The sequence below is a fragment of the Myodes glareolus genome, chromosome 18 (genome assembly GCF_982192425.1).
Source record: "Myodes glareolus chromosome 18, mMyoGla1.1, whole genome shotgun sequence".
In the NCBI taxonomy this organism is placed as follows: Eukaryota; Metazoa; Chordata; class Mammalia; order Rodentia; family Cricetidae; genus Myodes; species Myodes glareolus.
This window is the reverse complement of record NC_142043.1, coordinates 30,162,520-30,234,608: the sequence shown is the minus strand read 5'-3', so window position 1 is coordinate 30,234,608 and position 72,089 is coordinate 30,162,520. Positions and strand designations below refer to the sequence as shown.

Below are 72,089 nucleotides of genomic sequence, written 5' to 3'. Positions count from 1 at the left end.
GATTGACATCAGATATCTTTCATTAATCTCTCTCCACCTTGTTTTTTGATATTGTAATACAATTACTACATTTCTCCTTTCCTTTTTAAGCTTTCAAATCTTCTATAACCATTATTTGCTCTCATTCAAATCCATGACACTTTTTTATTAATTGCAATTACATGCATATCACTACATATATATGTGTGTGTATATATATATAGAGAGAGAGATATAGATATAGATACACATAAACCTGATCAATCCGTATACTGTTTCTTGCATGCGAATTTTCAGACAAGATAATCCATCTCTTTTTCTTTGTATTCCCTACCATTATTGTGGGAATAATAATTCAATAAGTATGGTAGCAAAACAGGCAACCTGGTGCAGGATAATCTTATCTGGACTCCCTGCTGAGATTTTAAATTAAGATAATATACACCTAGAAAACAATGTTTAAGAAAAAAATCTATTTTATGATTCAAGGAAATAATCAAGAGTAGAATCTATAAAATTTCTAAAGAAACTTTACAACCAATACTTCTAAAATTATTGAAAAGTAGAAAGAAAAAGAGGAGGTGAGCACTTCAAATGTTAATCTCCAATGTCAGTCACACTTTACTACCCAAACCAGGTGAAGACACAAAGAACAACAAAAGGAAATACAGGTCAATATCACTAATGAACAAAGGGGCAAAATTCTCATAAGATACTTGCAAACTGAATGTAGGCATGTATTACAAAGATCAGCTACTGTGATTAAGAGGACCTTTTCTCAGTGGTCCCTGGATGGATCAACATATTTAAGTCAATAACTGTAATAAACCTTACAAATAGACTTAAAGGCAAAGATTGCATGGTCATAGCAATAGATAGAAAAACCTTTGAAAAAAATCTAACACGGCTTCTTGATAAATGTCCTAGAGAGTTTAGGACCTGAAGGAACATACCTCAACATAAACAAGATTATATGGGACAAACCCACAGTTAAAGTCATCCTAAATGGAGAAAAAAAATTTAAAACAATCAAATTGAAATTAGGATGAAGACAAGACTGTTCACTCACTCCACTCATTTCAATACAGGATTGAGAGCATTAGCTGGGGCATTAAAATAAAAGAAAAAAATGAAGGTATACTTATTGGAAAAGAAGACGTCAATTTATTTCCATTTGCAGATAGTGTGATGATTTGAGAGACCACAAATCCACTAGAAAACTGGTAGAAATGAAAATTTTCAGCCTAGTTACAGGATATGATATCAGTTTAGGAAAATCAGTGCCCTTTCCATATGCTAGGAGAAAACCAGTAGAGAAAGAAAGCATGAAAGCCCTCTCATTAACAATATTCCTCATACTGTATTTCCTTGCTGAACCTTAATCCAAGGAGAGGGGCTTAGTCTTACCATAATTTGATATACCATGTTTTGTTGATACCCACAGAATCTCTGCTGCTTTCTTAACAGAAACAGAAGAGGGGATTGGGAGGAGAGGTTGGCAGAAGGGAGGAAGGACGAGTAAATGGAGGAAGGAATAGGAGAAGAGGAGGGAAGAAAAATTTTGGACGAGATGTAAAAATAAATAAGTAAATAAATAAATAAATAAAATATAATCAGAAAATTACTCATAGCTTGAAAAAATACTAGAAAATTGTAAGACCTTCTTCCCTGATACTGAATTAGTAAATTAAAATTATGGAAATTTCATCCTCCCAAAATCTATTTGTAGATTCAGTGCAACACCAATCAAAATTTTGAAAACAATTTACAGGGAAATACAAAATCATTCTCAAACTTAAATGAAATCACAAAACAGCCTGGACTGATAAGTCAATTGTATGTACATTTGACAAGAACAATGCTTGGGGGATTATCACAGCAGATTTCGAGTTTTACTGCAGAGTCATGGTAATAAAAAACATTATGTTTATGGTTAAAAACAAAAAAAGCAAACATAGATTAATGAAACAAAATAGAAGAACCAAACATGAGTCCACATACATACAGCCAATTTGTATTCAAGAAAAATGCCAAAAATAAACACTAGAAAAAAGGCAGCATTATCAAAAAATCGTCTTGAGAAAACTGTATGGATCTGTCATGTATGTATAATCTTCCACACAAACTTTCCTCAAGTGTATCAAAGACCTTAATGTGAAAACCTGAATGTTGATACTGATAGAAAATAAAAAGACAAGAGATGCCCAATCATACTACAAAAGCATTTGTTCAACTATGTTCATAGGAGCATTATTTGTAATAGCCAGAACCTGGAAACAACCTAGGTGCCCCTCAATAGAAGAATGGATAAAGAAGGTGTGGCACATATATACATTAGAGTTTTACTTAGAGGTAAAAAACAATGACATCTTGAATTTTGCATGCAAATGGATGGAAATATAAAACACTTTACTGAGTGAGATAACCCAGACCCGAAAAGATGAATATGGTATATACTCACCCATAAGTGGATTCTAGCCAAAACAAAGGACATTGAGATTATAGTTCGTGATCATAGAGAAGCTAAATAAGAAGGTGAACCCAAAGAAAATCATATAGTTATCCTCCTTGATATTGGAAGTAGACAAGATCGCCAGGCAAAAGTTGGGAGCACGGGGTGAGGGGAGGTTGGGGGGAAGGGGAAATGGAGAGAGAGAAGGGAGAGGGGGAAAATTGGGGAGAGCTTGGGGGAATGGGATGGTTGAGATGGAGGAAGGGTCGATATGGGAGAAGGGAAGAAGATAGCTTAACTAAGGAAGCCATTTTAGGGTTGGCAAGAGACTTGACTCTAGAGGGGTTCCCAGGCGTCCAAAGAGATTTCCCCAGCTAGGGCCTTAGGCAACAGAGGAGAAGGTGCCTGAACTGGCCTTCTCCCATAGCCACACTGATGAATATCTTGCATATCACCATAGAACCTTCATCTGACAATGAATGGAGATAGAGACAGAGACCCACATTGGAGCACTGGACTGAGCTCCCAAGGCCCAGATGAAGAGCGGAAGGAGGGAGAACGTGAGGAAGGAAGTCAGGACCAAGAGGGATGCGTCCACCCATGGAGACAGTGGGACTGATCTAATGGGAGCTCAACAAGGCCAGCTGGACTGGGACTGATGGAGCATGTGATCAAACCAGACTCTCTGAATGTGGCTGACAGCGAGGGCAGACCTAGAAGACAATGATAATGATACCGGGTTTTGATTCCACTGCATATACTGAGTTTTTGGGAGCCTAGTCTTTTTGGGTGCACACCTTCCTACACCCGGATAGAGGGAGAAGGGCCTTGGACTTCCCAAAGGGCAGGGTACCCTGACTTCTCTTAGGACTGGATTAGGAGGGAGAAGGGGAGGGGGAGCAGTGGGAGGGAAATGGGGGAATGGGAGGAGGCAGAAATTTTTAATAAATAAAAGAATTAAAATTAAAAAAAATTAAAAAGACAGTAACCAACAATACATAGATTTAGGAAGGGCTTTCTGAATAGGAGTCTATTTACTCTGGATTAAGGGCAACGATTGACCAAAGAAAACTCAGAAAACTGAAAAGTTTCTGTATAGAGTCAATCAAGTGAAGACAAAGCATGGGTTTGGGAAAAGAATTGCCAAGTATAAGTCTATAATAGAATATTAATTTCAGGCTTTATAAAGAATTTAAAAAAAACAGACTTGAGTAAACAAGTGACCCAATTAAAAAATGGGGAATGGAGGTGAACAAAGAGATCTCAGGATAAGAAATAAGGGTCAGGAAAATGGATTTATGAGTTCAAAGCAAGCGTGGTCTACAGCATGAGTTCCAGAACAGTCAAAGCTACAAACCTTGTCTCAAAAAGGAGAGAAAGAAAGAAAGAAAGAAAGAAAAGAAAAGAAAAGGAAATAGCAAAAAAAAAAAAAAAACCTTAAAAGTGTTCATCATCTTTAGCAATTAGGTAAATAAAAATTGAAAGTACTTCAAAATTACACCGACTCCAGGGAATATCTAAGATCAAGAAAACCATTGACAAATAATGCTGGTGAAAATATGGGGAAAGAGATTCCGCATTAATTATTGGTGGGACTGCAAACAGGTGCAGCTGCTGTAGAAACTGTAGTGGAGAATTCTTAGAAAGCAGAGAGTAGATCTATCCTGTGACTGAACTGTACCAGTCCTGACTTTGTGCTCAACAGACTGCATCTTACACCAAAAGATAGTTGCTCATCCATTTTTATTATCATCCTGTTCATAGCAGATAGGGAATGAAAAGGACTTAAGTGGCCTTCAACTGATAAATGGATAATATAAAATGGACTACATATACACAATGTAATTCAAGTCAGCAGTAAAGAATAATAAATTCTGAAATTTGCAGGTAGCAGATGGAACTAGAAAATATATTGAGTGGGCTAACATAGGATCACAAATAGAAATGCAATATGTTCTCATTTGTGAATCCCAGTTACACATCTTTAGGTGTGAGTTATAACCTGGTGTAACCATGGAAACCAAAATTGTATAAGAAAACATTAAGCATGGAGAATCTAGAGAGAGAAAGTGCAGGATACTGGTGATATGAAGAGGAAACTGGGGAAAATGAGGGAATGTTTAACTGGGGAGGGAGGGCAGAAGGCAATATTGAGGAAGAGGTTTGGAGGAGAGACACATAACAGGAAGGATGATTGACAAAGTCACATGAAAACATTATTTTTACTTAAAATATACAAATGATATATGTTTTTGTAAGTTTGTATACACGCAAGCCCACACACACAAACAGGAAAGTCAAAGCGACTACCAAAACAGTATAGGCTATTGTTGTTGCCCCTGGTTACTTCCCAGAGCTTGAAACTAAAATCCTATTGCTAAAGACACTGTGCTTCATATGCAGGACTTGGAGGAACTGATCTGCATGTGACTTGGAAGTTGTATACCTCCCCTAGGACTACTTCTAATAGTAGCATGAGAAGGAATCCATGTAAGCAGCCAATGGAGAAAAGTAACACCAGTCCTTTCCATCTGTAAAGCCTGGAAGCCACAACATTGATCAGCATGGCAAGATATCCACAAGGGTGTAGTAGATACCCTTTGGGTAGCTAAGGCACCATCAGTAGGGAATTTGTGTCTAGTTGTAAACCTAGCCAATCCCCTGTCAATGGTGAAGTTATAGACACGAAAGAGGAAACCACCTCTGACACTTTCCAGGTATAATTTCTAAATTCATCTGAAATACCAATCCTTGTATCCACAGATCAATGTAGCTTTCACTCTTCTAAAACTGAACTTGTTTGTACAGCAGATGGAGACCATTAGAGAAATCTAAGCCAAGCAAAGTGCAGAAAATAACCATTGGAGGTCAAGCCCCTAGTTGATACACTTACAGTGCAATTCCTACACCAAATGCCCAGGTCACACTGCAGAAGAAGTGATGAAAATATCACAAAAGCCAGAGGACCAGGACATTTTCTGGCAGGTAGGGTCTTCTATATATGACAGTGAAACTTTATCCATGGTATCTGAACAACATCATCTAAACAATACCAATACAATGACACAACAGTCGATAAGACAATGTGAATAAAAGAGATTCTCGCAAGTTCCTAAACCACGAGGAAGAGCTGCATGTAATTATTGGCCATTAAGAGAGAAGGATTCAGTCTTCTCCAGGAAAAATATCCCTATGAGGTTATCTGAGCCAAATAGGTCAGCACTACAGACATATAACTTTGAGCAACATTAATTGGATTCAGCAAGTTATAAGTGCATATGGATGCACCTTTGGAAATATAAAGCTTTTATGGTAATGTATGCTTGCAACCCCAGTGCTGAGGAGGTGGAGACAAGTGGATCCTTGGAGATCTACAGCCACCCACCCTACCCAAATCAGAAGTCACATTTTGCAGTGGGATCCTGTCTCAAAACACAAGGCAGATGTCTCCTGAGTGAAATAATATATTTGAATTTGAGAAGCAGTGGAGAGGACAGATGAAGAGTTTAGTCTGGGGAGGAGGAGTAGAAATAATGTAAATACTGTACTCATGTAAAAAAATTTCAATTTAAAGAAAAAATAGGAAGTAACACTTAAAACAATTGACAGTCTCTCTGCCTCTCTCTCACACACACAGATACACATATAAACACAAGGTATGTGTGTGTATAACCAAAAATGATGAGCAGTAGAGAATACTTTTAATTAGTAGACTCAGCATCAAAGTAACAACCCATATAACATGAAAATGCATTTGGATTATATCAATATATAATTTTTAGCAAAAACCTTTCAGTACAATTTTACTTAGCAATATCCACTGTTTTTCTCAGTAAGAGTCAAGATTTTTATGCCACATTAATTCTGACAGGAAGAAATATATATCCTAGGATAAAAGATCCAAAAGTCACATAGTTAAAAATGATTTTTTAAAAATCAAGTTATTTTATTATTAATATATATTCATTGTGCAAAATAATGGATTCCATTACATTTTTATACATGTATAAAATATATTTGACCACATTCACCCCAATTTCCTCTCTTCTTACTCCATGTTCCCACCAGGTACCATCTTCTTTCCTAATAATAACCTGTCCATTTTATTATCTTATACATTTAAATCTAGTTTCCACATATGAGAGAAAATATGCAACACTTGTCATTCTGAGTCTGTGTTCTCTGCTTAACGAGATCATCTTCAGCCCTTCTGTTTCCCTGAAAAGGATCTAACTTCATTCTTCACTTCTCAATGAAATCTCACTGCCTACATACCAAATTCTCCTATCCACTCATCCACACCCAACTCCATAGTGGTATACTAATCACATTCTTACTAACAGTCTGAGGATGCCTTTCCTCACTCCACATCCTTGCATACCCACAAGTATTTGATATTTGTTTTCTCTACAGTAGGTCTTTTGATTGGGGGTGAGATTGGATCTTAATGTGGTTATGAGTTTTGTTTCACTGATTACTAAGGGTGTTGGACCATCTAAATGAATTTATTGGAGAAAAGAAATAACTATGATTAGGAAGAAGGAGCATTCTACAAAGGAAATAAATAGAACTGGAGATGGCAATGCACACATGAAAGCACAACACTTAGGAGAAGGAGGGGATCAACAGATTCAGTCAGCCTGGACTGCAGATGTCTGTGTTGAGTGTGTGGGGAGAGGGAATATGAAGGAGGAGAAATGGGTTTTTCTCCTTTAAGCTTCTCTAAAGCGGAGATAGCTCCAAGTGAGGCTATGTGGTAGTGTGAACATCCAGCAAATCCAGAATTGAGGGAAATATTACTATTGTTCTTTAGTTTTAATCAAATGTATATATTTACATATATATATGTGTGTGTATACAAATATATACATATATATGTATATATTTGGTGTTGCTCCCCAGGAGTTTTCCAACTTAGAGATGGTATCACACTGTGATCTGTGATTCTTGAGTCCTGGGATTACAAAGACATGCCACACTCCCTAACTTTTTATTTATGTGGGTGCTGAGAGTAAACTAAGTTCTTCATTTTTGTATGACAAGAAGTTTACTAAGTAAGCTATTTCAGATTTCAAGTCACTAGCCTTCCACAGAAATTGAAATAAATTAACAATTATTATTGCTCAAGTTTCTACTCGAAATATCTGCCCAGTTTCCTTCCGTTTACAGTTTCCACTGGCCTCAATACTTCAGTATTACAAATTAAACCAAGAATGATTTCCATCTTCATTAAGAAAAGGAAAAGCAGCAGGTGAAAGTGGGTAAGTTAACAACTCCCCAAGCATCCAAGCACAGATGAGTGAAGTGAGGCCCAGACTCACGAGAGAGCACAGCACTGCTGTTCTAACTTTTTAAATTGTTTTTATTGAGCTATATATTTTTCTCCACTCCCCTCTCTTTCTACCCTCTCCCATGGTCCCCATGCTCTCAATTTACTCAGAAGATCTTTTCTTTTTCTACTTTGCATGTAGATTAGATCCATGTATGTCTCTCTTAGGGTCCTACTTTTGTCTAGGTTCTCTGGGCTTCTGAATTGTAGGCTGGTTTTTCTTTGCTTTATGTTTAAAAGTACCTTATGAATGAGTACATATGATATTTGTCTTTCTGGGTCTGGGTTACCTCACTCAATATGATGTTTTCTAGATCCATCCAGTTGCCCACAAATTTCAAGATGTCATTATCATTTCTGCTGAGTAGTAATCCTTTGTGTAAAAATACCATATTTTCCTTTTCCATTCTTAGGTCAATGGGCATCTATTTTATTTCTAGGTCCTGGATATGACAAACAATGTTGCTGTCAACACATCTGAGCACATGTCCTTGTGATACAATTGAACATCCTTTGGGTATATACCCAAAAGTGGTATTGCTGGGTCTTGAGGTAGGTTATTTTCTAATTTTCTGAGAAATAGCCATACTGATATCCAAAGGGGCTGTACCAATTTACAGACCTAGATAGAGAACTCTCAACAGAGAAATCTAAAATGTCTGAAAAACATTTATTGAAATGCTCAACATCCTTAGCCATCAGAAAAATACAAACCAAAACAACTCTGAGATTCCATCTCACTCCTGTAAGAATGGCCAAGATCAAAAACACTGATGACAACTTATCTAGGAAATAAGAAAAATTTCCTAAAACTAGGAAATGTTATCATGAACTCTTCTATGATATTTTCGGTCCTGTTTCTTGTAAAGTATATATGATGCTTACTATGAAAATATTGTATCATTACATATCAGTTTGTGCATTTATCCTCATGAAAATGCTCTGTTATAAATAGGTTAAATACCCACCTATCTAAAATTGACATTATATCTTGTACAAGTTCATTAAAGTTACAGACCATCAGAATGGCTCAAAAAAATCCTCAGTTCTGGTATTGGCATCACTGTGTAGCTCTTTGCCCTTATAGTGTGCTTGGTTTCATTCCTTGCCTTAAATTGATAAAATACCACAAAAGATTACTGTATGCCACTAAGCAGAGTAGATAGCAAAATATGTGTGTGGTTTTTGTTATTTGTTTGTTTTTTTAAATTTTTATTTGACTGTTTTTGTTCTAAAGAGAGGAAGAACTGGTGTGGAGTTGGAAGGGTAATTGGTAAGGGGAATCAAGGAAAAGCTGGGGGAAGAAAACCAAGATTGAAGTATATTATATTTTTTTCAATAAAAATGCCTTGCATTTTTAACACTCCTCCACTGTCTTACTCTCCATTGAGTCACTTGCCCTGAAGAAATCTCTGTCAAGAGGCGGTGCCAAGAAAAACTAACACCTGACAGTACCCAGAGGATAAGCCTGTAAAGGGGTCTTCCCTAAGGCTGAAGCTTCAGAAAATAGGTAAATAAAGAGTTGTATCCACCTCTACGACAGAATTGAAAAAAAAGCACTCAGTTAAGCCAGGCATGGATTCCTGACCAACAAAAATGATGAGACAACATAAGTCTCTTAGACCACTGTGTTTGGAGATAATGCTTCTACCAGCAACAATATTCAACACTATAGCTTTATATGACTTTCCCCAAAATACTACATTAATTAGACCTTTAAATGTTTTGTTAAATGAGGTTAATGGGTGGATAAACTTAAGTTTATTAAAATAGCTGCAGAAAGAAAACTTAGACACACAAGGCTTTAACTCATGGTGTTTCCTTACTGACATGAATTTTTCCAAGTAATAAATTATCTTCTTTGTGATACTATCCAAATTTACTTATTATTTGGTATATGCAAGTAATTCATTATCAGAAAGACATGTTACAATTCTATTTTGACATAGAATAATTTGGTCTTAAATCTTTATATATCAAGTGGAAAAATCTACACTAATCTGATTTAGCATGTGCTTGGAAGCAAATGACTTGTTTTATTACCGGAAATTTGATAATGCTATCAAACTTGGAAACAAGGAATTCTTCTGGCCTCAATTTATGAACTGAACAATCCTCGAGTAGCTGATTTTTCAAAAAGAAGCTACACAAATGACTTAGGTTATGCGTTTTCAGGTTGATTTCACTAAGAACTACAATTATTGAATTAAATGCCTTTCTGTGTGTATATAAAAGATGCTAAGTGGAATGCTCCATACTTTGTTTACACCAAGAGTAGGATAAAGGTGATCAGCACAAACATAAACAAGGTAAGTGGTACAAAGCAGAAAGCTAAAGTTCTCTATCTTCTATTTCAAACTACTTACTAAGTGTGAGTAAAATCTTTATACTGTGACAAAAAAGAAGCTTCCTCCAGGACCAAGTACCCACATAGATTGTTCAATCCTAGGTGGTTAGTCCTGGACATGTGTGTGTGTGTGTGTGTATAAATATAATATACAATAGCACACATATATAATATTTGCATAAGTGTGTTAAATATACTTAGTAGGTTGCACATAGTGTGTATGTCTGCATGTTTGTTTATGTTTGATGCATTCATATGTATACATAACAAAAACAATTAAATAAGAATGGGTCACAAATCTGGGGAGGGGAATATAGAAGAAGAAGTGGGAGAGAGGAACAGGAATAATAAAAATGTAATGTACATGTATGAAGTTCCCAAAAGTCGTTAAATTGTGTTTTCAGCTATAATTAGAGATGTGCACCAACTCTCCTTTGTAGACATATATTGAGCATTGCTGAGGCATAGGCATTTAGCTAACATTTATTATGATCTCAATTCTTTAAAACATTACTGTTTGGAGATGAGAATTAAAATGTTATTTTTGCATAATTTTGCATAATATCTTTATTTTTTAAAATAGTAGCAGTGTTTACAGATGACAGTTCTTCTTGATATTGACATAGTGTCAAGATTATTGTTCAGATGGTATTCTATGTCTGCTGCATTCCAGTATTATATCTGTGCTCCCTTTTCTGTGAAGTGCTGTTCTCACAGGATACTCAGACTAGCATAACTCCCATAGTGTCAGTGGCCAGTTTGTCTAATCCACTGACATGCCATATATAATCATTCTTTCATTTTACATATTAATCCTCACATTTACTACAAAACCTTTGGTTAATACACATGCAGGTTTGTAACTTAGCTTCAGTAACAAATAAACAAACAAGGTTTAAATTGTTAAGGGAGAAATCGGATAATTCTTTTAGTTAAGGTATTTTACTCAGTTATTTATGTCCAATGACATAAGAGACAACAGATTATTTCTAAAATATTGACAATGCTTTGACCAAAATGGTTGAATTGATGTCATTAAATAGTAACCTAAATTTCATTATTTAGCTATGACTTCTTCACTAGACAAAAAACTGAAATGAACATATAAGATGAGTCTTCAGTAAGTCGACACAAGCATTGACCCTGAAGCCAGTGTCTACCTAAGATGATGGTTAAAACCTATGTTACTGCTAAACTCATTTAATAGTCTTCTTTGTAAACTGGGAAGATACGGGGCTTACTAGAATAGTTATGAACTCCATAGACAAACAGACAGAGGGACAGTAGCATGGTGGGGTTCCTAGGAAAGTTCAGAGACAGACATTATGGCTAGCCCTCTGAAGAGAATCTGAGCCCCTTATAAAAAAATTTTAAAGTTTGAACTCCATTAATAATGTAAATCAATTATTCTGCATTAAGTACTGCATGTCTAGCCTCTTTCTGCCATGGGAAATAATGAAAATTAGGTTATTCTTGAATTTATGAAATTAGATGGCATTAATTTAATAATATCCATTTAACATGAGATATTTCATAAGGAAATACTTCAACTAAGGCTCTGGGTAAGAAGGTTTCCTTTTTCTATGCCCCTTCAATGTTTAATTCTGTAATTTGTAGTATAAAGAAACCTGCTGATATCAGCATAGAGAGCTATCAGCTATGAAGAATTAAAGCTTGATGTCTACAATTTAGTATGTAACATAAAATATTCACTAAATATTCTTTCAGTCTGTAATATAAGGTAAGAGATTTTTTTTCATTTTAACACTTGGTGGCTTCTCAAGGAATTCTACATAAAGGAAGGGAGGGAGGGAGGGGGAGAGAGGAAGGCAGAAAGAAGAAACGAAGAAAAAGGAAGGAAGGAAGGAAGGAAGGAAGGAAGGAAGGAAGGAAGGAAGGAAGGAAGGAAGGAAGGGAGAAATTAACTCAGAAACTTGAGAGATGATTCAGATGGTAAATTACTTGCCATGTAAGGCTGAGCTGAGTATGTGACTTTGATCCCCAGGACCTACACATAAAATATCCAGGCATGCCAGCAAGTACCTGTAATTCCAGCTCAAGATGTAGAAATGTGTGGGTTCCTAGGGATCAATGGGACGCCAGCCTAGCTTTAAAAAAAAGTCCTGGGTTCCTGTAAGAGACCCTATCTCAAATAAAAGGTAGATGTTTCAGGATCACACACACACACACACACACACACACACACACACACACACACACACACACAGAGCGGGCGAGCGAGACAGAGACAGAGACAGAGACAGAGTCAGAGAGAGATTTCCCACAACCCGGGAGAGACTGGAGCCCTGAGAAGGAAGAGCAAATTGAGAGGCATACCACCCCTTGATTGGTACCGCTCAGCTATGCATAGCTCTGACATCTACTTAAGTTTTAATTTCACTTCAGTACTAAAGATGGACTTGACAGAGTCACTGGGTATTTTGTTCATCTTCCCATTATGACCACGTTGAATAAATCTCCTTTTCCATCCCTTTACTATTAATTTGACTATTTTCATTGACCTCTCAGGCACAGACTGATCCAAGTTTGGTAATATATTGAAAGATTTTAAGTCGCTGGACATCTTTATAAGTATGTTACATCTTTGGCCTCACCTTGGCCAATGTTAAATGGTTTAGGATATGTGTGTGTGTGTGTGTGTGTGTGTGTGTGTGTGTGTGTCCATAATGTATCCTACAGACGCTCTATAATAGGTGTCTGGAAAAACACCATAGTCTGAGGGGCTTATAGATCATGAATTTATGCTTTTATAATCCTGAATGTTCACAGTTCAAGACCAAGATGTTGTTATCTTTCTTGTCTTGAAAATAACTTCCTTCTTGCTATTTGTTTGTAGGGCCTCCCCTAGTTCTGTGACTTCATGTAACGGTCTTCTGTGCTGGTAAAGACACTAGACTCCCACATCAGGAATAATGTAACAACAGTAGCAGCTGTGTTATCCCTTCAAAGGCTCTGTCCCCAAAACTTAGAGGAAATATAGCTTCAATATAAGAATTTTGTAGAAGCCCTACATCAACCTGTAACATTCCTAAAATTAACACTGTCATCAGAATCTGCTTTGATCGGCTGGAGCAAAGAGAGTGATTATCTAGAGTTTAGTGCTTCAGAGTAAGGCTTTCATTTGGGTCTTGGAAAGAAATGTGTTTAGTTATTTAAATGATAGCATTCAAAGAACAATATTCACCATCTGTAACAAAACAAGGCTTCATGAACATCTCTTGGAAAATAGAAAAATAAGTATATGGGTGTTAGAAATTCCTTTATCAACTGTTGTCAATAACAGGATGACAAACATGGGGAAAATAGCACAGTGTTTCTGCATGTGTTTGTGTAATTCTATATATATATATAAATTAATATATTTTAAATATGAAAATACTGAGAGTCATAGAATTAACAGTAACATAGCCCATAAAAATCTATTAACATAAGGACTCTTGCATATGAATTTTTTTACTAGAAGATTTTGTTTTTCACAACACTTTTAGTTTCACAGCACACTGAAGTTTGAGTGATGAATTTTGCCCATATCCTATGCAACCACACATCAACTGTAGCCTTGAGCAGATCGACTCGCTAACCCAGTCACTACAGGAAACACTTCAAACACATCACATTCAGCAATTTATCTGAACAAAGAACATTTATGAACTAGGTAGTGAACAAGTAGAACCGGGAGAGTTTTAAAGAGTTCCACCCAGTAATGTGAGTTACCTCAGTAGCCAGAAAAAGAAGTTAGTTTACAAAAAGAAATATCTTGATTGATTATGACTTGGCCTTGCCTTTGTTTTGTCATCGTGTGAGGGCTGCAGCCCGTGACTGACTAGAGCTACGCTGCTGTAGTTGGCTGAGACACAGCTGTGTATGACAAGAGTCACAAGCGTCTCTTAAAATAATCATGTTACAGTCAATTAAAAGAGAAGTTAAAACTATGGATGTAACATTTTATTAAAGATTTCTTATTTTTGAGTTTCCAAGTTTTCTTTGGATTCTTTTGGACGAGAATTCTCTCAAATAAACTTCGTGCAAATATTTCCCCCCATTTTTGCACCATATTTTCTCTATGGCTGTATAAAACAGAAATTTTTAATTTTTTTATCAAATTGATTAAAACCTTATTCTCTTATAAATTATGTCACTGTTGTATCTAAAATGTTGTCACGAAACCCAAGACCATTTGGATTTTCCTTTATGTCATCTTCTATTTTTTCACATCTGACCTTTTTGTCCCTGTGTCATTTTAAGTGATCCCTTGTAAAGGGTAAATGTCTAACCTTTAGCGTATGATTGCCAAGTCATTTCCGCATGATATATTGAAAGCATTATCTTTTTTCTGTTGTATTGATCACATTGTTTGTCAAATATTGGTAAGTGATATTTATAATACTTATAGGATTCTATTTCTGAACTCATTATTCTGTGTCATTGATCTATTTGTCTGCTCCTTCTTAGATACCACATTCTGCATTACTGTAACTTGATAAGATGTATTGCAACTGAGTAACTTAGGATCTGTAAGAGGGCTCTTCAGTATTGTGTTGGCAATTCAGAGTCTTCTCCTCCATGTAATATGCAGAATTAGGCAGAATTTGCAAAGTAATTGGATGATGTTTTATTTGTGAATGTGTTGAGTCAATAGGTAAAGTTGGGAGAAGATGACATCTGGGCAATATTGAATCCTCCTTATCAAAAACAAAAACCAGCTCCTCACTAAATTACTCATAACTTCAATCAGATCTTTGTGGTTTTCCACATATAGGTAATACATATTTAAACTATGTTTAGATTTTAGTATTTGCTTTTTGGGTGCTAATGAAAATGACATATCATTTTTTATTTTTAATTTTGTATATCCAAGCTATAATCATTTGTTACTTCCTTAGTGTTTTCAGATTGTCTCCATAGATAACTAGCCAATGCACACAGTGTCACTTCCATTTTGTCTTTCATGATCTGTAAGCTTTAATTTGTTTCAATGGTTTGATGAATTAGTTCAGACTACAAGGACAGCTTTGAAAATCAGTAGTGTGAAGACACATTTTTACTTGTTTATAAAAGTTATGAAAACAATTCCAAATTCTCATTGTGAATTATAAGGCTATCTTTAAAGTTTTGTAGTCAGTCTTCATTTGTGCTCCTTTCTGGTCCCTATGTACTGAGTTTGCTGGAAAAATGTTTCAACTTTTCTAGATGTTTTTGCTGAATACATAAATAACATCATGTAATTATTTAATATAATCACATGAATTATTAGTTCATATTTTAGTGTTTACCCAGTTTTGCATGGCTGAGAGAACTCCTACTTTAAAGTAGTTTATAATCCTTTTTATGCATGAATGTATTGAACATGCCAGTATTTTCTCATATATTGTTGCATGTTTGGTATAAAAGATACTAATTTTTTAAGATTGGGATATATTGAGTTGCTATTTCTATTGCTTTTATTTTCATAAAGAGATTTTACAGAGCAGGAACAATTTCTTCATGTTTGTCTGAATTTACAGATAAAGCTATTTGTGTTCTTTTTTCTGTTTGGGAAAATTTTAAATATGGATTAAATTTGTTTAACAGTTGTAAGTTTAATCATACCATTTATATATCATTATATGAGCTTTTATAGAATATGTCTTTTGGAGAATGGTTATACTTAGTCTATATTTCTAATATAGACTAAATTATAGTTTTGAAATATTATAGTTTTGCACTCTGATCCTTTTTGTTTCTGGTTTTGTTTTGTTGTTAATTGAGACTGGGTTTCTTTGTGTAAGGTCCTTACTTTCCAGGAACCTACTATATAGACAAGACTGGTCTCGAACTAATGGAGATCTACCTGCTTCTCTCTCTTGAGTGTTGGGATTAAAGGTGTGCACAGCCACAACTGGCTATTGTGTACAATTTAATCACATAATCTCACCAATATACATTGTAGCAATATCTTCTTATTCTCTGATATTAGATCTTCAAATCATTTGTATTTCTGTTATTGGCCTAACCAAAGTCCTACCAACCTTATTTGTTTTATTTGAAAAAAACAAACTAGAAACACATGTAATGAACAGAGGAACACATATGTTTTTTTCTTTAATTCTTTTATCTTTTGTTGCTTGTTTTTTGTCAATTCTGATGGGTTTGTTTTTATGTTATTTTATTTTAATTTTTCTCAAGATACCTGGTTGTTTTCAGAGGTGAGACAGAAATACTGTATGTTTAGATGTGTGGAGAGATGGAAAGGCTCTGGGAAGATTTCTGGGCAGGAGAAACCAAAATAAGAAAACATTGTGTGCTTTTGGTAAGATTGTCATTTTTACTAGGCTAATTCTACATACCCAAGAGCATGGGAGATCTTTCCACTTTCTGGTGTCTTCTTCAACTTTTTTCTTCAAAGATTTAAAGTTCTTATCATACAATCTTCCATTTGTTTGGTTAAAGTTACTCCAAGATATTTTCTGCTATTTGTAGCTATTGTGGAGGGTGGTGTTTCTCTTATTTCTTTGTCAGCCCATTTATCATATGTATACAGGAGGAATACTGATTTTTTTTTTAGTTACTCTTGTATCCTGCTATATTATTGAAATCTACAGATTCAATGCAATGCCCATCAAAATCTCAGCAATGTTCTTCACAGACCTCGAAAGAACAGTACTCAACTTAATATGGAAAAGCAAAATATCCATGATAACCAAAACCAATCCTGTATAATAAAAGAACTTCTGGAGGCATCACAATCACTGACTTCAAACCCTTCTACAGAGCTACAGTACTGAAAACATCCTGACATTGGCATAAAAACAGACAGGAGGTCTAACGGAACTGAATCGAAGACTCAAATATTAATCCACGCACCTTCAAATATCTGATTTTTGACAAAAAAGCAAAAAATATCAAATGAAAAAAGAAAGCATATTTAACAAATGATGCTGAAATAACTGGATCTCAACATACAGAAAAATAAAAATAGACCCATATCTATCACCATGAACAAAACTCAAGTCCAAATAAATCAAAGACCTGAACATAAAGAAAGCCACAATGAACCTTATAGAAGAGAAAGTGGGAGATACACTTGAATGCATTGCACAGGAAACCTCTTCCTAAATATAACCCCAGCAGCACAGACACTGAGAGAAACAATTAATAAATGGGACCTCCTGAAACTGAAAGGTTTCGGTAAAGCAAAGGACATGGTCAACAAGACAAAACAAAAGCCTATAAAATGGGAAAAGATCTTCACTAACCCCACATCAGACAGAGGTCTGATCTCCAAAATATACAAAGAATTCAAGATATTGATCATCAGAGAAAGAAGTAATCCAATAAAAAAAAATGGTGTACAGACCTAAACAGAGAACTCTCAAAAGAGGAATCTAAAATGGCTGAAAGACAGTTAAGGAAATGTTTAACATCAATAGTCATCAGAGAACTCCAAATCAAAATAACTCTGAGATTCAATATTACACCTGTAAGAATGGTCAAGATCAAATTCACTGATGAAAACTTATGCTGGAGCCTGTGTTTCAATTGCCTGCCTGAGGAAAGGTAGGCCCTGTGTCAGCTCAGCGACATTCCTGGACAGCAAGTGGCACTGATCCTCTAGCGGACATCCTTCAGAGGGGTGAGTTTGCTCCTGACCCGAAGCAGAAGCCAAGCAAGGAGGAGTGCAGACATTTCCTGTCCCCCTTGACTCCCTGGTCACTCTGCAGGGGTGGCTCCACCCTGCTAAGTTTTCTACCTCCCATCCCAGCTTTCACCCAGGTAAGCCTTCTCTATTCCTCCCTTCCCCCTGGGGCCATAAAATTCCCCAGCTCATCTGCCTTGCACACTGGGACTGGGTTGTAAGCTCAACCCGGCAGGAGGGAGTTCCTGTGTTTCCATAGCCTTCCTGAGGAAAGGTAGGCCTTCTGTCAGTGAGGTCCCTGCCCAACAAGGGAACCTGACCAGGTATCAGAAGATCCAGTAGAGAGCATTTGAAGGAAGAGATGGGCAGACGTAATGGCAAGAATTCCTCCAAAAATCTGAAAAACAACATGAAAACACCAGATCCCAATGACCCACAATAGAAGGACTTGAACACCTTAATCCAGAAGAAGTGGGAAAAAGTGATATTATGAAAGCAGTAGAGTCCCTTAAACAGGATATGAATAACTCCCTTAAAGAATTGGATGAGAAGTATAACAAAAAGTTTGAAGAAATGAGTAAATCCGTAAATGATACCCTGGGAAACCAAGAAAAAAACAATCAAACAGGTAATGGAAACAGTTCAAGATTGAAAACTGAAATGGAGGCAATGAAGAAAACACAGACCGAGGGCCAACTGGATATGGAAAATATAGATAAAGGAACAGAGACTACAGAATCAAGCATAACCAATAGGATACAAGAGGTAGAAGAATGAATCTCAGATTCTGAAGACACCATAGAGAAAATAAACTCTCTGATCAAATAAAACGGCAAATCAAACAAATTCTCATCACAAAATATTCAAGAAATCTGGGACACAACAACAAAAAAAAAAACCAAATCTACGAATAATCGGGATTGAAGAAGGAGAAGAATTGCAGATCAAAGGCCCAGAAAATATATCCAACAAAATTATAGAAGAAAACTTTCCCAACCTAAAGAACGATATTCCCATGAAGGTTCAAGAAGCATACAGAACACCATATAGACTTGACCAAAAAAAAAACCCTTGGCCATATAACAATCAAAACACAAAACATACAGATTAAAGAAAGAATATTAAGAACTGCAAAGGAAAAAGGTCAAGTAACTTATAAAGGTAAACCTATCAGACTTACACCAGACTTCTCTATGGAAACCATGAAAGCCAGAAGGTCCTGTATAAGGTACTGCAGAAACTAAGAGACCATGGATGCAAGCCCAGACTATTATACCCAGCCAAGCTGTCATTCACTATCAATGGAGAAAACAAAATATTCCAGGATAAAAACAAATTTAAACAATTTGTAGCCACAAATCTAGCCTTACAGAAAGTAATAGAAGGAAAATCGCAACCCAAGGAATCTAACATTGCCAACACAGACTACAATAACCCAGGCATCTAGCGACCCTTCACAAGCACAACTCAAAGAAGGGAAACACACAAACTCTACTATACAAAAAAAAAAATAAAAATAAAAAATAAAAAAATAACAACCGGAGTCAACAACCACTGGTCAGTAATATCACTTAATATTAATGGACTCAACTCACCTATAAAAAAGCACAGACTAAGAGATTGGATACAAAAACAGGATCCAACATTCTGCTGTTTATAAGAAACACACATCAACCACAAAGACAGACATCTACTCAGAGTAAAGGGCTGGGAAAAGGTTTTCCAAGCAAACGGACCTAAGAAACTAGCGGATGTGGCCATTCTAATTTCTAGCAAAATTAACTTCAAACTAAAATCAATCAGAAGAGATGGAGATGGACATTTCATACTCATAACAGGAACAATTCATCAGGAGGAAGTCTCAATCCTGAATATCTATGCCCCTAATATAAAAGCACCCACTTATGTAAAAGAAAAACTTTTAGAACTCAAGGCAGTCATCAATCCACAGACACTAATAGTAGGAGACTTCAACACACCTCTCTCACCAATGGACAGATCAATCAGACAGAAACCCAACAGAAAAATAAGAGAATTAATAGAGGTAATGAATCAAATGGACTTAACAGATATCTATAGAACATTCCACCCAAATAGGAAAGAATATACCTTCTTCTCTGCAGCTCATGGAACATTCTCGAAAATTGACCACATACTTGGTAACAAAGCAAACTTCCACAGATATGAAAAAAATATTAGTAACCACCTGTGTCTTGTCAGATCACTGTAAAATGACAGCCAGCTTATTGGGGTTTCTGTCCCACCCAGTACCCACAGCAAGCAAACCCCAAAGAAAAATCACACACAGACTCCATAAGATTATAAACTGGTTGGCTCATTAGATCAGGCTACTTATTAGCTCTTATAACTTATGTTACCCCATTGTCCTTATCTACGTCAGCCACACGGCTCAGTACCTTTCTCAGCTGGGCATGTTACATCCTGACTCTTCGGTGGTCTGCACAGGAGTGGCAGAGGGATCTTCCTGCTTCCCAGAATATTCCTGTTCTCATCGCCCCGCATATACTTCCTGTCTGGTTGACCCACTTATACTTCCTGCACGGCCAATCAGCGTTTTATTAAAATACATGGATGACAGAATATAGATAATTCTCCCACACCAGATCCCCATGGAATAAAGTTAGAATTCAACAACAATTCTAGCCCCAGAAAGCCTGCAAACTCATGGAAGCTGAACAGTCAACTACTGAATCACCCCTGGGTCAAGGAAAAAATAAAGAAAGAAATTAAAATCTTCCTTGAATTTAATGAAAATAAAGACACAACATACTCAAACCTATGGGACACAATGAAAGCAGTGCTAAGAGGAAAGTTCATAGCACTGAGTGCCCACAAAAGGAAAACGGAGAAAGCACACTTTGGAGACTTAATAGCACACTTGAAAGCTCTAGAAAAAAAAGAAGCAGACTCACCCAGGAGGAGTAGAAGACTGGAAATAATCAAAGAGAGGGCTGAAATCAACAAAATAGAAATAGAGAAAACAATCCAAAGAATCAACGAAACAAAAAGTTGGTTCTTGGAGAAAATCAACAAGATTGACAAACCCCTCTCCAAACTAATCAAACGTCAGAGAGAGAACACTCAAATTAATAAGATCAGAAATGAAAAGGGGGACATAACAACAGAGACAGAGGAAATTCAGAGAATCATTAGATGTTACTACGAAAGCTTATATGCCACAAAGTTGGAAAATGTACAGGAAATGGACTTGTTTTTAGATAAGTACCATTTACCAAAGTTAAATCAAGACCAGGTGAACAATCTAAATAGACTTGTTAGTCCCAAAGAATTAGAAGCTGTTATCGAAAACTTCCCTACCAAAAAAAGCCCAGGACCAGATGGTTTCAATGCAGAATTCTACCAGAACTTCCAGGAAGAGCTAATACCTACACTCCTTAATGAATTTCACAATATAGAAACAGAAGAGTCATTGCCAAATTCTTTTTATGAAGCTACAGTTACCCTCATACCAAAACCACTCAAAGACACAATCAAGAAAGAGAATTACAGGCCAATCTCACTCATGAACATTGATGCAAAAATTCTCAATAAAATCCTGGCAAACCGAATCCAAGAACACATTAGAAAAATTATCCATTATGATCAAGTAGACTTCATCCCAGGGATGCAGGGCTGGTTCAAAATGGGCAAATCTATCAATGTAATCCATCATATAAATAAACTGAAAGAAAAAAAAACATATGATCATTTCATTAGATGCTGAAAAGGCATTTGACAAAATTCAACACCCCTTTATGATAAAGGTGTTGAAGAGATCGGGGATACAAGGATCATAACTAAATATAATAAAAGCTATTACAGCAAGCCGACAGCTAACATCAAACTGAATAGAGAGAAACTCAAAGCCATTCCACTAAAATCAAGAACACGACAAGGCTGTCCACTCTCCCTATACCTCTTCAATATAGTGCATGAAGTACTAGCAATAGCAATAAGACAACATAAGGGGAACAAGGGGATTCGAATTGGAAAGGAAGAAGTTAAACTCTCGTTATTGGCAGATGATATGATAGTGTACATAAGTGACCCCAAAACTCTACCAAAGAACTCTTACAGCTGATAAACACATTTAGTAATGTGACAGGGTACAAGATCAACTCCAAAAAATCAGTTGCCCTTCTATACACAAAGGATAAAGAAGCAAGGAGGGAAATCAGAGAAACTTCACCTTTCACGATATCCACAAATAGTATAAAATATCTTGGGATAACTCTAAACAAGGGAGTGAAAGACCTGATTGACAAGAACTTTAAGTCTTTGAAGAAAGAAATTGAAGAGGATACCAGAAAATGGAAAGATCTCCCCTGCTCTTGGATTGGGAGGAACAACATAGTTAAAATGGCAATTGTACCAAAGCAGTCTATAGATTCAATGCAATCCCCATCAAAATCCCATCAAAATTCTTCACAGACCTTAAGAGAACAATAATCAACTATATATGGAAAAACAAAAAAACCCAGGATAGCCAAAACAATCTTATATAATAAAGAAACTTCTGGAGGTATAACGATCCCTGACTTCAAACTCTAATACAAAGCTACAGTATTGAAAACAGCTTGGTATTGGCATAAGAACAGAAAAGTCAAACTATGGAATCGAATAGAAGACCTGAATATTAACCCACAAACCTATGAATACCTAATTTTCGACAAGGGAGGTAAAGGTATACATTGGAAGAAGGAAAGCATCTTTAACAAATGGTGCTGGCATAACTGGATGTCAACCTGTACAAGAATGAAAGTAGATCCATATCTATCACCATGCACAAAATTCAAGTCCAAATGGATTAAAGACCTCAACATTAATCTGACCACTTTGAACCAGATAGAAGAGAATGTGGGAAGTAGTCTACAAGACATAGGCACTGGAGACCACTTCTTAGGTAGAACTCCAGTAGCACAGACAATAAGAGAATCAATGAATAAATGGGACCTCCTGAAACTGAGAAGCTTCTGTAAAGCAAAGGACACCGTCAGTAAGACAAAAAGGCTACCTTCTGACTGGGAGAAGATCTTCACCAACCTCTCATCAGACAAAGGCCTGATCTCCAAAATATACAAAGAACTCAGGAAACTAGACACTAAAACTCTAATTAACCCAATTTAAAAAAATGGGGTACTGTACTGAACAGAGAATTCTCAACAGATGAACTTCGAATGGCCAAAAGACACTTAAGGTCATGCTCAACATCCTTAGCGATCAGGGAAATGCAAATCAAAACCACTTTGAGATACCATTTTACACTGGTTAGATTAGCTAAACTCGAAAACACCAATGATAGCCTATACTGGAGAGGATGTGGAGTGAGGAGAACACTCATCCTTTGTTGGTGGGAATGCAAACTTGTGCAGCCACTGTGGAAATCAGTGTGGCGGTTTCTCAGGAAACTGGGAGTCAACCTACCTCAGGACCCAGCAATTCCACTCTTGGGAATATACCCAAGAGATGCCCTATCATACCACAAAAGCATTTGTTCAACTATGTTCATAGCTGCACTATTTGTAATAGCCAGAACCTGGAAACAACCTAGGTGCCCCTCAATAGAAGAATGGTTAAAAAAGGTGTGGAACATATATACATTAGAGTTTTACTCAGTGGTAAAAAACAATGACATCTTGAATTTTGCATGCAAATGGATGGACATAGAAAACGCTTTACTGAGTGAGGTAACCCAGACACAAAAAGAGTAATATGGTATGTATTCACTCATAAGTGGATTCTAGCCATAATTAAAGTTCTTTGAGCCTATTATTCGTGATCCTAGAGAAGCTAAATAAGAAGGTGAACCTGAAGAAAATCATATAGTTATCCTCCTGGATATTGGAAGTAGACAAGATTGCCAGGCAACCTTGGGTGCAGGGGGCGGGGGTTAGAGAGAAGGGAGTATGGGAGGATTGGGGAAAGCTTGGGGGAATGGAAGGGGGGAGGGAGGAAGGATGGATTTGGGAGCAGGGAAGTATATATCTCAACTAAGGGAACCATTTTAGGATTTGCAAGAGACTTGATTCTAGAGGGGTTCCCAGGTCCAAGGAGAGTTCCCCAGGTTGGTCCCTGGACAGCAGAGGAGAGGGTTACTGAACTGGCCTTGGCCCATAAACATACTGACGAATATTTTACATATCACCATAAAACCCTCATCTGGCAATGGATGGAGATAGAGACAGAGATCCACATTGGAACACTTGACTTAACTCCTTAGGTCCAAAGGAGAAGCAGAAGGAGGGAGAATGTGAGCAAGGAAGTCAGGATCAGAGGGAACCGTCATCCGACGATGGATGGAGATTGAGACAGAGACCCACATTGGAACACTGGACTGAGCCCCCAAGGTCCAAATGAGGAGCAGAAGGAGAGAGAACATGAACAAGGAAGTCAGGATCAGAGGGAACCTTTATCCGACGATGGATGGAGATAGAGACGGAGACCCACACTGGAGCACTGGACTGAGCCTCGAAGATCCAAATGAGGAGCAGAAAGAGGGAGAACATGAACAAGGAAATCAGGACCGTGAGGGGTGAGCTCACCCACTGATACAAGGGGACTGATGGAATGAGAGCTCACCAAGGCCAGCTGGACTGGGACTGAAGGAGCATGTGATCAAACCGGATTCTCTGAATGTGGCTGACACAGGGACTGTCTGAGAAGCCATTGACAATGGCACTGTTTCCTCTGCATGTACTGGTTTTTTGGGATCCTAGTCTGTTTGGATGCTCACCTTCCTAGACCTGGAGGGAGCGGGGAGGAACTTGAACTTCCCACAGGGCAGGAAACCCTGACTGCTCTTAGGACTACAGAGGGAGGAAGAGAGGTAGTGGGGGGAGTGGGAGGGCATTGGGAGGAGGGGCAAAAAAAAAGTATTTAATTAAATATTTAAAAAAAAAGAAAAAACTTATGCTGAAGAAGTTGTTGGGTAAAGGGAACACTCATGCATTGCTGGTGAGAATGCAAGCTGGTACAGCCCCTTTGGATGTCAGGGTGATAATTTCTCAGAAAATTATAAAACAACCTTTCTCAAGACACAGTAATACCACTTTTGGGTATATATACAAAGGATGCTCAATTGTGTTACAAGGGCATGTGCTCAACTATGTTTATAGCAGCATTTTTTGTCATAGCCAGAACCTGGAAATAACCTAAATGCCCCTTGATCATACATGGATAAGGAAAATGTAGTACATTTACACAATGAAATTCTACACAGCAGAAAAAAAAATAACGACATCTTGAATTTTGCAGGCAAATGGATGGAGCTAGAAAGCATTATTTTGAGTGAGGTAATCCAGACCCAGAAAGACAATTATCATGTATATTCACTCATAGGTGGCTTTTAAACATAAAGCAAAGAAAGCCAGCCCACAAATCACAATCCCAGAGAACCTAGACAATAATTAGGACCCTAAGAGAGACGTGCATGAATCTAATCTACTTGGGAAATAAAAAAGAAAGACAAGATCTCCTGAGTAAATTGGGAGCATGGAGACCATGGGAGTGGGTTGAAGGGAAGGGAAAAAGGGAGGGGGGAGCAGAGAAAAATGTGGAGCTCAATAAAAATTAAAAAAACATTGTGTGATAAATATATTTGCTATCAAAGAATAATAGAAACATAAGGGAAACAATTTTTATCTTAAAATTAATCTACTCTATTAAAATTTTGTTATTTATTTGACATTCATTCAGGATTTAATATTATAAATATTCTTCTAAAGTAGAAACTGAGGCGATAAAATTTAGCTTCTCTTGGCTAACAGTGTCACATAGCTGCCTGCGAGAGCAGCTTTCACTGTAACTCACAGATTTACTAAATTGTATCTTTAAATATATTTATTTCAGGTAGTTTTCAATTTATCTCAAGAAGTTTCCTTTTACCTGTATGATATTAAGAAGTTTATATGGAAATTTTGACTCACATCTTTTTTTTTACTCTATTATTAGACACATGCCATTAAGTAATTCCATCTCTTCTTTATTTATTCAACCCACACATATTCTCACCTAGGAAGCCTCTCCTTTCTCTGAGGGCTCCTCAGTCCTATATTAATACAGTCGCTTTCCCTCTCTTTTTGTAGTGCTAACATGGAATATCTTTTCAATTATTATTTCAAACAATTTTTAAATTTAAATATATTTTTAGCATATTCTTTACCTCCCCACAAGTTCACCCAGATCCTCTCCCACTCTCTATCACCCAACTGTATTTCTCAAAAAAAATCAAAAACCAAATACAACTACAGAATCTCCAAGACCTAGAAATAAAATACATTACCCCAAAAGAAATAAAAGATAATACAAAACTTTTGCCCAATAAAAGTGTGTGTGCGCGTGCACACACACACACACTAAAACAAAACAAAAATGCATTGGAGTCAGTTATTTGTTTACTTATTGGTCAATACTCCTGAACATGAGCTCTGCCTTTGAGTGATTTATATGCCCTGGGTCATTCCATTAGGGAAATCTAATTCTCCCTCTCCCAGCAGGTATAAATGACAGTTCATTGTTAACATTTACTGTAGTCACTGGGTTTGTATTCATTCATTCAGTTTTTTTAAATGTATTAAAATAAAAGCTATCACACTGAAGACAGACAATCCAGGAGTAAGATACCCTAGACTCAGAAAGGCAAATATGGTATGTACTCATTTATATGTGTTTATTATCTGTTTAGTCAGTGGCAAGCAAACAACAATCCAAAGAACCACAGAGTGTAGGTGTAGAGTAAGGGACTAGAGTGAACTAACAGATCTCATTAGGAAAGGGGAAGAGAACAGATATGGATGGGTGGGTGGGGGTGTCTGGAATGGAAGAATCAAGAGTGAAGGGGAAAGTGTGTAATGAAAGGGAATATGGACAGAAATGTGTGTTAAAAGGAGTGGCGGTTTGCGTTCCCCATAGCCCGGCTAGTTTATACCCAAAATAATTACACGGAAACTGTATTCATTTAAATACTGCCTGACCCATTAGTTCTAGCCTCTTATTAGCTAACTCTCACATCTTGATCCAACCCTTTTCTAATAATCTGTATGACACCACAAGTTCGTGACATACTGGGAAAGATTTAGCATATCTGACCTGGCGGCTGGCTCCATGGCGGCAGTTCTCTGCCTCCTCCTTCTTTCTCCCAACATTTTCTTCTGTCTATTCTGCCTTTCTAAACTTTTCACTATCAAAAGGCCAAGGCAGTTTTCTTTATTCAACCAATGAAAGCAACACATAGAAAGATGACCCTCCTACATCAGAAATGGCAACTATTTATTGCATAATCACTTCTCTCAGTTGGTCCCTGGTTAATTGCAATGCTTCTCTTATGGATAATGTACAGTTGACACCTTATTCTCAATTTTCCCTGAAAATCTACTTAAAAGATGCACTTAAACCATTGACATTAAACTGACTGCTCATATAAATAGATCAATAGGCAACATTTTTTTGTTCTTTACACTTTTTCATCAATTGTGATTTTTGCTATAAATTTGATGATTACATTTGTTTCATTCCTCAGCTTGTTTCATAATGCTTTAAAATTTTGTTTTATAGCAGTGGTTGCTCCAAAATTTATAATAAAAAACTTACAGGTAATACAGCTCTATTTCCCTTGACTCAATGGCTTAATTAATTTCTACTATACATATAAGAATATATGTATGATATGATGAACACTCAAATTCACAGTATGCATTATTCTCATTGTCATGCTTCAGATCAAGCAAATATAACTAAAAATGAAAAGTTTTAATATATTCTTATCTGACTATTATATTCTGACTACTTATCTAGTTCTCTTTTATATATCTGAGTTTCATTTTTTGCCTCTCTTTTTCTTTCCCATTTCTTTCCAGAATGATTTGTGAATAAAAATAGAATTCTGTCATTATTTATTCATTCTTCACATTTGAAAGATAACTTTGGTGCTAATTTCTTCAGCACATATCCTGAAATCATAACAATACAGTAAAGATCAGAGTCACCCCTGCTCAAGGATGGTCTGAAAATTTGTGTAGCATCCCAAAGTTTAAAAATGAATGATATTTTAGTAACATACACATTAGGTTGATAATTTCTTCCCGGAACACTATTAATATTTCACACTAAATTTGTCATTTTAATAATCTCTGAAGAGAAGTTACTTTTGACTGCTCTCAGGATTTCTTTCATTTCTCATTTTCTGTATTTGAAAATACAGACCTCAGTGTTCATAACTTTTTTGTCATTTATTTGTCTTCACACTCCCTGAGTTTTCTTGAATCTGTAGTTTTGCAACAGAAATTTGGGGAAATTTTAAGTAATCATTGTTTAAAATCGTTCTCCTCCTCCTTTCTTCCTTCACCTTCCATGTAGCTTATGTACATAGTTTGCGATTATCCCATGTATCATAGAAAGAAGGTTTCTGGGAGTCAGAATTTAAAAGGAGCTTAAATTTGAAGTTACATTTAAAAGATCTGTGTGGTAGTCATCCAAATCCCTTCCATTTTGAGAACAAAGCATTCCTTATTTCTGTTCTCTGAGAACAAAATGAAATGGTTACTGAAATATTACAGGTATGTGACTCCAGTTAGAAGTAATTCTTGGCTAAAGAATATTGCCATGCCCAAGATAACACCCTTTCCACTGGAGCATGCAGGTACAATGATTGATTTGCCAATAAGGTCTCTTATTAGGTGAGAATTTGTTTATTTGTTTATGTACTGCACATGGCTGGAAATTTTGGGGTGATTCTTAAGGCCAGCTCACCTTTACCCCATTAGAATACTATGTAAAGCAGCTGTTCTAGCTCCCAAGTTCCAAATAGAATGCTCAAATATGTGTGAGCTATGGTACACATATCTACACTCAGACCAAATTTCTGTTCATGCTCCAGAAATTTCCTACCCTTCTTCCAGACGTGTTGATGGTGATCCTTTAGCCCCACAGTCACAAACGTCCATAAAGCACAGCTCAGTATTACAGCTGGGTTTCCACAGAGTCCAACATGCAACAAGTCCTAATGGGACTCAAAGCTAGAGTTGTACAAATTTAGAGAAAAAAATTATAGAAATCTATAGAAGAATGAGACAGAAGAAAAATAAGGCATAATAAAGAAAAATGAGGAAAAGAAAAAAGGAAGCCTTGGGGTCTTCACTACCATGTCTAGCAATCCAGAAGAGAAAAACAGGTTCAAAGCATTTAGCCAAACAGCACAGACTGTGTGGATTTAGTATCAATCAAATTGTGGCTATAGTTGGAAAAAATATCAGCAGTTCAGAATAGAGGAAGTGATTAATTGATATATAAAGAAGAAAGTTTAGTATTGGGGTTTAAAGAGAATTTTTTTTTTGAAATGGTAGATAAAGAACCTATCCAGACAGGAGTGGAACATCTACAAAAGCAAGTATGGATGGACAGACAACCCAGGAAACATGATTAGAACTAAGCTTCAGTACACACAAATACTGAATTTAATCAAACTAGGTTTTCCCCACAATGAAGTTCAGGGGCAGACAGAATGAATGAAGGCTATGGGATGAGTATAAGGGCCCTGACATCTAAGTATGACATCTAAGTATGTACATCTAAATACAACACGTCTTTTCTGCAAGAACCCCACCATGCACCGAACGCAGTGAAACCTGGCAGCTGTTCTGAGAGAGACTGCCTGTTGTAATATGAACACAAAATTGAGCTCAAAAACAGGAAACAAGGCTAGTAAACAGGAATCAGAACTTCTGTGATCACTTGGAAAACTTTTCAGACTCTACTCTTGTCTGCTTTATATGGCAAAATACTTAACCTGTGGTGAGAAAGAGGAACAGAGTTGCCCAGCTTCAGGGTACTAGTGTCGAATCATTGTAGCTGAGGCAATATTGCATGTAGAAGAAATGAAATAAAATACCCAAACCAGGAAAGAAGCTAAAGTGTAAGTCATGTGACAAACTAGAAGAAGGAGCAGGAATGTCTGCTAACACTGTATCAGAGGCTGCAAGGTAGCATCACAACCCAGCTCTCTGCTGTCCCCAAGCACTCAGTCATGGTGTAAATGATGAGAGAGATGCCAAGAAGATGCTCTCCGAAGTGTGTCAAGAAAGGAGCTGTTCAGACCCTGAGAAAATCTTGTTTGTACTCAGCTCTCACACTAAATCCCGTGTTTTACTCTGGGTAACCATAGCAGCAAAAGTTTTCAGAGACTATCAAACCAATTTCAATTTCTGACTAGATTCATGGAAAAATACCCAGAAGAGTTAAAGACATACCCATTTGCAATCAGAAAAAGATCATTTAGTCTCTGTAATCTCTGACTATATGTATATTTTATCCAAAAGCTTGAAAGTTGATGACTAGAAAAAATAAGCATACCCTCCAGATATAATTGTCATAGAGCTACTCAAATATGGTACAGATTAGGAAATATTTAACAGGATATCTAAAACAAAGTTTTACCATTGAATTGGTTACCCTCTTCACATTTATAATAGGAAGGACATATTACACAGAAGTTGGTTAATAATTTTAGAAAAAAGAAAAATATAAAAATAGTGAAATAAAAACCATAGGGTTAAAGTGGTAAGAGGAAATAAAAATTCCATTGAAAATCCAATAAGCAGACAATGGCGGTTAGAAGTAAATCAATACAAGAGAGGTCAGTAGCAATTAACCAAATAAAATAAATTCTGAAAAGTGAGAAATTATAGACTAGAAAGAGCATCCAGGATCTCCTGAGCAAGTGTGTCACTGAAACCTCAAAGGAGGAGAATGAAGTAGAGTGTACAAAAATAAATATACAGTTTAATACTGTTCAATTTTTTCCCTAAAATAATGACAATTCTTAAGTTGCTCAAAAATATCCTTCAGAATAAATGCAAAACCCCATCCCACATGCACACACAACACACATATATACATGGACACACACACACACACACACACTAAGTGTTTCATATAGAAGCTGACCATGAAGGCCCAATTTCTAAATAAATCTGAACCTCAAAAGCAGAGAAAGAATGACTGCCCTGCAAAGTTCTAGACTAGAAAGCAATGGAGTAAGTTTCCTTAAAATATTTTTAGAAGTCTGCCAAATCATAATTCTATTCTGAGAAAGGCAGTTTATACAGTTGAGATAAAGAATTCTCAAACAAAAACAAATAATTCACTACTAGGAGACATGCATTGCCAGAAATTTATAGAGTTCTTCAGGCAAAATATATAACAAGTACAAAAACGTTATCCACACAGAGACAGTGGGAGAGCAATGAATTGTTAAAAAGAAAAGAAAAAGGAAAGTATTCAATGTCTTATTTTAATTATTCCTCTAAAGATCTGCTTAAATCAGAAATAGAAACAATATACTCTATGTTTATAGCACATGTAAAATAAGGTTATAATAACAGCAGAAAGGAGGGTGTACTACATTGGAAATATGATTATGCTAGATCTTCTCATAACATCTTAAGATAAGCAGTATTTGAAAACAGTCTCTGATTAAGAATTCATGTTATAAATGAGTGTATATAAAACATGGCAAAAATACTAAGCTGAAGTTTCATTATTTAAATTCCCTAGTAAATCTAGAGAAGACAGATGAAAGAGAAAAAGAGAAAGAAGACAAAACAAACAATACTAAGAGCAAAATATTGGAGGGGGGCTAAGTACTTGCTGAACCATTTTAATGTCAGTGATCTAAACTCATAGACTGAACGTCTGTCAAACAAAATGAACAATAAACATTAACTTCATAGTCTCTACAGCCAATGTTCTTTTAACTCCATTGTACTGGATTGGATTCAACTCGTGCTTTGATAGGCATCAAGGTAGATACATATATACTCTTATGCATATATGTGACTCTCTCTCACTGTGTGTGTGTGTGTGTGTGTGTGTGTGTGTGTATGTGTGTGTGTGTGTGTGTGTGTGTGTGTGTGTGTGTGTGTTAGTATACAGGCTTCAGTTTCTTAGTTTTTCACTTAGAGTGTCTGGAAGGAATGTCGCCTGGATAGCATCACGGATATCTAGCATTTAGTTCTAAGAATTGAAACATACTAAAGAGAAGGGGGAGGAGAAGGGAGAAGAGAAGTAGGAGATGGATGCAGTGGCTGCTGCAGTGGAGGTGCCTTTGCTGTGAAGAGCTTGATCCCAGCACTTCCCATATCTGTGGTTTCAAAACATGAGCACAGGTGAAACAAAAGACGGAAAGATGAAAACATTACTGGCCTTTCTGTGAAGAGTCTCATTTACTAAATCTGAAATAAATAGTGCCACAATATAAATAACCATATTGTATTACAATCAATAAGATAAATATCCGTGAGGTCAGAGTTGCAGTGATATGAATAAGCCTTCAAATAAACACACAACTGGGAGGGAAGTTCTCCCTTATAAGAGAGTTCTAGGCTTTAATTTTTCAGAATTTATTTACTTTTATTTTATATATGAATGCTTTAACTGCATGTATATAAATGCACCTCATGTATACCTGGTACCCACAGAGTCAAGAGAGGATATGAAATACTCAGGAGCTGGTGTAATAGGCAACTGTGAGCTGCTATATGGATTCTGAGAACTAAGCCTAAGTTTAGCCAGAGCAGCAAGTGTTCTAACTGCTGAGCCATCTCTCTAGCTTTAGAGCTTAAATCCTGAGTGGAAGAAGGAAATAAGAAAACAACAAAGAAAATCACAAGTTTTATAGTTTAATATTTGCCCTTATAAATGAAAAGCTTGGGGTCAAAACATAAAAATGAAACAAAGGTGGATGGTAGTTTCAAAGTAGATGTTTCAGGTTTTCTATTCAATAAGGAAATTTTTGCATTGGGAAATGTTGACACTGTGTTAACCCAGTAAATAATGCTTGTGTTCTCCACATTAAGACCTTGTAGGGCCATAAAGGGAACAGATTGTTATCCCAGTACCCTAGAGCTGAATGATGGAAAATCTTGTGCTTAGGTCCATCTTGGGAACAGAGTGAGTCATTGATTTGGAACTATAGAGCCAGGTCTCCTTGATTAAATCTACCCACAATCATAGACATTCCTATAATATTTATGACAAGTCTTTCTACCAAAATAGATGCATAGGGAAAATAGCTGGCAATACCAGCATCCTAAAAAAGTGTGACAATTACTCTTGATGAAGACCAAAACGAAAGTGAACACAGGTTTTCAAAGACTGGAGGAGATTGGGAAGGTGTGAAGCCTGATACATAATCATTATTGTCCTCATCAAACTGATATATTTCTTAATACGTGTGGTGGTTTGAATGTGAATGTCTTATAGGCTCCTTTGGATTAGAAGGTGTGTCCTTGTTGGGGTAGATTCTGTCACTGGGAGTGAGCTTATTGGTTTCAAAATCTTATCTAGGCCCAAGGTTTTTCTCTCTGTTGCCTGCAGATCATGATATGAAACTCTCCTGTATTGCTCCAAAACCATGCCTGTCTGCTTCCCACCATGATAATCATGGAAACTGTAAAATAATCCTCTGAAACTGTAAGTCCCCAATTATATTCTTTCTTTTGTAAGAGTTTCTTGAGTTATGGTGTCTCTTCCACACACCAATAGACCAGTAACTAAGACAAAACTCAATAGTCTAAAGTATGTTATCCTTTCTACCCCAGACTTCCTATCCATCAAATGACAATACATTATAAATCTATGTAGTTTTTCTAATGGTCAATAAATGATGGTTATAATAAACATTATAATTTTAGGATGTAGGTAAACCTTTTGTAAGGGAGCCTCAATATGCCTATCAGATTGTCTTCAAACTAAACTGGTATTTCAGGTTTACTATAGAGCCTAAGCTGGCCTCTAATTGCCATCCTCCTGCCTCAGCTTCTAGAAAACTTGAATTAAAGTGTATCTTAACATATCTAATTGATTACTGTAATAGTTATGTATATCAATACAAGACAAAATGTTAGTTCCTGGTTTTCCTTCTATAGTTCATTAAAAAATTATGAATTTTTCTGTTTACTATGTTTTACATGCATTTTTACCAAAATGGATAGAAAGTAAGTAATGATGTTGGGGATGTGATTTTATTCACAACCTCACTTGACAGTAAGGATACAGTAAAAACTGAGCAAATGAGTGGGCAAAATTTAGATTTGAGTACCTGAATCTATATCTTATGTATCATAACATATTATAAAATAAGATGCTATAATGATGAAATTACACAGGTGAGTTATTAAGCCTTTGTTGACAAAATTTATACAGGTGAATTATTAAGCCTTCAAGGAGAGTTTTCATATCATAATGTCTTACATAATATCATAATCATACAATAGAAAACTTAAAGGTAAGATCATTGAGTGCGATTTCACTGAGGCTGAAAATAAAGCAACACATACTGACTTACTTATCACTTTTTAAATAAGTTATTAAACCAATTTCTGATTGGCACTTCTCTAGCAGTTTCTCCCCACCTATTCAAACCAATTGCTTACTCAGAATGTACTGAATGTCTACAATATGACCAAAACTAGTTAAACCTAGGGAGGTGGAGGAAGTAACAAAAAACTGTCTTGCCATGTATGGATGACAACACCCAGCTCATGTGAACTGTACTACTTACTTTTCTCGTTGTTGGATCACAACACAGGTAACTAAAATAATAAAAGGATTAATTTATTTCATGATTTGAGAATGGATATAGATCATTCTAGAGTCAAACCATGTTGATCAATGCCACAGACTGTTAGTCATATATTAATCAAAACACACAGGAAGACAAATGTAGCTGCTTAGTTCATTGTCTCCCTTTTTCTCCACTCTAAGACCTCAGTTGGTGGAACAGAATCACTTGTTTTCAAGGGATGGTACTTTCTCTTCATTCACAGCTCTCTAGAAACACTCCCAGAAGCACATCCAAAGGAATTTTTCATGGAGAGAATTATAAATCTCAATGATGAAAAACCATCAGAAACTAGATCACCGGAGTAACAGGGCTGGGAGATGGGTCTTATTGAAGTGTTTTGGTCATGAGGACTCTGTTTTTGAGAATGAATTAATACCGATATAAAAGATCTTATACTATGTTTATGCTCCTTCTTCTTTCGTTCTTCTGTCAGGTGAGAATATGGATCCTCTTTCATCTTTCCACTGCCTACTACATGGTATTGAATAATAATGTTCTCACTTGATGCTGGCTCTGTGATCTTGTACTTTATAGCCCATGGCTATGAGAAATAAATTTTGGTTGTTAGCACATCATTGACTGTTGTGCTTTGTTACACAGCACAAGTTGCCGACTGATCTCTACTCATGAAAGTTAACCTGATATTAGTTGCAAAGATAAATAAAATATAGAAATCATAATTCAATTATTGTCCATAAATAGGCAGTTTTGTAACACCTGTAGGTATTCATGAGTCCAAATAAGATACTTAAGTTTGTAAGGAGGCATTGAACTATATACTAATATAATTAAGTTTGAACATAACAAATTTTCCAAAAAAAGTTAGATAAAACAAGAAAGAATAAGTTAACAATAATTAATGAAGTGAAGTATCTTTGTGATTAAATTTTTAAAAGGTTGCTATTGTGATCATAGAATGTTTAAAATTGCTATTAAATAATTTTACTTTTTAATAACTAGCACACTAAAATATATTTGAAATAAAAACAGTGTCACGCACTACAAAATCATTAGTTTAATGGTTAGACAAAAAAAAACTTTCAATTTGGCAACTTTGAGTGTCACAATTTATTTTTATTAACCTAGTAGTGACTAAGAATAAACTTGCTTTCAAGTAAATTGATTTTCTATGCACAGTAAAATCATTCCATAGCAATAGCAATGAATCGTCTCATGCTCATTTATACATATGCTGACAAAAATGGTTGCATTGTTAGATAATTACTAAATTAACAAGCTAATTATAGAAAATTTTTTTAAATATTTATTTATTTATTATGTATACAATATTCTCTCTGTGTGTATGCCTGCAGGCAAGAAGAGGGCACCAGACCCCATTACAGATGGTTGTGAGCCACCATGTGGTTGCTGGGAATTGAATTCAGGACCTTTGGAAGAACAAGCAATGCTCTTAACCTCTGAGCCATCTTTCCAGCCCCTATAGAAAATTTCTAATTTAAAAAGAACACTTTTGATCAACTAAACAAAAAGATAACAATTTCTGTTCCTTAGCACAAATTCTTTTTAAAGAAAATATAATTCTACCCAGGAGAAATCAATACTCAAAAGAAGACAAATAATTGATTGTCTTATTTTCTCCTTCATGATCCACTAAATCAAATGAAAACACTTTTATGTGTTAAGTATTCAAACTCTCCAACAATCAATAAGTATCTGTTGGTATACTTTTAGTTTTATGTGATATTATACATAAACATTTCATTAAAGGAAGCTTGGAAGAATAGCTACCAGCAGGGCCACATCTGAGTCAATAATACTCCCAATGGTTCAGCTTCATTAAAGGAGAAGAAAGGCTGTTACACACAGAGAATAATGCTCCCACATTTGACTTCCTGCTAACACCTTCTCCCTTTTGATCCTGTTCTTACAAGCCTATAATCATCCAGTGTCAGGCAGCCAGTTCTTTAATGTGAAAATTGAAATAGCTGAGAAGACAATTTCTTAAAGCAAGTGACACGAGATTGTGCCCTGCAGTGCTGTTATGATCCAATTCAAAAAAAATTGTATTGCCACTTAAATTGTGGACATATGCAATGAGATCAAAATGGCCAGCAGGATTGTGGGATGGCTGCCAAGAAGATCTTAAGGAAGAGTGTTCTACTGTCACTTCACGCGGATGAAAGCTTAACAAGGAGCAAGTGATTCCTTCTGTTGATTACACAATGTAAGAAGAGCTTCTGGGGATGCTGTTGAAAGAGTAGGCAGGAGTTTTAATGACCACATTACTAATGTGGAGACTCTCCCCTCTCTTAAACTTCACCAGTGATGGAGCAGCGATGAGGAACATTTGCACAGGAAGCTGTTGGTGACTGCGTGAAGAACAATGGACACTCGTTTACTCCAACCAGCTCGTGGCCTTCAATGGAAAAGGCACTAACCTTCCTGTTTATAGTAGAACTGGGCCATCGCCACACAGCACACAGTCACAACAACAGTGGGGGCCCTGTGCTACAGGTACAGTTACGTTTTCTGTAATAATTCCCTTAGCAAAGAATTTCAACATCTAAACTCAGAAAAGCATCTCATATCTAAATTCTCTTGAGCGTGTAATTCAACCCTTTGAAAACCTCCTATAATATGGAACTAATAATTGATTTCTTATTTGAAGAGAGATTATAGGTGTTTCTTTTGGCTGTAAAAGTTATTAAAAAAAACATTGCACACATGGCTGAATAGATGCAGGTATGTGCTGTCCAGCCTGAACACCTGAGTCCAACCCTTTGGATCCATGTAGTTGGTGCAAATGGCTATATATAAGCTAACATATGTTTCTGGAGTAGATGATATTAAGATGCCTGAAAGTGACAATTTATAGCTCTACATGTCAAAGAGTATAAACACTGGGGTGGGGGAAATCAGTAGAAGCTAAAGTACTAATGTATTTATAACAATGCAGGAAAGAGTTATAATATTTGCACAATTTCTCTCTAGATTTACTAAAAAAACAATGTCAACATAAGAAGCATAAAGATTGCGAAATAAGAACAGTAAAGAGAAATGAGGGCAAGAATTAATGAAGGAAGAAGAAGAATTTACTAGTACTGATAAAGAATTACAAATCATCCTAAATAATACGTATTAATACACTAACTGAAACAACCAACCAAGAAAAAGGAGAAAATACCAATGTGTTTCACAATAGTGCTATCTTGTTTTATTTTCCTTAACACAAAAGATAGATTTCAAAACAGAAAACTTTAAAAATTAAAGGAGAAAGATTGTGCTATTAAACTATTTGTTATTTATTACTCAAGAAAAAGCAATTCCTGGGGAGAGTACACAAAAGAAAGTGAAAGTAGTGCTGCCCATCCTTTAAAAAGGAACACTTGTTGAGATCTCTGATGGCAAGTCTTTGATTTCAACCCTTTCCATCCACAGGAACTTCTTCAGAGCAAGACACAGGTGGAAATGGCCCAGGTCATGGTTTAAGGTCAGCATAACTATGGTTTCAATAGTAACAGAAAAGAAGGAACTAGAGGATCACCTCATTTGGGGAATACAGAGTATTCTGAATGAAAAATTGCAAGATATAGATACACATGCTCCAGTTCTAATATGCAGACTAAAAGAAAGATGCACAGTGTATCGAACATCACAGTGGTTGACCATCAAAAGTTTGTTGAGTAAAGCGTTTTCTATGTCCATCCATTTGCATGCAAAATTCAAGATGCCATTGTTTTTTACCGCTGAGTAAAACTCTAATGTATATATGTTCCACACCTTCTTTAACCATTCTTCTATTGAGGGGCACCTAGGTTGTTTCAATGTTCTGGCTATTACAAATAGTGCAGCTATGAACATAGCTGAACAAATACTTTTGTAGTATGATAGGGCATCTCTTGGGTATATTCCCAAGAGTGGAATTGCTGGGTCCTGAGGGAGGTTGACTCCCAGTTTCCTGAGAAACCGCCACACTGATTTCCACAGTGGCTGCACAAGTTTGCATTCCCACCAACAATGGATGAGTGTTTCCCTCACTCCACATCCTCTCCAGCATAGGCTATCATTGGTGTTTTTGAGTTTAGCTATTCTGACAGGTGTAAGATGGTATCTCAAAGTGGTTTTGATTTGCATTTCCCTGATCGCTAAGGAGGTTGAGCATGACCTTAAGTGTCTTTTGGCCATTCGAAGTTCATCTGTTGTGAATTCTCTGTTCAGATCAGTACCCCATTTTTAATTGGGTTATTTAGAGTTTTAATGTCTAGTTTCTTGAGTTCTTTTTATATTTTGGAGATCAGACCTTTGTCTGATGAGGGGTTGGTGAAGATCTTCTCCCAGTCAGAAGGCAGCCTTTTTGTCTTACTGACAGTGTCCTTTGCTTTACAGAAGCTTCTCAGTTTCAGGAGGTCCCATTTATTCATTGTTTCTCTTATTGTCTGTGCTACTGGGGTCCTACTTAGGAAGTGGCCTCCTGTGCCTATATTTTGTAGACTACTTCCCACTTTCTCTTCTATCAAGTTCAAAGTGGACAGATTAATGTTGATGTCTTTAATCCATTTGGACTTGAGTTTTGTGCATGGTGATAGATATGGATCTACTTTCATTCTTGTAAAGGTTGACATCCAGTTATGCCAGCACCATTTGTTAAAGACACTTTCCTTCTTCCATTGTATACCTTTAGCTCCCTTGTCGAAAATTAGGTGTTCATAGGTTTGTGAATTAATATCCGGGTCTTCTATTCGATTCCATAGGTCGACTTCTGTGTTCTTATGCCAGTACCAAGCTGTTTTCAATACTGTAGCTCTGTAATAGAGTTTGAAGTCAGGGATGGTAATGTCTCCTGAAATTCCTTTATTAAATAAGATTGTTTTGGCTATCCTGGGTTTTTCGTTTTGCCATACAAACTTGATTATTGTTTTCTCAAGGTCTGTGAAGAAGTTTGATGGGATTTTGATGGGGACTGAGGTAAGCCAGACCCCAAAAGAGGAATATGGTATGTATTCACTCATAAATGGATTCTAGCCATTATTAAAGGTCTTTGAGCCTATTATTCATGACCCTAGAGAAGCTAAATAAAAGGTGAACCTGAAGAAAATCATGTAGTTAATCCTCCTGGAGATTGAAAGTAGACAAGAGTCCCAGGTAATCTCGGGTGCATGGGGGAGTGGGAGGGTTGTTGGAAGGGGAGAGGGTTAGAGAGAAGGGAGTAGGGGAGGAATGGGGAAAGCTCGGGGGACTGGGATGGGGGGGAGGGAAGAAGGATGGATATGGGATCAGGGAAGTATATATCTCAACTAAGGGAGTCATTTTAGGGTTTACAAGAGACTTGATTATAAATGGGATCCCAGGTCCAAGGAGAGATCCCCAGATTGTTCTCTGGACAGAGGAGAGGGTGCCTGAACCGGCCTTGGCCTATAACCATACTGATGAATATTTTGCTTATCACCATAGAACCTTCATCCGGCGATGGATGGAGATAGAGACAGAGATCCACATTGGAACACTGGACTTAACTCCCTAGGTTCAAACGAGAAGCAGAAGAAAAGAGAATGTGAGCAAAGAAGGCAAGACCAGAGGGAAACTTCATCCGACGATGGATGGCGATACAGACGCAGACCCACATTGGAGCACTGAACTGAGCCCCCCAAGGTCCAAATGAGGAGCAGAAGGAGGAAGAACATGAAAAAGAAAATCAGGACTGCAAGGGGTGCGATCACCCACTGATACAAGGGGACTGATCTAATGAGAGTTCACCAAGGCCAGTTGGACTGGGACTGAACGAGCTTGTGATCCAACCAGATTCTCTGAATGTGGCCGGATTCTCTGAATGTGGCTGGCCTGGAGTCTTTCTGAAAAGCCATTGACAATGACACTGGGACTTGTTTCCTCTGCATATACTGGATTTTGGGGATCCAGTCTGTTTGGATACTCACCTTCCTGGACCTGGAGGGAGGGGGGAGGAACTTGAACTTCCCACAGGGCAGGAAACCCTGACTGCTCTTAGGGATGGAGAGGGAGGAGGAGGGGGAGTGGGGGGAGTGGGGGGAGTGGGAGGGTGTTGGGAGGAGGGGCGGAAATGGAAACTTTTATAATTTAATAAATTTCAGACAGTTGATGTCTGCCACGAAAAAAAAAAAAAGTTTGTTGAGGTAAAAAAAATTTAAAATGAAAATAAATTGATATTTTACAGATAAAAGAAGGAAGCCACTTCAGAAATACTGATTAAAATCAAACTAACATTTAAAATTAAAATATCCTTTGAAGCTTACCTAAGTAAAATTAGTGAATGTAATAAATGGTGGAAAACAGAGCCTCACAGACATAAAAAAAATTCAATGGTAAAATTGTAGAATCTATCAACACCCTGAGAATAGCTTCTAATTGGAATTTGAGATGAAGGTATATTGCTTGTATAATTTCAAATAAGGTTTTAATGAGGGCTTTTAAAAAATATTGTGTCTCGGTGGTGGTGGTGAACACCGTTAAACCCAGTACTTGGCAAGCAGAGGCAGGCAGATCTCTATCCATTCAGGGCTATCCTTGTCTACAGAGCAGGTTCCAGGGGAGCCAGGACTGCTCTCCTGTGACAGGAGAAACACTGTCACAAAAAATAATAAATAAATGAATATATAAATGCACATACATAAATACATAAAAAAACAAAGTTTAAAAATATTGTGATATAAAAATATACAGGCAGTAGCCTTGGTTCATTTGCTTTGGTACAAGGCAATTAGTCTTTTTGCTTATTAAACCTGGCATAAAATCTGAGACAAAACATGCTTTCATTATTTAAAAGCTACTAGTGAAGCATAATTTAACCTCAAATTGCATGTGTTAAATTTCTATACCTCTGAAAATCCCAATATTGGAAATAAGTAAGTGGATATAAACCATTAGTACTGGTTTCTGAAACTCTATGTGCTAATTTTTAGAGGGAAACCAAAGAACACAAAATCCAGATGAAACTGATGACACCGAAAAATTACACAGAAGCCTGAAGCAATCACTTATAAGTTATCACCAGGGTCAACACTCAGGGCTGTCGTTCACCAGGCTAGGACCTAACAGCGACCCCATTAGTGAAGTCATTTAATTACTTTGTTGTGGATATCTTTTATTATGATGTGGAAAGCATTTGAATTTATACTAGTCCGTTCTCTAGATATTTAATACAAGCTTAATTTTTACTAGAAAAGATATTTCTGTTCTGTTTTCTTCTGAAAAGAGTAATAGATGATTTTGTGTATGTGTGTGTGTGTGCGTGCTCATGTGCTGTGCATGAGCGTGTGCATGCGTGCTTGTGTGTCTGTGTCCATATGAAGTGAAATCATAAGTCCACATTTATACCTACTCACACAAGACTAAATATCCATTGAAATAATAATGTGTTTTTCTCCAAAATGTATGTTATGAGCGATTATATATATATACATATATATGTATATTACATTTTTCTTTTTAATAGTAAGATAATTATACTCTTATTTATTTTCTTTGGATCAGTTGACAAATAAATCTTAGCCTTCTGTTGGAATGAACAAGCAGTGCAGTAATATTCCTTCAGGTTTTATGTTACCTTTCTTTGTTCAACTCATCTCATCTTTCCTGTTTGGCTTTAATCATAAAAGCTATCATAACTAATGTATAAGTTCCTTCTTCTTAGTCTGAAGTAATTTTGGTTCTAATAAAGTATTTATCCTAAAGTTTGAAGGTTTCTATTTTCTGGTCTAGAGAATATAACTTTTTAATAAGAACATAGAAACATAATGAGTCTAAGTCTCCTGGGTTTCTCTCCTCTTCTGAAAACATAATGTTATAATTTAATCTCCCTGCAAGCCTTTCGATATATAAATTGGAATTTCTTTCTTCCCTTCATATGAGACCTAAGGAATCAAGTGAACAACTTGGGCCCTATGGACACTTCTGGAAAGATGGATGAAGGAGAGTTTACTTTTCCATACTGAAACATTTGACTCTTCTTTTGAATTTTCCCTGACCTAAGTCACACAGGTGAGGTGAGCGCCCAGCTAGCTTCAATCCCAGTGCTCAGGTAGTTGGATGTGGACAAAAGCCACCTTCAGGAGTCCATGGCAACCAGTTTGTAGACACAATGAAGGATAGATTGAGCACATCAAAGTAGACCTGCACACAGCCAGAGCTGATCCTTCTTTGTTCTTCTAGATTCTTTATCCTTGGGAATATGATGCTGTCTCGGTGCACTGAAATCAGAGTAGATCCTTGGATATAGCACAGGGTTACTGAACGTTGATAGACTGGAAGCTCACTAATTCCTTTTTTTTTTTCATTATTCCTAAAAAGCGAAAAAAAAGGTTAAAATTCATGATCCTTAATTGATAAATTTCTCCTCAGCCACAATATTGTTCTCAATGGTTCAAAAAATTTTAAATATAATTCCTAAGTCCAAGTTGTCATATTTAATATCACTGTTTATTCTCATGCAATTCAAAAGAGAAACTTTTAAATATAGAGATTTTTTCTTATTTTTTCCTTCTTTCACATGGAAAAACAAATAATTCTAACTTTCTGTAGCAATAAAGAGCACAAAATAGGTTCCAAAGCACTTTATTCCATTATCTGTACTTCTACATGATCTTCCTTCTTTTGTAGAGTCCAATGTTAGGAAGAAAATGTTTTTAGGATTTAAGCAATAGTCGGTTTTATGACTAAGGTACATTTTGTATATGAAGGTTCATCTATTTTTAAGGCCAACAATATTTCCTTATTTTTCAACCTGCTTCTGGGCTGCCTCTTTTACCATCCAGATAAGATTTAATGTGCTCTTAATGTTTTTTTTTAGTCAGAATGACTACAAATGTCAGTATATTTAAATTATTATCTAAGTGATTCGAAGTCCTTCAAGCATGCAGTTCTCTCATCACTTAGCCCACTGTTCCTGTGTAGACTTCACCCCATGATAAAGACATGTGTCTATTTTAGCTGGTATAACAAAAACAACTAGCACTTATACACTGGTTATATAGGACAGAGGCTAGAGACCCAAAAGGAAATACATGGGTGGATGGATTAAATGGTAGACTGGACCTTTCTGTATGTAAACCAGAACGTTTTAAAAAGAAAGAATATGCAATGCCGGGTCACTGCCACAGCACCCAGCATGTTGCCCAGGCACGGCTAATTTCCTCTGTTTATGTAACCGAGTTGTGAATGTTTCTGTATTTTAGAAACATTATTACTTCATAGAGGCCAGCAAAGAGGGTTTTCATTTTTGTACACAGTGAAAGCACATCTCCCAAGAGTATATTCCTTACACTACTACTTCTAGTCCCCATCACATTAAAAAGCATGCATTTAACACGTCCCTTTTCCAATCATCTAAATCAGAGGTTCTCAGCCTTCTTAATGTTGCAACCCTTTAATACAGTTCCTCATGTTGTGGTGACTCCCAACCATAATATTATTTTAGTTATTGCTTCATAACTGTGATTTTGCTACTATTATAAATGTTAATGTACATTTCTGATATGCATGATATCTGATATACGACTCAAGGGGATCATGACTCACAGGTTGAGAAGCACTAATCTAAGGCATCATGTTTAGTGTCCTCTACTCAACATTTGGCACAAGAAAATATCAGTATCAGTCGAGGTTATTGGGATTTCGTAAAGGACATAAAATATAGTCTTGGTTACTAAGTCCTTAAATTTTTTTTCCGATTCTTTCAATTAGGTAATATTACTGTTCGCTTAAATATTTTCATTATAATCATATTTGGATTTTGATTCTGATTACATGTATGTAATTCAGGAAATACTAATATAATCACAGTATCCTTCACAAACTGTTGGGTTATGATGTATTAAACCATCATTGCTATGTTTCTGTCTGTTTGAATACCATATTTAACAGATTCAAACACCTTCTGAAATTTATACATGGTAAGGAACACTAAAAAATATGACTTGCAGAGTTTCACAGAAACTAGCAATTTCTGTGACTTTAATTGGCTACAAAATATAAAAAGCCTATGACTGAGTGATTGAGGTCTTACAAAGTGACATGAGGGGTCAGTGATTAGAATAACGGATTTTACAAATCAAAATATTCTCCTTCTCCATTTCATGGCCACCTACTGATTCAGAATTTGACTTTGACATGTTAGTCGGAAAGAATTTTCCTGAAAGCTAGATTCTGTTATTTATGAGTTGTCTCATAAAAGCATTCATATGTTCTTTTTGCTGTTAAAAATGACACGTTTCCTTTTCTAAGTATTCATCTGATTGAAATCATTAAGATATTTTCTTACATTTGAAAAGTTAGTTTGACTAACTGTAACATGAAGGGCCGGCTTGTTGGGGTTTCTGTCCCGCCCGGTACCCCATAGCCAACAAATTCCAAAGAGAAATCACACACAAGACTCTATAAGATTATAAACTGATTGGCCCATTAGGTCAGGCTTCTTATTAGTCTTTGTAACTTATATTAATCCATTATCATTATCTATGTTAGTCACACGGCTCAGTACCTTTCTCAGTGTGACAGCTCAAATGTTGCCTCTTCGGTGATCTGGGCAGGAGTGTCGGAATGAGCTTCCTGCTTCCCAGAATATTCCTGTTCTCATCTCCCCGCCTCTACTTCCTGTGTGGTTGACCAACCTGTACTTCCTGCCTGGCCAATCAACATTTTATTAAAATACATGATTGACAGAATACAGATAATTCTCCCACACCACTTCCCCTTCTTTTTTTAAAGAAAACAAAGGAAAATATCCATAGTCCATTTTTTGGGAATGTGGGCATAGTATTCCAGGCTACTTCCTGCTGGTTGGGGGCACTGATGATCTTATGGGGACACAAAGAAAATTTAGAGTTATAATCAAGTTCTGACTAGAGTATCCTGTGAGGCTTGATCATCTCAGGCAGTAGTCTTGAACCTGTTCTGGATGAAGAACTCTGTCATCTGGGTCATCTGTTCCTACCAGAGATTTCTCAGGTGGTCTCCCTTGGTCAAAGATGATTTTTCTTAAATCAGAATGAATCCACAGCCTCTCATTTTCTGTGGAAACAAAATCAAAATCTCTTCTCCAAAGTAACATACCTTTTGACTTCAATTTTGAAGCCAAGGTATTTTCAAAATAACTATCTTGGATTAATTCTGCAACATTTATAAGCAAATGTCTTTTGGCGACTGTTGCTCCTTCCTCAGCATTCAAATAATTAAAAGAGAGCATAATAGCATACAATATCAAGATTCTCTGTGTATTTTCCATCTTTATAAGGCTTTATTTTAACCTCTATTTCTTTTATTTTTACTTTTACTTTTTGAGACAGGTTCTCTGTATACCTTTTTCCTAAAATAACTCTGTAGACCAGGCTGTCCTTGAACTCACAGAGATCCACTTGTCTCTGCCTCCCAAGTGCTGGGATTAAAGGTGTGTGCTACAACACATTGAACTCACAGAGATCTGTCTGTCTCTGTCCCCCAGGCATTGGGATTAAAGGTGTGTATCACCACACCCAACTACTCTCTTTCTTCCCTTTTTACCCTAAGAACTTTAAACTTTAGCCTGCATATATTTCTAACACTGTAAAATATTAACTGTAAAATATTTAGAGGTTTTCTTTGTCTTTGAATCTCTCTTTACTGCATATCTCTCTTTTTCTGACCAATGAATCTTTAATGGGTAGGACTAAAGCCGTGGCTTTGACAGATCCAGCCCATTCCTTAGCTTTCCTGCCTCATGGCTGAGATACCAACCAGAGCTGTGTTCACTGCCACAACTCTATGGCGTTTCAAGTTCCTTGCCAGCAAGCAAGCTGCAGCATTGTGCTCAAAGATCACACTCAGTCATACTGCCTGCCTGAAAGAGTCAGAGTTTGCCCTGGCAGGACGGCCCAGAAAGCCAGCATTTTAAAACAGCGCAGCTTTTTTCCTGTTATGGCTGAAAACCCGAAAAGCATGAGTTCAGCTTTTCATCAACACCATTTAAGTGTTTCGTGACAGGACCTCTTAAATGAGCTACAAAGTTTTGCAGCTAAAGCTGAGTCAGGAAGCCTTTCTTAGATGAGAGCATTTGCTTGCCTCTAGCAAGCAAAGCAGACCTGAGACATTGCTGCTACCAAGAAAACATGCGTTACTCTATTCTTTCCCAAACTTTCTCAGGCTTTCTGTGGATTCAGTTATCCACGTAGGTGCCATATAACATGAAGGGCTGGCTTGTTGGGGTTTCCGTCCAGCCTGGTACCCCACATTCGGCAAATCCCAAAGAGAAATCACACACAGGACTCTATAAGATTATAAACTGATTGACCCATTAGGTCAGGCTTCTTATTAGTCCTTGTAACTTATATTAATCCATTATCATTATCTATGTTCGCCACACGGCTCAGTACCTTTCTCAGTGTGACAGCTCACATGTTGCCTCTTCAGTGATCTGGGCAGGAGTGTCGGAGTGAGCTTCCTGCTTCCCAGAATATTCCTGTTCTCATTGCCCTGCCTCTACTTCCTGTCTGGTTGACCCACCTATACTTCCTGCCTGGCCAATCAACATTTTATTAAAATACATGATTGACATAATACAGATAATTCTCCCACAACTAACTTCTTAATTTAAGTAATATGTGGGTATTTTAACTTGTAATGTTTAAAATCCACTTGAATATATTTTAATGGCACTACATATTTCTTTTGGTTGTAATTTTCTTTTGTGTCTGTCATATGTAATTTACAACTGTATTGTCATAGTTACTATACTTTATGTAGCATTATGAATAGTAATAATTAAGCACACATTGTGTACACACAGAAAACTCTTTCACAGATCTGATTTTTATTTACTTCTGTATTCCCTGAGCTCAACTGAGAACCTGTGAGAAGGGGTTTAATAAATATTTCAGTGAATTAAAGGATAAAACATCTCAATTTATATAATAAAAAGGAGCCTTTCTTCATATTATAAACATCTTCATTGTTTCTTTACAGTGATATATTAAGGGCAAGAGACACACCTGAAACTTGGAGGAAAGCAATAAACACACACACACACAAACAGAGAGAGAGAGAGAAAGAGAGAGAGAGAGAGAGCTGTTTTCAGCATTATATTCACTACTGGCACTACTTCAACTTCTATTTTTATTCAGAAGCCTTCCACCATGATTATATGTGTTATTCATCAATCACTTGGAATAACAAGGCAACATAGGTTTAAAATTACTATAATGACATGAGTCCATTTAATGTGTGTAGGGGAACTCAGGTAATTAATTTAATCTCTAAAAATAATTATATTCTCCCCTATGAATTTGTAATATGGAATGAAATTACTAAATTAGGAAAATAATAAATGTTACCTAAGAAAATCACACTCTTAAAGCAACTATGGAACTTTAAACACAGATAATTAGTTGGACACATTATCTTTTACACATCACATCAAATGCTTGGCAATCTGTTCATTCAGATGAGACGAACAATTAATCATTGTCATTTACTTCACTGCATGGAAGTATAAACAGTCCAATCTGTAGTTCCTCAGTATTTTAGGATCATATGCTCCTTTGAGATTGTAACCAAGGTTCATTCTCAGAAAAATGCACACTCAGGAGCTCTTGCTTCATTTCTGGGTTGTTTGTGCTTACTTGTGCACGGAATATTCACATTGTTGGACTCTAGTGTCCAATCCGAGAAGGAGTCACCCCCAGAGACCACCTCATATACCACAGCCGATGCAAAAGCATGAGGATTTTATTAATTCTGTCATGACAGGGTCCCTCAGCATTTGGGAAGCCGAGAGACCTCGAATAGCTGGTACAGTCTACTTTTAAAGAAGAAGGCCCCATAGAAACAAGAGGGGTTGTTCCTTGACCATTATGATTGGCTTATTCGAAAAGGGCTAATACCAATAATTGACTGGAGAACTATTGTCAGATCAGATGAGGTAAGAGGTCATTTTGACCCCGTTTCCCAGGGGACTGAGTCAAAACATACGTGTATGGGTAATTGTTCAGGAACTGAGTACGTGCATGTGTAGCTGTTAGGTCCTTGGGTCCCAGGGGAGGAGGGGAAGCACTGAGGCACAGAGGCTGAGAGGGTTTGGAATTGTCAGAAATGGCTTCAGAATTGTCTAAAATCTTACAACATTCATTATAATAAGGGTCTTTATGGACATAAAAAAGCTGGAATGATATAAAATCCTTCTGTTTCGTAGGAGGTATGGAATACTTCCTGTCCTGTCCTATTCTTCCATGCTAAGCAGTGTACTGGGCAAACTCTACTTGCTGCTTGGTTCACTCCCTTACTTATTTTGGATTGCTGGGGAAAGAGAAGTGAGTTGATAACATTGATTATTCCCTGCCAATATTCTTCTAGTAAAAGTCTGTAGAATTAGACATTTGCTTTACTTTATTGACATCTAACCAATGTGAGGCAATGACCCAGAATGTTGGATGGCAAATCCATATTAATCCCAGGTATATTACATCAGTGAGTGACATCAGCAGAGGTTGCAAGATCAAGTACAAGGACATATGCAGGGTGCAAAAGAAGCAAGATTATCCAGTGAGTAAAGCTATTTCCCTTACATAGATTTATTAATAAAAGTAATTTATGTAGTCTCACTATAAGAAGAACACACAGACATGTCATTTATCAACTCCCTCCGATACCTTAATAGCTACTTTAAAATGTTTTAACTATATAGAAGAATAAAATCCGCCTGCAAAAAAAAATTATAACTATTTTTTAAACTGGTGTGGTGGGGGGAGGTACCTGAGAAGCCAGGAGTCCATAAAAGGGTTGTAATCCTCTGAAATTGGATTTATGGATGTCTGTGAGCTGCCTAATGTGGGTTTTGTAAGTAAATCTGGGTCCTCTGAAAGAGCAGCAAGTGCTCTTAACAACTAAGTCATCTCTCCACCCCAAGTTATATTGCTTTCTATGGTTTTTAGTGATAGTGTTCAAAATTCACAAAACTAGCTTCTTCACATGTATACCTTCACGTTCCGATGAAATTTAAGAAAATTTCAAAATATTAAAATCATTTTCTATCAGTTTCTCAGAATCAAATAATTTTAAAAGGAAGATTATTCAATAAATATATAAGAATAATAGAGTACTTTAAATTTTGTTGACTTCATGAAATTTTTAGATTATAGATGAAACTAAGGAATAAATAATCTTTTAATTTTTATATGTGAATATATATTAGTGTTACTCTGAAAACTATGGCTAATATGTGGAATTTCCTTTATTGCTTTTGAAAATACTCTTAGCTCCACCCAAATAAATAGAGTAGAGAAGATCCATTAGTTCTATAGGTTCTACTCTCTCAGCTTGGGATGCTACAGCAAAGCAACAGGCTAAGAAGATTGAACAATGAGCATGTTTTTCTCAGTTCTGGATGCTGAACTATACAGGAACAGTGCTAAGAAACTCTTTCTAGGATGCCTTCCTCTTATCAGAGCATCACCCAATTTGGACTTTCACATGACAACCTTATGTAATCTGATTCCTTGTTGAAAGCCCTGTAGTAAAGTGTCATCCCTTGTGAAGATAGGACTTCAGTACAGATTTTGAGATGAACAAATTATCAGTCAACACAAACTTTTTGCCAATTTAATGAATGTGTGTGTGCATGTATGTACACATGTGTGTGTGCCTAAGTGCATATGTATATATACAATCTCCATTATAATTATTATTTTGGTGTGACTAATAAAACACTTGATAACAGTAAAATAAAATTACTATGGATACAGATTTGACAAATAAAAAAACAAAGTCATCTGCCCTGTCTTTGAATTACCTTCTTGTTTTACTATTTACTCCTAATTATTTTGCTTGAACAACTAAATACATATTTTTACTCTCTCTTCTAGGTACCCACACCATAGTTGTTCAATAAATCAAGTTACATAGAGTCCCTTCTTTGTACTCTGTGCTGGTTACCTTTCCTGTTAACTTGACACAAGCTGGGGTCATCTGAGATGAGAAAACCGTAACTGGGAAATTCTTCTATAAGATCAATTATAGACAGGCCTACTGGGAAGTCTTTTAATTAGGAACACTGTAAGAAGGCTCAACCCATAGTGAGTAGTGTCAACTCCAGACTTGGTTGCCCTGGATTCTATAAGAAAGCAAGCTGACTAAGTCATCAAGACTAAGTCAGTAAGCAGCAATCCTCTGTAGCCTCTCCAGCAGCTCCTGCCTCTGGGTTTCTACTTGAATTTCTGCCTCATCTTTTGTCAGTAGACTGCTATGTAGTATATTAAGCCAAATGCCCTATCCTTCCCAAGCTCCTTTGGTCAGGGTACTTTATCACAACAATAGAAACACAGCTAAGACAGATTCCTATTATGCAGTTGCCTTTTGTGTTTCCACTTTAGAAATTCCAGGGAACAGCAGGAAGGCAAGACATGGTGTGCTTTGACATTGTGTTCTGAAGCCTCTTCACTTATTAAACCTTTGGGAGCAGACAACAATGCTGTTGCTTTGTTGTTGGTCAGGCAGTTGCATCCTTTTTCTTCAAGTCTTGTGTTTCTTTTAAAAATAAAGATTGCTGGTATTCATTATCAGTAAGCACCAAGGATTCTAGTTCTCTTTATAAATTCACCATTCGCAGATCTGATATTCATCCTTTAAGTCCAAAATTGTTTTTCACCATTAGGTAGATCAAGGATTTTTTTGCCAGGTACACTGAAGGAAGCACAGTGCTATTACTCTGAGTGTTGCTAATGAATGTTCATTTGGTAATGAATACTAGCAATAATTCACATGGATGGAAACTGGAATGTAATCTGGTGATGTAATCAGTGTGTTGAGTGTATAAGAACTCATTCTTTTACTTGCCAACCAAACTGAAAAAGAAACCAAAAATGTTCTTTGGGTGATTAACTTCCAGCCTTTAATTGCCTTTCAATTCTAGACTTACTCCTTGAGAAAAATTTGCAGTACCATTTCAGGATCTCAAAATTACTTACTTATGATATTCACTTGAGAATCTCCACTCTACCTGGTATTACTTCATTTTTTTGTAGTTAAGCTTGCAAATTTTCTATACTTCAATTTAGTTAAACTGAATGTATTTCAGTGAGACAGGTCGGAAAGATTGTAAACCAAACTACTAAGATGACTATTACATGATAGCACCTTCCAGATATAATAACAATACTACACTACTAGGTTTCAACAACACAGTTTTCTGAATAAGACCTACACAATATTTGACATGTCATTGTTGTTGTTCTCCTGGGGAACTACATTTCCCAGGAGGCCCCTGTGCACAGGTGCAGAGTACAGCATCTTCTGCCTGACTCGGAAGACTTCATTTCCCAGAAACATGCACCCACAAGGCAATGCAACACCCTCCCCTCCCCGCAGACGCAAAATGCAACGTCTGATGCGCATACACTGGGGTGGCCTTTAAAAGGCAAAGCGAGGTACTTTCGCTCTCTATTTCCTTCCTGTTTCCTGCTTGTACGGTCCACCACGCCTTTCCCTGTAATAAAGTTACATGTGGGTTCCTTTGTACCTCATGGTTTCTTTCTTATTCTGCAGAAAGAACATCACTGGTGCCACGACTCAACCTGGAGCTGAAAGTCGGAGCTCAGGCTTCAGGCACCTCCTGGGCTTCCAACTTCCTCCTGGGACACGAACAGAACCGAGGACCTCCTCTACAATGACCCACGTGTTCTGTCTGCCTGGGTGAGCTCCTACGAACAACACCCAACACCGGCTTCTAATCATGAGTGTCCCCTTCCGACCAGCTTAACCAACTCTTTTAACCTGGGATTTGACTGGTACTCCCAGTGTTTCTAGGGTTGGGGGGACTTTCCCCAACTGTGGGCCTTCAGGGCCTGGAGTCCCTTCACTGGCATTCATTCCCAGCTTGTCCCCTTTGCTAAGCCCATGCCTGGGACGGCTTGGTCTAGCCAGTCCCCATCTGCATCTCGCCTTAATGGGGAGTCGCTCTCACTGTAGGCTTGAAGTGCCACGGTTTTTTTTTTTTTGCGAGTGTTTTCATGGCCTTAGTTATGGGGGGCAAATCGTCTAAAACTATCACTCCAAACTCCCCGCTAGGACGTCTTTTGGATGCCATGCAGCCTCACGCTTTGATGCCTTCCCTACAGATTTCCACACTCATCCGTCTCTGCTCCAAAAATTGGCCCCGGTATACCTTAGAGGGAAACTGCAAATGGCTGCCTAATGGCACCTTCGACCCCGACATTTTACGGGAGTTATCAAATTATTGCAATCGTACAGGAGATGGAAAGAACTCTCCTATGTCTCTGCTTTCTTCTATATGGCCCTTAAGACTAACCCCTCTGGTCTCGCTCACTGTTCACCTGCTCACTCTCACTCTACCCGATCAAACACAACCTCACATAAACTTTCCAGTCCTGGGTCTCTGGAAGTCCCACGTAGATCTTCTTCCAGATCTAGTCATAAGAAAACCTCACCTAGCCTTTCTCCTTCTAGGTCACCGAAGACCTCACACAAATCCTATTATTCAAAATCTAAAAAAGCCTCACCTAAGCACCATTCTCCCTCTCCTGCCAACAGTTCTACATCCAGCTCCTCCGGTTCCACTTCCACTCTCCCTCTTCTCCTCGCAGGTCACATAGATCGCCAGAAGCCTCTTCAAATTCATCCTCCCCATCTCCCTCCCTCTCCTGTTCTACTCCGCCTCCTCAGTCTTCCAAAGTCCTGCTGAGTTTCCCTTTCTCTCATGCCAGCCGCCTTGCTCTGGCACCTTCCTTCACTTCTCCGCTCACGCGTTCGCGGGCCGCCACGGAGCCTAATCCTGATCAAGCCAAGCTTGCTGCCATCCTGCCATTGAGGGAGATGGCTGGCATTGACGGATTGGTTAGGGCTCATGTTCCATTCTCCCTTTTGGAACTCTCCCATATAGCCAAATTACTTGGATCCTATATGTCTAATCCTACCACTTTCATAAAAGAATTTCAATATATTACTCAATCCTGTAATCTCACTTTCCATGACATCTTTATGATCCTGTCCAATAACTTACTTCCCGAGGAGCACAGATGGGTCTGGGAGCAGGCCAGACAGCACGCGGATGAAGTTCACCAGACTCTTGCCTCCCACCCTCCTGGGGCAGAGGCAGTCCCAGACCAAGAACCACACTGGGATTATAACACTCCAGGTGGGATCTTGGCCAGAGACCGATTTTTAATTTGTCTCCTAACAGGCCTCCGGAAGGCTGCCCTCAAGCCAGTAAATTATTCTAAACTCTCAGAAAATATTCAGGACACAAAGGAAAATCCTTCTGCATTTTTGGAACTCCTTACAAAAGCTCTATTACAGTTTACGAATCTGGACCCAGAATCCCCTGAGGGCAGATAGCTATTAATGACTCACTTTTTTAATCAGTGTTATTCAGACATCAAGGCCAAGCTCAGGTGTTTGGAGAAAGGCCCCTTTTCCCCACAGGCGGAAGTCCTGGAGACGGCTTTTAAGGTGTACCATGCAAGGAATGACAAAGCTCACAACCACTGCCATTGCCACGTGGTAGCCACAGCCTCCCTGCCAGCCAAGGTGACAGACTACTCAACCTGCCCTATTCATGCTCCCCCCTGCCTCCCGGGGTGCGTGAGCCACCAAGTCCATGTTTCAAGTGTGGTAAGACGGGCCACTGGGCCTGAGGATGCCCCTAATCCTTATCGTAATCCCAGGGGACCTTGTCCAAGGTGTCACAGGGAAGGTCACTGATCTGTAGATTGTCCTCGTGCACACAGTGGCATGGGGGCATCAGATCCAGAGATTTCACCTGGACAGACCCTGACACTAATTTTTCCACACAGCTCACCTGGACCGTTCTCCCCCAGGGCTTCTGAGACAGCCCACACCTCTTCAGCCAAGCCTTGGCCTCTGATCTGCTCTTACTCTCTCCCTAAATCCAAGCTCATACAATACGTGGATGACATTTTACTTTGCAGCCCATCATTGGAGATCAGCAAGACAGATACTGTTGCCCTTTTAAATTTCTTATCTAAAAGGGGCTAGAGAGTCTCACCTTCTAAGGTTCAATTATCTACCACTCAGTTCTTTCCACCAAAGAAGAAGTTTTATCGTTCCTGGGAGTGGCCAGTTTTCTGCATTCCTGGATCCCCTCCTTTTCTCTCCTTGCCCGCCCCCTATATGAAGCAGCTCTCAGCTCTCTGCATGAGCCCCTTCTCCATCTGGTTACCAAACTCTTCCAAAGACTCCAACAGACCCCCTCTCCAGGCTCCAGCTCTTCATCTTCCGGATCTAACTCACCCTTTCTCTCTTTATGTAGTAGAGAAGGAGGGATATGCCCCTTGGGGTCTTAGGACATCAACTGGGACCTTCTTTTGCACCTGTAGCGTACCTGTCAAAGAAGATGAACCTCACCACTCGGGGCTGGACACTCTGCATACATGCTTTGGTGGCTGCTGAGCTTCTGATTCCTGCCAAGCCCGCACCTGTCACATCTTAAACCATTTACTCCTCCAGCTCAAGACAATCCTTCATACATGGTAACTCAGACAGAACCTTGCTCTCTTAAGTTCCAGAGGACACAAGAAAAATAGAGTTCCTATCCTTCACTCAACTCTCTTATGCCAACATATTTTCCTTTCTTCTCTTTTTCCTATATGTAACCTCTCCAAATACCTCCAATGTCATGTTTGAATTTCCAAATAACCACTCAGCTGCTCTTACAGGAATCATCAAACCCACAGCCAAAGATTATAAGCCCACATGGTAAGCAAAACCTAAACGGGTCCCTTGACATGACAAGTTCAACACTGACTGCAGCAGTGTCCCCTGGATGTTGAGGCAATGCCCAAGATAAAAAATTTATTTCCTTTAAGACATTTTCTTTAAGCTCCAGGGAGCCAGCTTGACCCACTTAAATGGACCAGACTCAAAATGGAATAAGTATCATTTAATTTTATTTTATTCTCCCCCACCTCAAATCTCCCCTTTAATTGTTTTCCTCTTCTAACGTGACTTGTTTTCCAGCTCCTCAAGACCTAGAGAGATGCGATTTCAGTTGGACATCACAGGACACCAGCGGACAGGACACGATCACCAGGATGCATCAGACACCCCGAACCCCTCGACACCCATAAAGTCAGCAGGAAGCAGTTATGAGAGACCAGGCTACACCCCCATTCCCTACCCATTAAGACCCTCAACCCCCCAAATTTTTAGCAAATCAAAAAGCATGGAATGTTATTCTCCTGGGGAACTACATTTCCCAGGAGGCCCCTGTGCACAGGCGCAGAGTACAGCATTGGCTGCCTGACTTGGAAGACTTCATTTCCCAGAAACATGCACCCACAATGCAACGCAACCCCCCCTCACCTCCCGCCCACCCCCCCCCCCCCCCCCCCCCCCCCCGTGCAGACACAAAATGCAGCCTCTGATGCGCATATGCTGGGGTGGCCTTTAAAAGGCAAAGTGAGGTACTTCCGCTGTCTATTTCCTTCCTGTTTCCTGCTTGCCCAGTCCACCATGCCTTTCCCTGTAATAAAGTTACATGTGGGTTCCTTTGTACCTCATGGTTTCTTTAGTATTCCGCAGAAAGAACATCAATTGTGAATGGAGAAAATCTTCACAAATCCCCACAGCTGGATGAGCTATAGTCATCCTATGGTTGTTGAGAGAGGAAGAATGATTTTTTTTTCAGTAGTTAACTGGAGCTTATCCACTCCTAACTGGTCACATCTAAACATATTTATATATGGACAGCATGCATGGGACTCAGTAGCTCTAAAAAAATAATGATTATAAAAGACGTCATGAATACAAGAGGGGGTGGGGACAACCGAAAATTAGAAAGCAAGATGGCAGTATTTAAATGATGCAAATATAGTATGTTCATACTGAAAGACCTGGATAAATCCAGATCCCCCTAGCAGGAAAAAATAGAGCCAAAAATCTAGCAGGAAAAGAAAAATCAAAAATCTAGGATTAGCCAGTTCAGGGTTTCAGGAACTAGCTGAAGATAAAGTTAGATTGCAATCTTGAGAAACAGGGAGTTTCCCCCTAGTAATTATCATTGGTATTTTTGGAATACTGTGTTTCAGAAACTAGCTGATTATGACCTTGAGAATGATCTTGAGAGGCAGGGAGTTGCCCCTTATGACCATCACTGGTATTTTCAGAATTTTCTGTGACACCCTCCCTGCCCCTTTCGGATTATTGGGCTGTGGTTTCTTCCTATTAAAACCCCTTCTCCCAGCTACTCGGGGTCGAACTCTTCCCCTGCTTGGGTTATGAGTCTCAGCCCCAGTGCACTGATTCCCTTCTTGTCGTCTTGTCATTAAACCTCGTGTGATTGCAGCAAGGACAGTCTCTCGTGAGTTACTGGAGGAGTCGTGTTATCTGAGGCTTGAGTGAGAGTCTCCCCATATCGGGGGTCTTTCATTTGGGGACTCATCCCGGGATTGGCGACCACCCGCGTCTCCAAAGATCCACTTGGAGGTGAGACATTTTCTGTGTGTCTGTGTCTTTGTGTGCCGGCTGGATTGAGGTTTAGGTTCTAAACTTTCAGGTTTACAGTCTTCTCATGTTCTGTCTTTCCTAATCACGGAAATTCTTATCAGTGGCTATTCATTGAAAGCCACCCCTATTAACTTGGTATTTTTTAACAAGCCATTTAGAAACACTAGAGATTAAAATGACTAATCTTTCAATCACAAAGGAAAAATAAAAAACCCAAATCTGAAAGTTTATTTTTATTTGCCTTAACATGATCCGAAACATCACTGGATGGTGAGTCAAGGTGGCAGCTCTCCGTTACCAGATTTTCAATTGAGAAGAGAGTATTTTAGGATGGAAGAAATCATAAAATTGATGTGATGTCATGCAGGTGAAATCAGTTTCTATTGAAACTTAAAGAATAAAATGGGGCTTTGTGTGTGTGTGTGTGTGTGTGTGTGTGTGTGTGTGTGTTTAAGAGACAGGAGGAGACAGAGAGAGGAAAGAGAAGAAAGAGGGGGAGAAAAAAATGAGTGCAGCCTCAGTGTAAGTCAGTTTGTAGCTGTACTCTGATATCCAGAGCTGAGCAAACAGCCTGTTGAACATTAGTTCCTTGTTAAGTGCCCTTTCCAATTCTCCTTCCTCCTTGTGTCAGTTTCTATTATGATGATTATTTACATTTGTGCCTGTCCTTTATAAAAATACTCACTTTGTCTTGTAGACCCAGATGGATTTTTCTGATACTAATTTGGAATAATAACCTGCCCATAAACTTTGATTTATCTAGGCTAAAGATAGCAACACACATTTGCCATCTAAAGTATCTTTATCAGTTTCACTTAATTTTACATCCTCCTAAGGAACTTCTCTGGACTTAGAGCATTTGGTTGTTCTTATTCTGTGAAGACCTTATGTCTGCTACTTAACATACTCTGTTCCAACTTTCATGCTTCCAAACAGAGGCTCCCACGTGTGAGCTGTGTCTTCATAGACGATGCCAAGCAGATTGATTATATAAATCCACAGACCTAAAAAAAAAATGTACTCACAATTCACTTTCAAAGCTGGATGAAATACTCTTCCTTGTTTTGATTCCTGTGTCTTTTCAGTAATATATCACATAAATTTAACTCTGTTTTCACAGTTTTGCTTTTTACCAATTTTTGATGCAAACCCCTTCATTTATTTTCATTTTATCTTATCATTTTTCCTAGGCATGGTCCAATGGAAAATTTCTTTAAATCTAAAATTGATTCTAGGATGCATTTGGCTGCCATATCTATCTAAAATTTGCTTTCACAATCATGAGTATATTAGCTCATGTGTATTCAGGACTAATCCAATCTAATATCCACATTGCCATCCATCTTCTCCCAACAATGGCCAGTTCATAATATAAGGATTTTCCTTGATGACAAACATTCACAAATAAAATATCACTGTTGCTGCATGAAGCTATTTTATTAATGTTGATGCCCTTCCCAGAAGTCCATCCTTATACTTCCTCTGGAATATGATGATGATTTTAAGTAGCATTCCAATTCTTTAAACAGCTACTGAAGATAGACATAGCCTCACCATAATGTCCTATAACCATCCAGAACTTCAAACCTTAGAAAAATAATACATGGAAATGGCATTTGGAAAGACAACAAAGGGATCATTTTGCCATATGTTCTAATATTCAAAAAGGCAAACTTCATTTGCCTTTTTCCTTATTCCACATGGTATTTCAAAGGTTTAACTTATCATCTATGGGCTGTTCATGATGTATTTTTGAAGCTAGTTTATGAATAAGGAAAATGATCATATGATAGGGATATTAATACATAGGTTTGAAATGTTGAATAGGACACACAAATACAACACGAACAAGACCATAAAGTTAGGAGAAAATCTTTGTGACAGTGACAAAGAGCTATATATTCTGGAACTTTATTTTAGGTTGATCAATGATTATTTGGGTTTTGAGTATTTGGTGTTTTCCCAGTTATATTGTTTAAATTACAAGCAGTAATAAGCAGGGTCACTTCCTTCTCTACATACGCTTCTTCCTTTCAGCTTTCACTCAACATAAAATTCTTTTCTTTTTTTCTAACCTTGGCTAGCTCTCTCCAATGAGTCTAGTGCCCTCTTATTTTACCGCTTATTGTCGAATGCTCCAAAGACTGTACCCACTACCCACCTGTTCTCTAATGACCTATCCGGACTGCCTATTCATTAAGCAGATGCACTGAGCAGCAGAAAATTGCTGCTGTTTCCACAAACTTTTCTTTCTTTCACTTTATGTTTTATGTTTACATTTAGAACAAGGTAGAATCACACAGGAAAGTGAAATGAAGTTGCTGTTGTGGGTGTAGGTAACAACTATCTTTAAGAAACTTGTCCACTGGGAGAAACAACACTTTTCAAATAATATCTTGGCATTTATTATGAGCTTGACGCTGTGCTCAGAAGCAAATGAGAGACAGTTCTACTCACAAAGTGCTTAACAACAGGGACACAGAAATTCAGTATACAATAGCTATAACTGTAATGGAGACCCAAAAAGTCCCTCTCTCCTGTCCTTAGTTGTAAACTTGTTCCCGTTCTCCTATGACGTATGAATAAAGTGGGGGTGGGAGACAACACAAGTGTATTTACTCTTAGAATTTCTACCTTTTATGGGTTTAAGTTTCCAAACCTTAAAGAAGAGTCTTGTGCTTACACTTATTCCTTAATATTTTCACACCTGTCTGGTCACCTCATGTGTCCTGACATTACTCTTTTCGGGCTGAGTAATGGCTTGTCTCCTTTGGCCATGTCTCTTTTCCTCCATAGTTTGCATCTTCTTCAGTCTTTCTCCTGTACTGAATGCCCTTAGCCTCTCCTCCAGAATAAACTCTACCCCATTCTTTGTTCTCTCTCTTCTTTCTCAGGTTTTATCTCAACCCTTGATAGGACTTACTATAAATTCATATGAAATAATTGTGATAAAAAGCACATTAAGAATTAGCAATATAAAATCATGAAAAACTCAGTGGAAGTTTGCACTGCATTAAGTTACTTAACAAAAATTAAAAGCCATAGTTTATTTATAATCTGCAGGCATTCTCTACCAAAATTAATACATTCAATTAAGTTAGTTATAGGTTTCAGGTTACTAAAATAATAGCCAATTGAAATACGATCCTGAGTTATTTGAGACACTGGGGGACTCTATACTGTAAGTTACACATTAAATAGTTGAATATTTCTTAATGCACTGAGCCTGAGAAATATTATAGTAAAAACAAGACTACTGATTTTAAGAATTTGCATGGACTAATGTATACAGTGGAAGATGAGACCATGCCAGTAAATTTCAACAGGTAATTTTAAAATCTTAGTTATTTTTATAAAGGATTGTGTCATTAAATAAAGAGAGTCAAGCTCAAGCAAAATGGCAAGAGTTTTAAATTCTGTGAAAAGGATTCTTATTTTGATAAGGGTGCAGATTATATTAAAACCTCTTTCAGTGTAGAAATATTGTGATTAATGATATCACTAAACATATATCATTAGTTTAAGCTCTCAGATTTAGACAGTTTTTGACTTACATTTGCATAAATATTTTATGTATCTTGAACTTAGAAAGGAGGTGATGAAAATTAGTTATGTTATTATTGATAAATTCGTTATAAGCCCTCAAAGTTCGCATATGAAACACTGGTATCAAAGTAGAAAATATATGCTTCCCTTTTGTTATTGAAAGTTTACATGATATATTAATTTTTGAAAATGACATATAGTGTTTTAATCATTTCAATTTTCCCTCTATTTCCATTTAAATTCTTGTTCTTTTTTTAAAAAACCCAGCAAGTCCAATTTGTGTTATTCATTCAAATACTCTTAGGTGTCTTCACACCCTTAAGATAACTGACACTCATTCTTCTAACAGCTACGAACTGCTAATAGATCTTCAGCTAGGTGTTGGATTTCTTGCCCTCCAAACCCCGTATTGGATCTTGTCTAATTAATATTTCATTTATGATTTTTGTGATGATGGTTAAAAGATAAATTTTGAAGGCTATTAACACGGGATATTGCTGTGTCCTTTCATGGTACCTATTAGAGTAGAGTAAAAAATAAATGTCAACAAAACACTTTTTCCAACACTGATGTTGGGAAAAAAACCACTCTATTAGCATCTAAAACTGTCCAGCATGTATGTATATTCACATTTTCATGGCACTCTCCATATATAAACATATTCATGTTCATATGCACAATTCCAAGATTATCTTGTGTACATGATATGTATACTTAATTTCTCTAATGAAATTTTAAATCACAACTGACATTTGGTTTCTTCCTTTAGATTGTTCTGAATTCAAAGTCAACCTTAAATAATAACTAATTAATGTGAATTGAGTCCTATTTGGACAATAATGCTATGAAGAACATTAGTCATGGATGATTCTAAATTTCTGTTGTTGCAGTCAGCAGGGGAGCTGGGATATTAAGGATAAAGACTGAATGGATGGAGACTGTAGTCATGAGTTTCAACACAGCAGCTTTAATGGATCCAATATATCATGTCATCTCTGAAATGACAGTTTGCCTTGAAATAAATACGACAGCTACTAATTAAAACGTGAGTAATAACGACTCAGAGAAACTAATTTCATAGTAACAATTATTCCTGCCTGGGGCATTCTCAAATTTAAAGAAATAAATGGTGTCATTAAGCTGGTGTGGGTATCTATTACAGTTTTAGCATCAAATAATGTATTTTGAGAATGGAAAGCTGTCTTCCATTGACAGATACTCTTGCTTATATTTAGATGCTGCTCAACTTAGACATGACAAATTAACAATGTAGTTCAAACCCTTCAAGGTCATGGTTCAGTTTCAGTATTTAGGAAGTCATGTTTATTTTTGCCAACACATATGTCATTGTTCACTACTGAACAGTAGAATAACAAGAACAATTGATGACTGGTGTTAGACACACACCATTAAAATCAGAATTGAGCTTAGTCATTTTGTATTTTGTTTAAATAAAACGCAATCAGTGGAACCAGAGGTGAGACGCTAATAATAGGAATGAGTAGCAGAATTATTTTGGCCCTTCCTTTGTTAAAACTGCTGTAAGGCCCAGGCCTTCCCTTGCTCCCTGGGGTGCAAATCAAGGATTGCTTTGGCAACCAGCTAAGCTTCCTGCTAAGTTCCTTGCCTGTTCTGCTATAGCCTGATATAATAGCCTAGGGCTCTATATCACTTTAGAATGGTAATTTCTCAACCTGCCCAGAAGAGCCCAGGCGCCAAGATCCCTCCAACCTGTCTGACACTGCCCTGCACTCCTCGCCCACCTGCCTGTAGAGAAGCTCACTCGGAGTCAGCTTCCCCATCCCCCTCTGGCTGGGAGGGGTTTCCGTTACTGGGGCCAAAGGGTAATTTAACCCCAGATTAAGTTGAATAAACGGGCATTCTCCTCTGGCGAATGACTCGAACTCTCTTTGTGTGTGCGTCTCTGTTTAACCCCTAGGACATTATCCAGCTCGTGGAAGGTATGGAGTCGCGGGCCATACCAGGTGGGTGGTGATGCAGATCCTGTAGTGTGGAATGCTCACCACAAGCTGCCTCAAAGAATACTGGGATATTACAAGTTATATGATGACAAAACGTGTAGATTTGACCTTTAAATTTTACTTGACACCATGATACAGTGAGGATTGTGAGTGAGGGGTAGAGTGGTCAAGGTTTGAGAAGATGGCCTCATTAGGTACCTCTGGCTGTCCTGAAACTCACCAAGTAGAACAGTCTGGCCATGAATTTACACAAGTCTACATACTGAGATTAAAGGTGTGCATCACCACGCCTGACCTTTATTAAGGTATATTTACGGGGTGATCTCAGCCCATGTTCTGAAACTATATGCAAATACATAAATTCACAAAGCAAAAAGGAATAAATAGACTATTTTGCCTTAGTAAATGGATTTGTTAATATTCTGTAGTTACAGAAAATTCTATTGAGAAAATGGAGTCCTCTCCCATGAGAGGTATTTTGTTTGTGCTTCAACAAATACATTTTGCATGATGATCAGAGCGAGAGCTAGCCACAAGTTAGCCATAGAGGCCAGGCAGTGGTGGCACACACCTTTAATCGAAGCATTCGGGAGTCACATCCCTTTAATCTCAGCACTAGAGGGGAGGTGACAGGAAGAAATATGGCTGAGTTGAGATAGGAATATAAGGCAGAAGGAGACAGGAGCTCAGACCATTTAGTCTGGGGATTCGTGGAAACCAGATCTTGCCTAGTATGGTCTGAGGATTTGGTAGAGATAAAGTCTCTCTAATGGCTGGTTTCTTTGCTTCTCTGATCTTTCAGCATTTATCCTGATGTCTGGCTCTGAGTTTTTATTATTAAGAATAATAATAGAATTCATGCTACAAGAAGGCAACAAATATTTTGCTCAAGCACTCCCGTTCTCTAAGTAAACAGAAAATAAAACATGTATTTCTGTGATAAGTGGTAAATTTTATGCTGTTTTTCCTCACAGACATTGCTCTTGATAATCAAATATTTGGATGAATGAAACCATTGTCAGAAACTTTAAATCAGAAAGCCATATCTTAAGTTCTTCACAGTTTTATGATGAGTGTCATTGCATGTTGAAAACAATAAACTTAATTTACTTTCTATAAGAGCTGTAAAATTCGTCTCAAAGCATGAATTATTTCAATGGATTAGATATTATGTTGGACTTTATTAATCACTTCACTGTAAGTTCACAGTGAGAATTTAATAAGTCAAGGTATACATATTAAATAACAGTGTCTGAAGCAAAGCAAGAATTCATACTGCTGTAAGGAAGGTGCAATAATGATCATTTTCTGCTTATGTTTCCCATTTCTTTCTCTTTCCAGCCATGTCGAGAAAAGATGGGGCAGCCACCAATGTATACTGAAACTTGCTATGAGGTGATACTCACTATTTCTTTCCTGTACTCTCTCTTTTCTCAGTAACCTTTAATGAATTTATGTTTTTAATTACATGATGCCAACACCATAGACTTCTGAAAGGCTTATGAAGATAACATTTTATCATTACTTTTAATTTTGAGATTATAATACTACTACATCATTTCTCCCTTCTATTTCTTTCTTCGAACACTTCCAATGTACCACAGCCAGCAGATTGCATTTATATATTTAGAAACACACACACACACACATACACAAACACACACACACCAATTAATGATAAAAGAACCATGAATCTGAGAAAGCAATTTATATTTTAGAACATTTTGGGGGACAGGCAAGTTGATTTCTTGCTTAAAAGGATCTACAAGGTTAAATACTGTCAGCTACATGTCCTCTGGTCTCTACATGGGTATCAGCTGAGGCATGTGCACACTCACATGAACACACATACACTAACAGAGGCACACACAAAATAAATAAGAATGTAATAAAATATAATTCGATGATCAAGCAGCTACTTCCATATGAATTAACCAACTTTGTTGAAAATCCACTCTGTACGGACAGAAATACCATGACTTTCAAACGTGTGAATTGTTGTGCCTTGCAGTTCCACCATGTGGGGTTTCAAGCCAGTCTACTTTATCTCCTTTGAGGATTTAATCCCTTAGGAATCAGTGTTACTAAAGTTTAGGTTGGAAATAGGTAGAGAAATAATTGAAAGAGATTCATCAGACTTGAAGCAATTGGAGAGCAGTTATGTCATGTAGAAGGTGGCCTTGGACACCGCACACACTACCATATTTCTCAAAAGATAGATTATTAAATCTACATAAAATGCATATGAATTTTATCTTGCAAGATTTTTGGGAGGGTTAAGACAGCAACAGTACTTGCAAAATATATATAACTACTGGAATGCAGTAACTAGTGAGTAGATGCCTTCTTTCCTTCGTGGCCTCTCCCTACCCCATCCCATCCCCAACCAGCCTATAATCCTCATCGTTGGAAATCTTATTTTGCATACAAAGATTTCTCAAATTATTTATAACAATCTGAATACCGTGTGTATTTGCTTTGTTGTAGATAATATATATGTTTATATATATATGTATGTGTGTGTGTGTATTTACCTTAAGACTTGCATCTTTTCCTGTCCGTTGCATATATCCAGCACTTTAAACTTTATTTTTGAACTTGCAATCATCTCCATCTGTAAAACTGTAGTAACAATCAGGGGTGAAGGATGATGGAAACAGTTGAATAGACCAAGTTTTTCAGTAATAATCTATCTGTTTAATTCTATATATTGTTCTTTTATACTTTATCTTGTTAATTGCTTCTCTAATTTATCATTTCTGCCTGTTTCCTGGGTTTGGAGCTGATATTTTCTTCTTTTCCTTTTGAGATCTCTGAGATTTTTTATTTTTGATAACATTTTTAGCTATAAAACTTCCATGAATGACTGTCATCCAGAATATCAAACACAAAGTCATGAAAATACGTAGTCAATTTTAGTTGTAATCTTGATTGCAAATGACTTTGATTCACCAGTTAATACTGGACTAAAAGAGTAGATCAGGAAACATGATACAACTATCTTCTGCCTCCAAAAAACTCATAAGCTAGGTAATTCTTTTCCTTCATCACTGATTGTGTTGAATGTTTGTTGGTTTGCTGTTTTGGACATGATTGTCATTTACCAGTTAATCAGTTCATCTCTTGCAAGGTTCATGGAATGTATTCCTTCCTGTGTTCTTGTATACTATTTTTTTCTTCTTTTATATTTATTATTCCTTTAAGAATTTTATGCAGTGGTTATGTATTACCTAACTTGCCTTTATATCTCAAAAATATTTCCCTGTTTTTTTTTTAATTGAGAATATTTTATTTATTATTGCTGGACATAAGAATTTTGGTTGATAACTATTTATTTTTAGAACTGGAAATATATAATCCCTGTTGTCTCTGTCATGCTTCTGCTTGTTTGTTAACTGACATATCCCTCTTACTGCTTTATATTCGTACTTTTACAACTTGATGATGTCTCATGAAGTTCTTGTGGAGTCATGTTGGCAGCTACAGTAGCTGCAGGGCAGGATGTCAGGTGAATTGTGGAGGAAGTTTGATAGTGTGTACAGCAAATGCTGTCCCTGAGTAGTGATGATAGCACATCGATTAAGTAATACAGTAGCACTGGTCCCTGTACCTCCCTAAATAGATTCATTCATGTGTGATTTCTAATCTACAGTCATCTATGTGTCCAAATTTAATGTTTCGGGAGAACAAAGTGAATTGCCAAGATCTGTGGAAGAATTTTTTCATTTTTAATTATTTTTGTATTTAATCAGCATATATTAACTTTGGATATTAGTGAGGTTTAATGTGTTACTGCCTTAATGCAAACAACATGTACTAAACTTACTTAGTCAAAACTTACATTTAAGCAACTTGCTTTTCCATCACCACTTCGTGTCCTAAGATCTATTCTACTTTCAGGTCTTTCCTTTTGTACTTTCCACATTGGAGAACATAAACTTGAATTACTGTGTCTGACTTATTCTTTCTAACATGGGTCCTCTAATTTTTTAATGAAATGCTTTTAAATTTTTTATGCAAAACATGAAATATGAAATCTAGCTAGAAAGCATTTTCTTAATGTGACGACAATTGATTTCACTACAGGAAAGTTAGTTACAACACCCTGCAGTATCAGACACTACTGATGAGTGCTCTCAGAGTGGCAGGAGCTAACTATGTCATATGTCAGTCATATTACTTAGCATTTTATGTAGGATTGTGCAAAAATATCTTCAAACATTTGAGTACTAGCAATCACACTAGTTTGAATTCATCTATTTTTTATATTTTAATATTAAACTATTAAGAATTTCATTCAATTTAACTATATTTTAATTATTTGAATTTTTGGTGTACTTTATTATGAAAACATGAATTTTGAATGTTATACTTAATGTCCAGCAAAATATTTGATTGCATGCATTTGTTCATTTTACTGCCTTCAGTGAAAGCCTTAAAGACGAGGTCATTAAAATTTTTAATATATATCCTGCTTCAAATGGCATTCATATTTTTGATTTTATATGAAAATTTCTGGAGATTTATTATCACAAATTTCAAGACATCCGGTATTATGTCCTATTAAACACAAAAATTCTGAAGCCAAAAGCAATATTCAAAATGTACAAGAAGTATTGGAAGATTTTGCTTTAAGGACCTTGTCAGAAGGGAATGAAATACAATGAAAAGGATTAAAAGTAAAATATTTGGATAACTGGTTCAAAGGAATTGAGTTATTCCGATATTCTGACGCTAAGATTGACCTTTCAAATATTTTCATTACTTTGAAGATTTTTTATGCTTTCAATGACTATAGAAACCACGCATGATTAAACACTAGAGATTAAATAATTTTTTGAAAATTGAAATATTACCACAATGAACAAAAGAATAGAAATTCATGTTTGTTAGCAATAATTATAAATCTTTTTGCTTTTCAATTGCAAATCACTGAATATCTTCCAGAATAGTAATTGTTGTTTATGTATCTTTCCACCTGCAGAAAAATTGTTGAGAAAATGCTGCTGTGGAATATTCAAATTGTTCCTTATTTTTTATTATATTGCATTCTGCCCCTTATAGCATTTTTCTATTTTTTTTATTTTAATATTTTTTATATATATACTTATTGCTTTATAAATAAAACCATTGAAAATTTCTACTTCCTCCCCTCCAGCTTCCCCACCAGTCCTAAGAGAGGACAGGGTATCCTGGCCTGTGGGAAGTCCAAGGCCCTCCCCCCTCCCCCCAAGTTAGGAAGGTATACATCCAAATAGACTGGGATCCCAAAAAGCCAGTACATGGAGTAGAGACAAATCCCAGTGACATTATCATTGGCTTCTCAGTCTGTCCCAATTGTCAGTTACATTCGGAGCATCCAGTTTGATCCCATGCTTATTCAGTTCCAGTCCAGCTGGCTTTGGTGAACTCCCATTAGCTCAGGCACACTATCTCAAAAGGTGGACTAAAACCTGATCCTGACTTTCTTGGTCATCTTCTCCCTCCTTCTGCTCTTCAACTGAACTTGGGAGCTCAGTCCGTGCTCTGATGTGGGTCTCTGTCTCTATCTCCATCTGTCGATGGAGAATGAAAATAGAAAACATTATCCTGAGTGAGATAACCCAGACCCCAAAATACAAATATGGTATGTATTCACTCATTAGTGGATTCTAGCCACAAACAAAGGACAATGACCGAACCTATAGTTCGCAATCCTAAAAAAGCTAAGTAATAAGGTGAACCCAAAGAAAAACATATATAGATCCTCCTGGAAATTGGAAGCAGACAAGATTGCCAGGCAACAGTTGAGAGAATGGGAGTGGGGATGAGATGGGTGGGGGGAAGGGGAGAGGGAGAAAGAGAAGGGAGAAGGGGAGGGTTGGGGAGAGCTTGAGGGAGTGGGATGGTTGAGATGGAGGAAGGATGGATATGGGACCAGGGAAGAAGATAGCTCAAAAGGGAGCCATTTTGGGTTGGCAAGAGGCTTGGCTCTAGAGGGTTTCCCAGGTGTCCATGGTGATGTTGCCAGCTAGGACCCTGGGCAGTGAAGTAGAGGGTGCCTGAATTGGCCTTGTCCTGTAGTCAGCCTTACAGAATATTTACATCAAAAGTTTGACTTTTTCAGGATTACCTATCATAAAACTTTTCACACACACAAGCTGAGTTCTCCCATATCTTGTGCTTTGAAGCAGTTAATACAGAAACAATTTCTGCTATGAGGAGTCACTATGTGAAGGCGCCATCATAGATCTAACTCAGGAAGGAAGTACTTAACAAGTTAATTTTTTACTTCTTCATAAGCAAACATTTGAATATACATGAATCAAAAATGTTTATACAGTGTGAATTAGCACCTTTATTCTAATCTTCTGATTATCGTATATTCATTTAAAAGTCACTGATAACATCAGCTACTGTATTTTTAAGTTCATGTCATATTCTGCTTAAACAACTTAAAATAACATATTAACATAAAGGCTAAATTTTCCGGAGTAACTCAAGAGGCATATAAAAATTCATATCGCAGCGAAAACTAGACATCTTCGACTACTACCAAATCCTTATGTAAACTTGAGAGTAAGTTTCTCAAGATACCTTCTTCATAACACACTACTGGGACATAACCAGAGAAGAGGAGGAGGACACCTTACCTATGCATTTGTGATCTAGCACATATATTTCGCATAGTCATCCTTAAGCAGAAATTCCCAGAGACTCAATGGACAATAAGGTCACATTGAAATAGCTCTGCAAGTAAGGGTACTTCCCTCCAACCTGAACATCTGATTTGGATTTCTGAAAGCTACATGGGGGAAAAAGAACAGAGTCTTTCCAGTAATCCTCTGACATCCATATGAGTTCTGGCATTCATGCATCAAGGATACACATACACACACATACACTAAAAGAATAAATGTAAAAATTTTTGGAGACAAAAAGAGAGAGAGAGAACCTGTTGAAATACGACAGGGAACATGGAGATAGCCCACTAGTAAGACTGCTAGACTTGAAATGCAATGAAAAAATTATACAGGTAAAAACCATTTGTACCATTCGCAATGCTGGGACCACCCTAGCTCTGTGACTTGCTTCTCATTGAGCACTAGATGCAATGTCATTGATTGTGCTGGATACCTAGTTTTTTGTACACCTAACACACATTAGAAACACTTTGGAATAATGACCCTCAATTGAGAAAATGTCCCCACAATATTCTTTTGTGGACAAGGCTGAGATGAATGTTTTTGATTGATGGTGGGTGTGAGATAACGCTGCTCACTCTTACTAGTGCTCCCCTAAACAGAAGACCCAAATTTCAGTCCCCAACACGTACATCAGTAGCACACAACATCTGTAATTAAGTTAAAAGGCCTCCAACACTCTGTTATGACCTCTGTGAAAATTTGCATACATGTAGTTTTCATTTGCGCAGACATACACAAGCATGAAATAAAAAGAAATCTTAAGTAAATTAAAAACCTAAAGAGAATCCTGTAAATATCAGTGTGTAGAAACAAAATACCTATTCCAAAAAATTAACAGGTCTGCCAATGGATTTCTGAGCAGAAACTTAAGGACCAGGAAACAGATAGGTGGTCTATATCGACTGCTGGAGGAAATATTTCTTTTTTTTCTCTCTCTCTCTTTTTTTTTTTTTATTAAATTATAAAAGTTTCCATTTCAGCCCCTCCTCCCAACACCCTCCCACTCCCCCCACTCCCTCTCCTCCTCCCTCTCCATCCCCTAGAGCAGTCAGGGTTTCCTGCCCTGTGGGAAGTTCAAGTTCCTCTCCCCTCCCTCCAGGTCCAGGAAAGGTGAGAGTCCAAACAGACTGGAGCGCCAAAATCAAGTATATGCAGAGGAAGCAAGTCCCAGTGTCATTGTCAATGGCTTTTCAAAAAGGCTCCGGGCCAGCCACATTCAGAGAATCTGGTTGGATCACGACCTCGTTCAGTCCCAGTCCAACAGGCCTTGGTGAACTCTCATTATATCAGTTCCCTTGTATCAGTGGGTGCTCGCATCCCTCGCAGTCCTGGTTACTTTTTTTATTTTCTTCATCTTTCTGTTCCTCATTTGGACCGTGGAGTGCTCAGTTCAGTGTTCCAATATTGGTCTCCATCTGTATCGCCATCCAACGTCGGATGAATGTTTCCTCTGCCCTTGCCTTCTTTGCTCACATTCTCTTTCCTTTTGCCTCTTATTTGGACCTAGGGAGCTGGGTCTCGTGTTCCAACGTGGTTCTCCGCCTCCATCTCCATCCATCGCCAGATGAGGGTTCTATGGTGACATGTAAAATAATCATCAGTATGGTTGTGGGCCAAGGCCGATTCAGGCACCCTCTCCTCTGTCCAGAGAACCATCTGGGGATCTCTCCTTGGACCGGGGATCCCCTTTATAATCAATTCTCTTGTAAACCCTAAAATGATTCCCTTAGTTGAGGTATATACTTGCCTGATCCCATATCCACCCTTACTCCCTCCCCCCCATCCTAGTCCCCCGATCTTTCCCCAATCCTCCCCTACTCCCTTCTCTCTAACCCTCTCGCTTTCTGACAACCCTCCCACCCCCCCCCCATGCACCCGAGGTTACCTGGGACTCTTGTCTATTTCCTACCTCCTGGCGGATAGCTAAATAATCTTCATGAGGTTCATCTTCTAATTTAGCTTCTCTAGGATCACGAATAATAGGCTCAAAGACCTTTAATTATGGTTAGAATCCACTTATGAGTGAATACATACCATGTTCCTCTTTTTGGGTCTAGCTTACCTCACTCAGTAAAGCGTTTTCTATTTCCATCCATTTGCATGCAAAATTCAGGATGTCATTGTTTTTTACCGCTGAGTAAAACTCTAATGTGTATATGTTCCACACCTTTTTTAACCATTCTTCTATTGAGGAGCACCTAGGCTGTTTCCAGGTTCTGGCTATTACAAATAGTGCTGCTATGAACATAGCAGAACAAATGCTTTTGTAGTATGTTAGGGAATCTCTAGGGTATATTCCCAAGAGTGGAATTGCTGGGTCCTGAGGGAGATTGACTCCCAGTTTCCTGAGAAACTGCCACACTGATTTCCAAAGTGGCTGCACAAGTTTGCATTCCCACCAACAATGGATGAGTGTTCCCCTCATTCCACATCCTCTCCAGCATAGGCTATCATTGGTGTTTTTGAGTTTGGCTATTCTGACAGGTGTAAGATGATATCTCAAAGTTGTTTTGATTTGCATTTCCCTGATCGCTAAGGAGGTTGAGCATGACCTTAAGTGCTTTTTAGCCCTTCGAAGTTCATCTGTTGTGAATTCTCTGTTCAGTTCAGTACCCCATTTTTTAATTGGGTTAATTAGAGTTTTAGGGTCTAGTTTCTTGAGTTCTTTGTATATTTTGGAGATCAGACCTTTATCTGTTGCAGGGTTTGTGAAGATCTTTTCCCAGTCAGAAGGTAGCCTTTTTGTCTTACTGACAGTGTCCTTTGCTTTACAGAAGTTTCTCAGTTTCAGTAGGTCCCATTTATTTATTGTTTCTCTTATTGTCTGCGCTCCTGGGGTTCTGCTTAGGAAGTGGTCTCCTGTGCCTATATCTTGTAGACTACTTCCCACTTTCTCTTCTATCAGGTTCAAAGTAGTCGGATTAATGTTGATGTCTTTTATCCATTTGGACCTGAGTTTTGTGCATGGTGATAGATATGGATCTATTTTCATTCTTCTACAGGTTGACATCCAGTTATGCCAGCACCATTTGTTAAAGATGCTATCTTTCTTCCAT

The 72,089-nt window shown here is 37.5% G+C and overlaps 1 protein-coding gene and 1 non-coding gene across 2 annotated transcripts; both read left to right on the top strand.

Moving 5' to 3' along the window:
• Window positions 1–27,687: 27,687 nt before the first annotated feature.
• LOC125397960 (U6 spliceosomal RNA) lies at window positions 27,688–27,794 on the top strand. The gene has a single exon (XR_007231247.1). It is a non-coding gene; the product is annotated as a U6 spliceosomal RNA (small nuclear RNA).
• Window positions 27,795–48,755: 20,961 nt separating this feature from the next.
• On the top strand, window positions 48,756–55,665 carry LOC146890753 (uncharacterized). Its single transcript, XM_087897798.1, has 4 exons — window positions 48,756–48,884; window positions 51,594–51,763; window positions 51,882–52,028; window positions 55,332–55,665. Exons 1-4 carry the CDS (start codon window positions 48,756–48,758, stop codon window positions 55,615–55,617), a joined length of 732 nt encoding a protein of 243 aa, XP_087753924.1. The 3' UTR covers window positions 55,618–55,665.
• Window positions 55,666–72,089: the final 16,424 nt, after the last annotated feature.

Coding starts and splice junctions, on each gene's coding strand:
- LOC146890753 (XM_087897798.1), top strand. CDS start 48,756: ATGACCCAGAATGTTGGATGGCAAATCCATATTAATCCCAGGTATATT. Junction 51,764..51,881: donor CCTTTAAAAGGCAAAGCGAG/GTACTTTCGCTC, acceptor CTTATTCTGCAG/AAAGAACATCACTGGTGCCA. Junction 52,029..55,331: donor CACGTGTTCTGTCTGCCTGG/GTGAGCTCCTAC, acceptor CTTGTTTTCCAG/CTCCTCAAGACCTAGAGAGA.